Genomic DNA, 72,089 nt, shown 5'->3' on the forward strand with positions numbered 1-72,089 from the left:
CCAAGTCTGCCAAGGCCGAATCCCAGAAGACCCTCCAGGAGTTGGATGCGGTGAAAAAGATAGCGGCAGGTAAGGCATTCTTTATGCAAAGCAAACACATAAACGTGAGTTACTTGTTACTTACCCGAATCCGGAGCTCTCCAGGAGCATTCGCAGATCTTCCCCATAGCGTGTCCGATGCCGCTGCATTCTATCGAGCCGAGGAGGGCAGCTCGACAGAGAAGGTGTTCTGGTCTCAGTATGCTGAGGCCAGACACCCCGTGCCCCTGAGCGACCAGCTGAAGCAACTGGTCGAGCTCCACAAGGCGGCCGAACAGGCCATGAAGGGCCTCATAATTCGGCTGTGGCCTGGAGAGGCTCTGCCTGGGAGCTATTTTGGGCTGGTGCGGCGGCTGGTGGGGGCCTGTCCAAGGCTCGAAGTCATCAAGCGCTCCGTCTGCATTGAAGGTGCCCGTAGGGCCCTTGCCCGTGCTAAGGTGCACTGGGGCAAGCTGGATGCTGAGAAGCTTGTGAAGGACGGGCCACCGCCGGGGAAAGAGCATCGCAAGCCCGAGAATTATTATAAGGATGTTCTGAAGGGTGCCCGCCTTATGGCGGATGAATGTTCCAGGGATGTAATTTTTGAGTAAAACTCGCTCGTTTTGTCCTGTGCGCTGAAGACTTGTTCATATGTGCTAAGCAATGCTGTTGGAATTTCAAATATTACCTTCTGTGCGGCTGTTTATCAATTCTGAGAGATGGCTTGTCGTCGGCTTCTGCCCCCGTGCCGCTAGTGCTGGGGTCTTCGGGGATAAACCTGAGCGCTCTTTTTCCCATGTTTGGGTCCTTCGAGGGAGGCGCTCAGCACAACGAACAAGGCAATCAGACTATAATGCGTGAACACTCTCACTTAGCCATAGAATTCTATAATTTTAAATTTCGGTGAAGCCCCTGGTATTCGGAAGACCGAGTTCGGGGCGCTATCCACGCCTTGGCCGGACAGAGCTGACTCCTCGCTCTAAGCGGCATAAGTCTTTAGGGACTCGAAAAACCTCTCGAACAGCGACCAGCTCTCGCTTCATCATGACAGTCAGTTTTAGCTTTCTCTACTGAGGTGCTCGACGCAGCTCAACTGGGGCATAATCGCAGTAGTTCTCCTAGTGCTATGTAACACCCCGGATGTAACTTTCCCAATTTGTACTCCAACTCTTGCCGTTTCCGGCTTTAAGTTAATTCATTTTTTCGGGTTCGGGTTTTTTTGTCTCCGTGTGTTGTTATCGTTGTCATGCATCTCTTATCATGTCATCATGTGCATTGCATGTGCATACGTGTTCATCTCATGCATTCGAGCATTTTCCCCGTTGTCCGTTTTGCATTCTGGTGCTTCGTTCTCCTCCGGTGGGCACTTCTACCTTTCTTTCATGTGTGGGGATTAAACATTTCCGTATTGGACTGAGACTTGCCAAGCGGCCTTGGTTTACTACCGGTAGACCGCCCGTCAAGTTTCGTATCATTTGGACTTCGTTTGATACTCCAACGGTTAACCGAGGGACCGAAAAGGCCTCGTGTGTGTGGCAGCCCAACACACCTCCAATTTGGCCCAAAACCCACCTAAGCCTTCTCCATCCTCTAGATCGTTCGATCACGATCGCGTGGCCGAAGACCGCACCTCATTTGCACCCTCCTAGCTCCCTCTATGCCTATTTAAAGACACCCCCGAATTTCTCCTTCCCCTTCCTCCCGAAACCCTAGCTCCACTCGTCATCGCGCGCCGCCGGACAAAAATTGCCACCGACGGACACTGTCCGATCCGCCTAGCCACCGCCACGTGGCGCTCCGCCATTCGCCGCCGCCACCGCGCCCACTTGGTCGCCCCGCCGGCCCGCTGAGGCCCGCCGCGGGCCCTCCCGGGCTCAGCCGCCAGCGCCGCCCCGCGTCTTCTCTTCTCCGTCGCCGGTCCCTTGCACCGCCGCCGCCATCGCCGCGCCCCTCGCCGGCGTTGACGGCCGCCACCGCCGCCCGCTCCGGCCGCATCTCCGGCCGCCCCGCGCGCCCGGCGCCGCCGCCCTCCTCTCCCGCCTCTCCAGCAAGCCGCCGGCCTACCTCCCCGACGAACTCCGGCGGACCTCGGTTGGCGTGCACCCAGATCCAGATCCGGGTGAACAGCAAACCCTAGGTCACCTCCTCTTTTTCCTAAGTCTGCAGTCCAAGTGCCCATGTTCATAGCATCATATCTCCGCATCCGTAGCTCCGTTTTGGGCATATAGCATATCAAAATGTTCATCTCAGAGAGTACATCATTTCATTCCATTGCATCATTTTCATTTGAGTTCATCTTGTTGCCCGAAATGCTGTTAGAAGAGTGCTACTTGAGATATTTGTCAGATCTGCTGCTCCATTTAGCTTTGTCTTTTTTGCCATGATTAATGTGTGCAGATATGCCCATGAGCTCTACATATGTTTTGTTAAGGATTTTGTCATCTTTCCAGAGGTGCAACCCATGTATTTTTGTGATGTGTGTGGTGACTGGCACAAGCTTGCAAAGTGGTGCACTTGGTAATTCTGATTTCAGGGACTTAGCTTTTCCACTAAGTCCTTGAGCTGTTTATCTCATATGCCATATGTTCATGTTGTTTCCTAGTGATCCGTGCCTCTTTTGAGGAGGATCGGTAAGGATGTTTTGTTAATATTGTAGTGCTCTATCCATCCATGTCTTTGTTTGTAATTATGGAGCACCCTAGCTTGAGTCAATCGAGCTCTACTTTGGCTACTTTGTGAATCTAGGCAGATTGTCAACTTGTTTGCAATTTTGCCGATGATGTTGTAGTTGATCCGTGCATGCTATGCTATTGTTCTTGCCATGTCTAGCTTGAATTTTGTGTATTATTGATGGGTGTATGCTTAGCTTGTCATGACTTGCTCCGTAGTGAGTGCATCGAGCTCGAAAACATGCCTACTTGAGATATGTTTCAGCATGTGCCAGTTTTCACTAAGTCTGAAAACTGATTATGTTTTTGCCATGTTCACATGTTTGCAATTGTATTTTCTGATCCCTTTTGGCTCAAGGTCACTAAGGGACTTTTGTTAAGCACTTTGAGTAGCTCCATTCCATGCTTTACTTTGCCATGTTCAGGTCCTGTAGCATGTAGTTTTGTTGCTCCGAAGAGTGCTATCTGATCTGAAATTCCAGACAAGTGTTAATTTCACTAAGTCTGAAATCTGTTTGCCATATGCATTTTTGCCATGCTTGTTTGAACCTGTTAATGGATGAATTGGCCGTAGCTCAGTGCTAGACTTTTGTTAAGCATCTTGAATGCATCCCTGTCATGTATTTTTTTGTCATGTTTGAGTGCTGTAGCATGTTCATCTCATTGCATTTAGATGGCTACTTGCTGTAAATCGCAGACCGGTGTCATATTTGAATTGCTTGCCATTTCCAAACCGTAACTCCGATTCCGGTGTTCTTTATATCGTTTTCAAGCGATTTCATCTCACCTTACAGTGGCACACTTGGATTTCCATGTTGAGGCCAGGTCCTTGCATTTCCTGTCACATCTTGCATATGCATCCCGCATCGCATCCCGCATAGCATACCATCTTTGCATCATATTGTTTGAGCTTTGCGCGTGGTTGATTGTGTTCCGTTTGTTTGTTTGTCTTGTTTGGGTAGAGCCGGGAGACGAGTTCGCTAACGAGGAGCCCGTTGAGTTTGCTTTCGAGGATCCAGTCAACTCTGACAACTGTGCAGGCAAGATGATCGTACCCTCGAAATCACTACTATCTTTGCTATGCTAGATTGCTCGCTCTTTTGCTATGCCAATGCTACGATGCCTACCACTTGCTTTCAAGCCTCCCAAATTGCCATGTCAAAACCTCTAACCCACCATGTCCTAGCAAACCGTTGATTGGCTATGTTACCGCTTTGCTCCGCCCCTCTTATAGCGTTGCTAGTTGTAGGTGAAGATTGGAGGCCGTTCCTTGTTGGAACATTTATTTACTTGTCGGGATATCATTATATTGCCATGTTATCTTAATGCATCTATATACTTGGTAAAGGGTGGAAGGCCCGGCCTCTCACCTAGTGTTTTGTTCCACTCTTGCCGCGCTAGTTTCCGTCATATCGGTGTTATGTTCCCGGATTTTGCGTTCCTTACGCGGTTGGGTTATAATGGGAACCCCTTGATAGTTCGCCTTGGTTAAAGCTTTTCCAGCAATGCCCAACCTTGGTTTTACCATTTGCCACCTAGCCTCTTTTCCCTTGGGTTTCTGGAGCCCGAGGGTCATCTTATTTTAGCCCCCCCGGGCGAGTGCTCCTCTGAGTGTTGGTCCAACCGAGCGATGTACGGGGCTACTAGGGGCAACTCTGGGCTGGCCTACCCGACGTCTGGCTCATCTGAGTGTGCCCTGAGAACGAGATATGTGCAGCTCCTATGGGGATTTGTCGGCATATTCGGGCGGTGTTGCTGGTCTTGTTTTAACCTGTCGAAGTGTCTTGAAGAACCGAGGTACCGAGTCTGATCGGAACGTCTCGGGAGGAGGTCTATTCCTTCGTTGACCATGAGAGCTTGTCATGGGCTAAGTTGGGACTCCCCTGCAGGGATTTGAACTTTCGAAAGCCGTGCCCGCGGTTATGGGCAGATGGTAATTTGTTAATGTCCGGTTGTAGACAACTTGAACCTTAACTTAATTAAAATGAATGAACCTAGTGTGTTACCGTGATGGCCTCTGATCGGCGGAGTCCGGGAAGCGGACACGGTGTTGGAGTAATGCTTGCGCAGGTTGGTCTCTAGTTTCTCGCTCGCGCTTTGCCTCCTCTTCTCGCTCTCTTTTGCGAATAAGTTAGCCACCATATTTTGCTAGTCGCTTGCTGCAGCTCCACATATATTTGTACCTTGCCTTACCTATAAGCTTAAATAGTCTTGATCGCGAGGGTGCGAGATTGCTGAGTCCCTGTGGCTCACAAATTACTATTACACCAGATGCAGGGCCTGATGATTCCGCTCCAGGTGACGCGCTTGAGCTCAAGTGGGAGTTCGACCAGGACTCTCAACGATACTATGTTTCTTTTCCTGATGATCAGTAGTGGTGCCCAGTTGGGGGTGATCGGGACCGTGTCGCATGTTGGGTTATCTTTTATTTTGGCGTCGTAGTCGGGCCATGAGTGTTTGGATGATGTAATGTTATTTATGTACTTGATTGACGTGGCGAGTGTAAGCCAACTATGTTATCTCCCCCTTTTATTATCTATATTACATGGGATGTTGTGAAGATTGCCTAACTTGCGACATATGCCTTCAATGCGATTATGCCGCTAAGTCGTGCCTCGACACGTGGGAGATATAGTCGCATCGAGGGTGTTACATGCTACCTTAGCCGACATAGCGGAACGTAAGGCACCAAAACATAGGAGCCGGGCAAACCCAACTATTGACCCAAGACATGATTCGGAGCCTATGCATATAATGCTATAAGTTCGGGCTGCCGCACTTGTTAAAGTGTTCGGACTTCTCACACCATATTGAGGGGTACTAAAGCCCCTGGCGTATTTTGGCCGTACCAAAGTGTACGGGTGCAACATGTCGTTAAGGAACATATATTTTAAAAAAAAGAGTAATGCAAAAATAGACAAAAGCTATGCATTGTTTATTAAAAAGGGCTGCGATCAAAGAGAACGTTACAAATAATGCGATAAGCAAAAGGTTGGACTATTTAACATGTCTGTTCTAGGGGCAGGCTGCGGAATGGTATGTGAAATAGGTATATTGCTCGTGATAGAGACCACCTGGGCCTTACGTAATGCTGCATGGCTTGTCTGCTTCCCTGGTTCTTGCATCGTTTGTGCGGCAGTTGAACTGCCGAACAGGCCTTCCGAAGAATGGAGTCCTGAAAGTAAGAGAAAATTAAAAAATCAGCAGCCCTTGGTGCGGTTTAAGCCGTGTTTCGGGTGTGCCGTGATGGTGCCCCTCCCCCTATACCCATGATATTTCTAGAGCGTAGTTATGTACGCGAAGCACTGGTGTTGCATTTTTGCGAGGGCTGGGGTTGGGGCCGCATTGCTATGCCTGCTCGGAACGTGCCAGGCGGTCTTGTTGTAGGTTACTCTGGGCGTGCTTGACGGTGTCCGGACGTCTAATGGTCGGAGTGGAGAACTGCCTGGCGAGGCTGCTTTGTACTTCCGCTGCAAGGGCCGCCGTGTGCTCCTCCGTTCAGAGGGAGAGTTCGGTGTTTCGATTGACCGTAATTACTCCTCGAGGGCCTGGCATCTTGAGCTTAAGGTATGCGTAGTGCGGTACCTCATTGAACTTGGCGAATGCGGTTCGGCCGAGCAGTGCGTGGTAGCCACTGCGGAATGGGACTATGTCGAAGATTAACTCCTCGCTTCGGAAATTATCCGGAGGTCCGAAGACCACTTCAAGTGTGACTGAGCCTGTACAGTTGGCCTCTACACCTGGTATTACGCTTTTAAAGGTCGTTTTGGTGGGCTTAATCCTCGAGGGATCTAGGCCCATTTTCCGCACTGTATCCTGGTACGGCAGGTTCAGGCTGCTGCCACCGTCCATAAGGACTCTAGTGAGATGAAATCCTTCAATAATTGGGTCTAGAACCAATGCGGCGAATCCGCCATGACGGGTGCTAGTGGGATGGTCCCGTCGATCAAAGGTGATCGGGCAGGAGGACCATGGGTTGAACTTTGGGGCGACTGGCTCTACCGCGTATACGTCCCTTAACGCGCGCTTCCGCTCCCTCTTGGGGATGTGGGTTGCGTATATCATGTTCACCGTCCGCACTTGTGGGGGAAAACCCTTCTGTCCACTATTGTTCGGCGGCCGGGGCTCTTTGTCATCATTGCTATGCAGCCCCTTGTCGGTATTTTTGGCATTTAACTTGCCTGCCTGCTTGAACACCCAACAATCCCTGTTGGTGTGATTGGCCGGCTTTTCGGGGGTGCCATGTATCTGGCACAAGCGGTCGAGTATTCGGTCCAAACTGGACGGGCCCCTAGGATTTCTTTTGAATGGCTTTTTCCGCTGACCGGATTTATAGCCTCTGAATCCGGCATTAACTGTCGTATCCTCAGCATTGTCGCCGTTAATGCGGCGCTTCTGCTTATTGTGACGCGACCTGCCACTACTGTCCCTGGTATCCGAATTACCAGGGTTCTTGGTCATATTGTTGCTACGAGCAAGCCAGCTGTCTTCTCCCACGCAAAAGCGGGTCATGAGTGTCGTGACTGCTGCCATAGATTTCGGCTTTTCCTGTCCAAGGTGCCGGGCAAGCCACTCGTCACGGATATTGTGCTTGAAGGCTGCTAGGGCCTCTGCGTCCGGACAGTCGACTATTTGATTTTTCTTTGTTAGGAACCGTGTCCAGAATTGCCTGGCCGATTCCTCTGGTTGCTGAATTACGTGGCTTAGGTCATCGGCGTATGGTGGTCGCACATAAGTTCCCTGGAAATTGTCGAGGAATGTGGCTTCCAGGTCCTCCCAACAACTGATTGATCCTGCTGGCAAGCTGTTAAGCCAATGCCGAGCTGGTCCTTTAAGCTTGAGCGGGAGGTATTTGATGCCGTGGAGATCATCGCCGCGGGCCATGTGGATATGGAGGAGATAATCCTTGATCCATACCGCAGGATCTGTTGTGCCATCATATGATTCGATGTTTACGGGTTTGAAACCCTCGGGGATTTGATGATCCATTACTTCGTCTGTGAAGCATAGTGGGTGTGCGGCGCCTCTGTACTGGGCTATATCACGACGTAGCTCCAATGAGCTTTGTCTAGTGTGTTCGGCCCTACCGGATTTGTGCCTGGCGTGACGGTTATCGTCTCGAGTCGTGGGGCGCCCACGCGATCCGTAGATCAATGTTCTTTGCCTTGCCTTGTCCTCCAACATATCTCGCAGGTCTGGCATATTTTCCCGTGTCTTGGTATGGGGTGCGGCTTGAGTGGAGGGCCGAGAGGCCTCTCTGTCGTGGCCACGAGGTGGCCGGTCGGCCGTATCAAGTGCTGGTGATGTAGGTTTAAGTGCTTCCTCCTCCAATCGGGGTAGCAACCTGCGCTTTGGGTAGCTCTTGGAGGGGCGTTCGAGTTTATGCTCTTCGGCCGCAAGGACTTCAGTCCATCTGTCGATTAGCAAATCTTGATCAGCTCTAAGCTGTTGCTGTTTTTTCTTGAGGCTTCTTGCCGTGGCCATAAGCCTGCGTTGAAAACGCTCTTGCTCGACGGGATCCTCTGGCACGACGAATTCGTCGTCGTCGAGGCTTGCCTCATCTTCGGAGGGAGGCATATAATTATCGTCCTCGACCTCTCTGTCTGCCGCTCTCTCATGGGGGATGGCTTCTCCATCCTCCTATGATGAATCTTGCTGGAGGGGGTTTTCTTCGGCACACTCCGGAGTATTATTATCTCCCGTGCTAGAATCACCGTATTTGCTTTGGCGGGATTTTGAGCGGCGCCACTGACGCCGGCGCTTAGGCTGTTTCTTGGAGGGGTCATCCTCCGCTGTTCCATCGCCATCTCACTACTAGGAAAAGGGCTAGTAATGGCGCACCAGTTTTGCCCACTAATGGCGCACTGCTGGTGCGCCATTAGTATCACGCCACTAGTATTTCTTACTAATGGCGCACCACCGGTGCGCCATTAGTATAGAACACCATGTGCCATTAGTATTCCTCCCAGGGGGCCATATTTAACCATGTGCTTTGGCATACTAATGGCGCACTGTTGGGTGATGCGCCATTAGTGTGATTATAACAGTGCACCATTAGTGTCTTGTGTGGTGCGCCACTAGTATGAATATTAGGGATTTTTTTTTCATTTCTGATATTTTCACAGGTTAAAAAATATTAGAGATAACATACAACACAGATCTGCTTAGCTTACATACAGGGGGCCATATGTAACGATGTTACCTGCGTCCACCAGATCATATCCAACACACAAGTTTCATCATATATACATACATAGCCAACACATAGTTCCATCGTTACATATTACAAAAGTTTCACAATGTTCATTCAACACCGTTATCCATCAATTCACAAAAGTTTCACATTGATACAAAATAAAAACACAAATGGAAAAGAAGCACTCCATCCATGCAAGCTTCCGTGAATTAAATCAAATCTGCAAAATGATAAACAAGAAGTTAGAAGAAGAAGAAGACTAGAAGAAGAATAAGAAGAAGAATAAGAAGAATAAGAAGAAGACTATAAGCTTATTATGTAAACTTGATCATTTTGTGCTAACATAAGTAATTTTGGAGCTAACCTATAGGAAACTAAGCATATAAGCTCTAAGTTAGCATATTAGAGCCAACTTAAGTAAAATGAAGCTAACCTATGTCATTTTGGATAAGAAGAAGAATAAGAAGAAGACTATAAGCTTATTATGTAAACTTGATCATTTTGTGCTAACATAAGTAATTTTGGAGCTAACCTATAGGAAACTAAGCATATAAGCTCTAAGTTAGCATATTAGAGCCAACTTAGGTAAAATGAAGCTAACCTATGTCATTTGGGATAAGAAGAAGAATAAGAAGAAGACTATAAGCTTATTATGTAAACTTGATCATTTTGTGCTAACATAAGTAATTTTGGAGGTAACCTATAGGAAACTAAGCATATAAGCTCTAAGTTAGCATATTAGAGCCAACTTAGGTAAAATGAAGCTAACATATGTCATTTTGGATAAGAAGAAGAATAAGAAGAAGACTATAAGCTTATTATGTAAACTTGATCATTTTGTGCTAACATAAGTAATTTTGGAGCTAACCTATAGGAAACTAAGCATATTAGAGATAAATAGGTAACTAAGTATATATATATATATATATCATTTTGGAGATCTGACATACCTGACATATTTCAGTTCTCATTGTTCTTCTCCTTCTCCTTCCTCAGCCTGATACGCCAAGAGCGGCGAGGAGGTGGAGGAAGTGGAGGCAGCTGTGGGATGTAGTCTTCTACCACAATTGGCGTGGTCATGTCGCCAAGCTGTGGGATCGCCGGCGCCACCACCGTTGCGTGGTAATTGTCAGGCACCACTACCATCGCGAGCCCACCCTCAGCCACCACCATCTCTTGCCCATGGTCAGCCACCACCATCTCTTGCCCATGGTTAGCCACCACCATCTCTTGCCCATGGTCAGCCACCACCATCTCTTGCCCATGGTCAGCCACCACCATCTCTTGCACCTGGTCAGCCACCACCATCTCTTGCCCTTGGTCAGCCACCACCAGCGCTAGGTCATCCTCAGCCTGATGCCCATCGTCATCCTGCAGCTCCTCATCCCCATTCTGCTCCTCTTCTCCCCCACTCCAGTCCGGATCATCCTTCTTGTTGTCTTCGCTGCTGCTAGAATCGCTGCTGCTTTCGCTAAGGCCAGAATCGCTGTTGCTTTTGCTATAGCCATAATCGCTGCTGCTTTGGCTGTAGCCAGTGTCGCTGCTACTGCTCCCATTGCCTGTCCAAATGCAAATATGGAGGAATAAGAAGAGGCAGAACGCACTGGCATCTTCGTCTTCAGCGTAGCGCATGCGACACATAGTCTTGTTGAAAACCTTCACGATGAGCATTGTGGTGTCATCGTCGTACCTCAAGAGAAGAAAGTACCCGGTCTGCAGGTCGTAGGCACTGTAGAACTTCTCCCAGCCACGGCACAGGTACATGTGGCCCTCCTCGATCACCAACTCCACATCCCACAGCCTGCGAACCGCGCTGCCGGCCTGTCGGGGCTTCACATTATCTGGCGGATCTTCACCCAGCATCTTCATAAAAGCGTCAGGCAGCCTCTGCAATTTGGGAAAAGGAGTGATGTAGCAAACAACAGAGTTATCATAATGAGATGGGTGAAGGGGAGATCTCTCGTTTTATATACCTGCCTCGTGGCTGATACTGAAGAAGAAAGTATGATAGTGAAGAACTCGAAAGCATCCAACTCGTACTCCGGTGAGGCAGAGCGGCGGTGGCTGCTTCCCTCCGTCTCTAATAAGCAGCAAAAGAGACCAATTAGTACCCTTACAACATTATAGCAGCATAAATTTTGAGCAGAAGATAATCAACATTAGTCGCAAGTACCCCATATGTCCTATTTTTAGCAAAGTCATGCTAAAATTCATGGAAAATTTCAGCATGACCTTTGCTGAAAATAGGACATATGGAGTACCCGAATTTGCCGGAACGGAAGTTAATCGACATTCCGGCAAACTCAAGGGCCTCTCAGGGTACCTGCAATATCATTATCCCCGCATAATGAAGTCGCCAATGGGTCATTTCAGAAGATCACAAGTAGCATCATCACAAGTACAACATCATCTATAGCTTTATATTAACAAAGCATCAGCACATATACAAAAGACCACTTATGCCAACAGTATTGTTTATATCAGATTCGGAGTTAGAAACAGGAAAAACCGGTGCTTCAAAGCCTACTGGACACAATTTACATCTATCAGTACGGGATGTCCTGACTAATTTCAAGTGTTCACAGGTGAACTTGTACCATGGATGAGCCTAGTGCTTCATTAGTCAATTGAACAGAGATAACAGTGCATAACACCATACATAAAGTGATGAGCATACATACTACTGTCCAAGCAAATTAACTGAATAGTATTGTGTCAAGTTCAGTTTAAAAATTCAGTTACTACTTGAGTGATTTGACACCAAAAATTACTCCCAAAAATTACAATGACTGTATATATTCACTGTACAGGCTGGCAAGTTCTATTTCAGCTCAAGTTTCATTACAACACAAACACTGTAATTCATCTGCTCACAGAAAAATTAATAATCAAAATCAAATTAGAATAGGGGTCCCATGTTTAACCCCATGATACATGCTATCCTCGGATTATTCCTCTTCTGAACAAACCATCATGCATCATTTTCTAACCAAGGCATAGCTCAGGAAAACCACTTGCTTTGACCAGAACTAGCTGATTACCCCAAATCTCAAGGCAAAGCATTTCTCTTACATGACCATAGCAAGAATGACACACTACATATAATCTGGTGAGATAGCAGCAGCAATCTCAAAAAAAGCGGAGACATCATACATACCACCAGAGCATCGCCCACAGACATCCAGGTACATCACCCACTATTATTGCCTGTAAAAGGCCTAATATCCACTAGTATTGCCTATTGATCATATACTACCTACTCATATTTTATTCAGTCATTTTACCAGTTGTTTAACCACAGATTAGGGTCTGTCTAGGAGGTTAGTCAATGTAAAAATTGAAAAGCTAGCTAGCAGTACAGTAAGAAGAAGCAGCTCAGGCAGGTGCAGGGGCGCGCGCGGGACGGCAAGCAGGGACGGCACGGCTAGGTGCGTGTGCGGGTGTGCAAGGCAGCGAGCGGTCGCCGGAGGCAGCAGCGGAATGGGGAATGGTGGAGAGAGGGAGAAAGGAGGAAGGAGGAGAGGTACCTGGTCGTCGGAGGGGTCGGGGTCGGGGTCGGCGAAGGGGTCAGGGTCCGAGCTCGTCCGGGTCCTTGCTCGCCGCGGTCGAAGGAGAGCAGGGGCCTGTGGCGGAGGACGGCAGGGGAAGCGGGGTGGGTGCGTTGGTGCCGCGCTCGCCGGCTGCTGCAAGGGCCGGAGGAGGCCCTCGCTCGTCGGAGGGAGGAGGAGAGGAGAGGAGCGAGCGGCGCGCGCTCGGCCGGCCCCGTTCGGGAGGCGCGGGGGCGGCGGGGGTGGAGTCCAGCAGGGGTCGGGGCGGCGGCGTCGGGGCAGCACAAGACCACAGCGGCGGCGGCGGCACCGACGGCGTGCAGGCGCGGCGAACGGAGGGGGCAGAGCAAGGGGGCGGCGGCGTACGTTTGGGGTCGAGTGGGGGATCTGGCGAGGGAGGGAGGCCACACAGTGCGAGGGGAATAGGTGGAGTGGGGGAGGGTTAGCAATGGCGCACCTCCCCCTAGTGCGCCATAAGTACGACGATTCTAATGGCGCACCTCCCCCTGGTGCGCCATTAGAATTTTGTTTTAATTACTAGCCCGACTGGTCAGGTTATATTCCACCTAACCCTATCTCCATTAGAACAGGCCCACTAGCCCGACTGGTCAGCACGCAGCACACACACTAGGAGGTCCTGGGTTCGATTCCCAGGCTTCCCAATTTTTGTTTTTATGCATTTAAAATGTTGTTTGATATTTATTTGTGTTTAAATATGTTCAAACTTGTTTAAATCATAACAGTAATATTTTTATAAAAAAAGTAATAAATTTTTAAAAAATATCATCAAATTTGTTATTTGAAAATATTTATGAATATGAAAAAATATCATCAAATTTATTATCATCAAATTTGTTATTTGAAAATATAATCAAATTTGTTTTTTTGCAATTTTAGTTGCATTCATTTGTGACGGTGGAGCGGGCCAGGGAGGGTGCGGGGGAGAGGGTGCGGTGGGTCGTCGGCGACGGTGGAGTGGGGGAGGGTGCGGGCCGGGGGTCGGCGGCGGCGGCCGGTGGAGCGGGGGAGGGTGTGGTGGGTCGTCGGCGGCGGTGGAGTGGGGGAGGGTGCGGGGGGTCGGCGGCGGCGGCCGGTGGAGCGGGGGAGATGGTGCAGGGGGTGCTCGGCGGCGAGGGGGACCGGATCTGGCGAGGTGTGGGGGAGTGGGTGCGGTGGGTCGTCGGCGACGATGGAGTGGGGGAGGATGCGGGCCGGGGGTTGGCGGCGGCGGCCGGTGGAGCGGGGGAGGGTGCGGTGGGTCGTCGGCGGCGGTGGAGTGGGGGAGGGTGCGGGGGGTCGGCGGCGACGGCCGGTGGAGCGGGGGAGATGGTGCGGGGGGTGCTCGTCGGCGGCGGTGGAGCGGGGGCGGGTGCGGGGGGTGCTCGTCGGCGGCGGTGGAGTGGGGGCGGGTGCGGGGGCTGCTCCGTCGGCGGCGGTGGAGCGGGGGAGGGTGCACCACACATACATGCGCCATTAGTAGTTTTGCAAAAAAGTATTAAAAATAATTTTTATACTAATGGCGCACCGTGGCACAGTGCACCATTACTAGTTTGAACTAGTAATGGCGCACTATGCGACGGTGCGCCATTAGTAGTTTTGCAAAAAAGTAAACAAAATTACAGTAGTGGCGCACTCAACGGTTGGTGCGCCATTAGTAGTTCTAACTACTGATGGCGCACTTTGCCCGGATGCACCATTAGTATGTTTGAAAAAATGAAAAAAAAACATTTTGTTACTAGTGGCGCACCTTATGCCTGGTGCGCCATTAGTGTCTTACACACTAATGGTGTATCTTCACGTGGTGCGCCATTAGTAAATAGTAGTGGCACACCACTTCTCTGGTGCGCCATTAGTGTCAATTTCATCTTTGGCCCTTTTCCTAGTAGTGTCTCCTTCTTTTGGGGTGTCCACCATGTATATGTCATACGACGAGGTGGCTTTCCAGGGCCCAATAGGCGCTGGTTCTTCATCGTGTCCTGCATCGGTGTCCATACCGTCGATGTCTTCGGAGTCGAAGTCGAGCATGTCGGTTAAATCGTCGACAGTGGCTACAAAGTGGGTGGTGGGTGGGCTTTGAATTTCTTCATCGTCCGTATCCCAACCTTGCTGACCGTAGTCCGGCCAGGGCTCACCTGATAAAGAGAGAGACTGTAGTGTCTTCAAAATATTACCGAAAGGCGAGTGCTGAAAGATGTCCGCGGCAGTAAACTCCATGATCGGCACCCAATCGGATTCGATCGGCAGGGGCACGGAGGGTTCCTTGGAGTCACGAGTCTCGCGGAGTGCGGGGTTGGTGTTCGGCTCGATCGCCATTGGGATCGCAGCCCCCGAGGCGGCGGCCGACCACCCATCCTCGATCGGCGCAGTTGGCTCCGAACTAAGTGTCGAAGCCGATGCAGGTGCGGCCTCCAGGGCACTGTTCGGCGGCAGAGCTAGATCATGCTCGTCGTGACAGTGCGGCGCGCTCGGCAGTGGCTCGAATCCGTCGAAGATCAAGTCCCCGCGGGTGTCAGCCGTGTAGTTTAAACTTCCAAATCTGACCTGACGGCCAGGGGCATAGCTTTCGGTCTGCTCCAGATGGCCAAGTGAATTGGCCCACAGTGCGAAGCCGCCGAAGATGAAGATCTGTTCGGGGAGGAAGGTCTCACCCTGGACTGCATCGCTATTGATGATCGTAGGAGCCATCAAGCCTAACCGCGACGACACAGAGGAACTCTCAATGAATGCACCAATGTCGGTGTCAAAACCGGCGGATCTCAGGTAGGGGGTCCCGAACTGTGCGTCTAGGTCGGATGGTAACAGGAGGCAAGGGACACGAAGTTTTACCCAGGTTTGGGCCCTCTTGATGGAGGTAAAACCCTACGTCCTGCTTGATTAATATTGATGATATGGGTAGTACAAGAGTAGATCTACCACGAGATCGGAGAGGCTAAACCCTAGAAGCTAGCCTATGGTATGATTGTTGTTCTGTATGTTGTCCTACGGACTAAAACCCTCCAGTTTATATAGACACCGGAAAGGGTTAGGGTTACACAAAGTCGGTTACAATGGTAGGAGATCCACATATCCGTATCGCCAAGCTTGCCTTCCACGCCAAGGAAAGTCCCTCCCGGACACGGGACGAAGTCTTCAATCTTGTATCTTCATAGTCCAGGAGTCCGGCTGAAGGTATAGTCCGGCCATCCGGACACCCCCTAATCCAGGGCTCCCTCAGCTGGTATGTGTCTCGTAAGTCAAGCGGCGTGCCGTAGTCATCATCACCTGTCCACTTCCTGCAGCACATATTCGCTTCTCCATCTTTGTCCGCTCTTCCATCCCAGCTAAGGCGCCTCCCCCCTCGTCCAATCTTCCATCCCCGCTAAAGCGCCTCCCCCCCTCGTCCAAAACCCAAGCACTAACAATGGCAGAACCAAGTAGTGTCCGCCGAAAGAGTGGCTGGAATTCGATCCCCACAGAGGTAATCAAGCTCATTGTTTCACGTGTGGAAAATCTCAGTACCATGCCGCTCGCCGCGTGCTCGTCGGGGCTGTACCGTTTACTCAAAGCCCTCAGGCCGGAGCTTTTTAAGCTAGCTCCTTGCTTGTTGATGCTGCCTGATCTTCAGAAACGGCATGTCACACAGCATAACGATCGTAGGGTGGCGAGCATCAACCCCCTTGACTGTGATCTGATCCCCGTCACCCTCAACTACATTAACGGTATGTATTAGGTCGGCATGAACACGTCTTGGATGGTGCTCGTCGACGGTCGCGGCAGCTGGATGCTCGTGGAGGTCTACACCCGGCGATTGATCCCCCTTCCTTCGATTAACACTACACTGCTTAGGCACCGCGGCCCAGAATACTCGGAATCTCATAGTAGCCAACATGATACCAAGTTTTATTTGCTCAAGGTTGTAATCTGCCAAGTGCCCACAAGATCTGTGAATTATAAAGACTTCAGGCTAATTGCGTTCTTCAAACGCGGTCTCACCTATCTGACAGGTCACTGCGGTAAGTGGGTAAATCTGCAGTCCATCGCAGGATCATACATCCTCCATGGTTCTTCAATGCCATTGAACACAAGGGCTTCATTTACGCTGTTGACACCTTCTATGGCTGGACGTATTGCTGGCCTACTCCAGTCATCGCTACAAACGGCTGATACAGCAGTATGTTACTTTCCTATGATATCATGATGGCTTTCTTATATTAGTGTCAACATTTACTGAAAAATATTCATGCTCATAACATGTCATTCTTAACATTGACTACATCAAGAGCCCTTTTTTATTTGACTCCAACTTTTTTGAGGGTTATTTGACTCCAACTTGATACGATGTTGTAGGCCGCCTGGTGTCCCAACCCTTCCTAGTCCCAGAACATTTCAAATTAAAGCGGCATGGCAGTTGCAGGTGGTTCCTGGCACGATCAGACGACGGTGAATGATTGATGATCGTTTGCACGTACCGGACGTGTTGTTTCACGGAATACAATCATAGTCACTGCAGGGTCTTTGAGCAGGATCCTAGCTTCTCTGGGCCTTCAGGAACTTTTGACTGGAGGTTGGTAAGTAGCCTTGGTACACGCTCTCTGTTTTTCGGACTGAATTATCTGATTAATCAGGATATAACCGATGACAAGGATCATGATGGTAGTGCGGTTTTGTTCATCATGGAAAACTGTGTGCACACAGCGTACCATGCGTCTCTGCATGCAACATACCCTGATATGTGCCGCCAAACTCTGCAGCCCAAAGTAGGAGAGAGGGTCGCAAGTATCAGACTTTGACCTGCTGGCTGGAGTTTCTGTCACACCCTAGTTAGTTCAAGCATTAGAGTGTGCATCATGTTTAAATTCCTTTTAAATTTGAAATGGGGATGACAGAACCCCCAGCACCCCCTGGAACAACTAGGGTTTACTAAAAACTTTACCAATGAACCTGAAATGCCCTTCTAAAAAGACCACCCTTTTTGTTTTGGGTTAAAGCCTTTGACAAAAATGGTGCACATTTTTCTAGGACATCAAAGGTCATTGGATTAATCCTTATGGTATTTACATTTGGGCATTTAAATGCTATAAAATATTTTAAATGCTCAAATAATCAGAAACTAAAATGTTTGTTGTTGGATATATTCTAAGCAGTGGCCATGATTAATTTTATGATTTATGGTAATGCCCTGGTATTTTTAATAAAGCCCTGAAGTTACAGAAATAATAAATAAATAAGAAAAACAGAAAAAAGGAGAGAGAGAGAGAGAAACTTACCAGGCGCAGCCCACCAGCCCACCTGGCTCGGCCCAGTCGACTGGCTCTTGCCAGTCGTCCTCCTCCTCTCGCCAGGAGGACGAGGAGCGCGTGGCCGGCGCCCGCGGCCACACGCCGGCCACCTCCTGCTTCCGCCGACGCCCTGGAGGCGCCTACGAGTGCCACGCCGACCCCCACGTCTCCCTCTCTTCCTTCCCACTCTCCCCGTGGCCTCTCCCCCTCTCTGGCTCTCTCCCCATCTTCCTGCCGAGCGCAGCCGTCGTCGCTGACAAGCTTCACCGCAGCCACCGCCATCCATTTGTTGCCCCGTCATGCCAGGAAGCTCCGCCATCGTCGACTACATCAAGTAGGCCGAGCCCCGAGCGCTCGCTCGCCCCGGAGACGCTGCACCGAGCTCGTCCTCAACTCCGGCCACCGGAGATCCCCTTCACTGCCCCGCTCGCTCCAGCCCTTCCCCGAGCTCGCCGTTCGCTCCCCTGCAACCGCTGTGAGCTCCGCCACCGTTTCCCCCTCTCCCCGCGCTCGTCCACGTCCTCTAACCACCTCTGCCATCGAAGCCGAAGCTCGTCGCCGCCACCGCACGTTGCTGTCGTGGCCACAGCCACATTGGGACGCCACCGAGCACGCCTTCGTCTTCCACCCACCCGCAGCAGCCCGTAGCACCCTCGCACGCCCCTCGCCGTGCCCCCTTGCGACTAGCTCATCCTCGCCCGAACTCCGGCGACCACCAAGGTCATCGCCGACGTTGTTCCCGACCTCCCCGAGCTCCACTTTCTCCACCAAACGATGCGGCTCGCTCCCCGCGTCACGTAGCTGCTCTCCGCCGTCGATTTGGTCGCCGGAGACGCAAACCCGAGCCCCTCCGCCGCGTCTGTCGTCGCCGGCGTCAAGCCGCCAGCGAGTTGACCCTGTTCGACCCCCGTGTGGGCCCAGGTAGACCCCCCTGAGTCTATGGCAGGTAGGGCCGGTCTGCTAATCAGTTTAAGATTAGTTTTAACTAATTTTAATTAGTTTAGTCACTGACATGTGGGCCCAGGCCCCACTGACAGTCAATTAGCACTACCATAATTCTGTTAGTTAGTTGTGACACTGACAGACAGGGCCCACCAGTCAGGTTTGACCTGGCCGACCCAGTTGACCCGCTGACGTCACACCTATGTCATGCTGACGCATTAATTCAATTACTGGATTTATTCTTTAATAGGAAATTGCAGAAAATAGCCAAAACTTCTAAAAGTCATAGAAAATCAACCATAGCTCCAAATGCAAAGATTTATATATAAAAAATAATCAGAAAAATTCAATCTATCCATCTGTAATGGTTTCATGCATGACAAAACAAGTTAACCTTGCTGTTTAAGCAGAATAAGGTAATGCACTAATAAGGCCATGTTTAATGAGCTAACATTTGAATCTTTGATTCAAATGAGTTCATCCCCTTCTGTTTTAGCTTGCATTAGGCCAAGACACTTTCATCTTGCCATGTCATAGCATGCATCATATTGTTGCATATTGCCATGTGTTGATTATGTTCGGTGTGTCTTTCGTGGTAGGTTCTGCCTCCGAGGATAACCCCGAGTATCCGTCTGAAGGGAAGTACCCTACTACCTCTACAACAGGCAAGCAAACCATTGATCATTCCGATACAAACCCATGTTCTCGCTTCTGCTCTTGTTTACTACATTAAGACAACGCAATTAAAACTGCTGTGTACTACGGTAGTTGAACCCTTATCCTCTGCATGACCTGTCATTGCCACAGTAACTAGATCAAACCCACTAGCATGTGTAGGAGTTGATTGAGCCATGTATGTGATTCCTACCTTGCTATGCCTGCTATGCTTAGAGTTGTGTCAGGTCTGGTTCATCTGGGTGATGGGCTAGAGTGATATGATTATGTCGGTAATGAGAAGGATGTGTTAAACATGTTTTGGTAAAGGTATCGATGAGAGGCCATGTAGGAGAGGGTTGTTTCATTGAGGCCATCCATAAGAACTGAGATCTGTATGCGTGATTTATGATTCAGTTACTACCACACATTGGGCCCTGAAATATGACCCCTCTCGACTTACTGACCCATCTCGTCCTCTGTCCAGGAGTTGCAACTAGTTTCTAGTGTTTGTAGGTTATGTGTTGGCGGCCGTGCGTAGCGCTGACCCTAGGGGTGGGCTATGATGCGGTAGATACACCGTGGCACGGTGTACCGAGTCGCCCGTTTGGTGTCTCGGGAACCCTGCACACATCGTTTGGGGCCGTTGAGGACTCCCCAGATGGATTTCCTTGCGGATGGAACCTGAATAGGCGATAAACCTGAACTAGAGACTTGTGAGGCTAGTCAGGTCGTGGTCTACACCCACGTCGGTTTTCGCTTGAAGTCTGCCGAGCACATGTCGTGTGCAGACGCTAAGTGGTGGAAACATGTGTGACGAAGTACACCCCTGCAGGGTATAAAACTATTCGAATAGCCGCGTCCGCGGTAAAGGACTACTTGGTTGCCTATACAGTTCATAGACAAGTTAATGCTTACTACTAAAAGACTCAAGACAAGTGTGAGTAACGAGGATGGCCCTCTCGTAGGATGACGAGGGAGAATCCCCGGTGGAGTATTGTGTTGGTGAGTAGTGGACTCGTGTGCGAAAACTATTTTACTAGTGGAGTTTCATAGGATAGCTTAGCCAAGAGTCAAAGCTGGCTTGCTGCAATAACCCCACCACCTTCTTGAGAATGAGCATGTATAGTAGGTTCTGTTGTAAGACTTGCTGAGTACCTTTGTACTCATGTTTGCTTAATTACTGTTTTCAGACGATAACACCGCCCCCTCCGATGGGTTCTACGTAGACCTTGACGTCGACGAGTGACTAGCCACCCAGGTGGTGATCCTGGCCATGGAGGGCCCTATGTAGATAGACAGGCTTCGAGAAGCCTTCTTTCTTTCTAGCGTCTGTACTCAGACTAGTTGCTTCCGCTTGTGCTGGCATGATTGTATGACTTGAGTGTCGGGTCATGTGACCCCTATCTGTATGAACATGTTATGTATGGCTCTCTAGAGCCTTTAAATAAAGTACTTGAGTTGTAGAGTTTTGTTGTGATGCCATGTTGTATGTACTCATATCGGGCATATTGTGTGTATGATTGAAATGCTTGGTATGAGTGGGATCCGACAATCTAGTTGTTTATCCTTGGCAGCCTTTCTTATGGGGAAATGTAGTCTAGTGTTCCTCGAGCCATAGTAGTCCGCTACAACCCGGTTCACCGGAGTCCTGCTAGCCCAGCACTACTGCTCAGGACACTTGACTGGCCGGCATGTGTTTCACGTCGTTCCTGTGTCTGTCCCTTCGGGGAAATGTCACGCGGTGACATCCGGAGTCCTGCCTAGCCTGCTACAGCCCGGGTTCCCCGGAGTCCTGCTAGCCCAGTGCTACAACCCGGAATCACTTGCTGATGACCGACATGCTCGATGTGATTCATGTATGCCTGTCTCCATAGGACTGTGCCGCTTTGGGTTCACGACTAGCCATGTCGGCCCGGGTTCTCTGTCGTATGGATGCTAGCGACACTATCATATACGTGAGCCAAAAGGCGCAAACGGTCCCGGGCCATGGTAAGGAGACATCGTGGGATACCGTGCGTGAGGCCGCAAAGTGATATGAGGTGTTACCGGCTAGATCGATGTGGCTTGGAATCGGGGTCCTGACAGCGTTGGCATCAGAGCCAGACTGCCTGTAGGTTCGTTGAGCCAAACTGGTCGATGTCGAGTCTAGAAATGCTTTAGTTATATGTAGGGGAATTGATTGTGGAAGGGAACATAAGGCTCTTTTACTCCTTTACCTTATGTCCTCTGATCTGAGTCATTCTCTTCTCATTCAACGTGGGTTAAGGACTAGGCTCTCTTCTTCTATCAGGTTCACGTGTTACTAATCCATAGTATCTTATAGGATTGTTGTTATAAGCCCAGACTAGTTTCTACTATTTTAGTATGTCGCTAATTGAATCAGAACCTTGATATGATGTTGTTGAGTGGTATTGCAAACTATTGTGGATGTCTCAAATCTTTTTCTGAGCATTTACAACTGTTATGCTGTCCAATTTTCCCTAGAAATTCTAATGTCTTTGCATTATGGTTGTGCTTTCAGATGGCCAACCGTTTTCAAAACCAAGTGGTTCGCCTGACCCGGTGCCTCGACGTGCCCGGTCATACTGCTATGTTAGTCCAGTTAATGATCAAGACGGGTTACCGTTGGTATCCCGAATACACCGTTGAAGAGCAATTCTGAGACTTTAATCAAAGCCAATATTTCTGCACCGTTAGGATATTTCCTTCTTATCCTGGATCTACCAAGCCCCTTCACTGTTCCTATGGACTCGGGGTTACTGTTGAGATGGCTGTGCAGGATGCTGCCTATTCCATGATGACCATCATGCGAGTCCGGACTGGCCTTCTTCGGAACACCGACTTCCATTACATGCCAGCTTCACTTCTGGGAGCGCAAGGGTATCTTCAGGCTATCTATGCTGACTCCACTCAGGAGGACTCATTAACTTGTACCACTGCCGAGATTCTCGAAGATAAGGACCGAGAGAATCGGGCCTTGAGGCTGGAGCTTTTCAATACCCGTGCTGATCATTGGGCCACATTGACTCGGTTTGCACCTGCGGTGCAAGCTGGATGTATGGATACAAGGGATCTATATCCTGTGAGATCTGCTCTGCCAGACATGGTGGATTGGCGTGATGTGGGAGGCATCACCCCACCCCGTGGTCCCCGCAGGCCACCGTTTGTTGGTCCAAGACCTCATCCTAGCCCCTATGGTCCACAAGCTCCTCAGGACCGTCTGTTCCCGGATGATCACGTTGAACTCCCAGGCTATGGAGGTGACCTCTATGAGGACTACTACGGAGCTGTCTGAGTTAGTAGTAGTATCACTAGTATTATAATAGTTGTATCTCCACTGTCCTGCGTGACTTGTGGAATATGACTTTGTGTGTAATCAATTCCGGAGGTGTAGACAAATAATGTATAGGAGCTTGGAATGCCTACGATGAGATGCAACGTCTTTCATCATAGTTGTACTGTAGCCTGGGCTTGTACTAAACTATGTATGATGTGTATGACCATTGGTATATATATGGCAGTTTTATATTACCATGACATACGGATGAACATCTCTGCATTTCGTGTTATCCATTACATTCTGCACTTCCTTGCTAAGTTTGAGCCATCCTTATCTAAACCATTGTCTTTTTTTCTCCTAGGATGGTCAACACCCGCAGCAACCCTGCTGCCCCGGAGCTGGGGAAGCCAGTGCAGCTAGGGGTGAAAATCTGCCTCACCTGCCCTCTCTGGCCGAAGTGATGCTGGAGGCGGAAAGAAACAAGCGTGAGACTAACCGCCTGCTAGAGCGGATTGAGCAGACCACTGCACGGCATCAGCGAAATGACTTTATCAAGCTGTACCCACCAAAGTTTAACCGTTCCGTCGAGCCCCTCAACGCGGATGACTGGCTTCGCAGCATCACCCACAAGCTACGTTCTGCGAACGTAGCCGAAGCCAACAAGGTTACTTATGCTGCCTATCACCTCGGAGTCCCTGCTAGCCTCTGGTGGGAAAACTTTTAAGCTATGTGCCCGGTCGGCCAAATCACTACTTGGGCTGAATTCAGTGAAGCCTTCCGTGAGCATCACATTCCAGAAGGTCTCATGGATCGCAAGAGGGAGGAGTCCTGCAATTTCACCCAAGGAAGACTGACTGTGGATGCATATAGTCGTGAATTTGGGAATCTGGCACGTTATGCTCCCGAAGAAGTATCTACCGACGCTAAGAAGCAGGCAAGGTTCCGCAAGGGGCTCAGCCCTGAGCTTCGCCGCGATCTTCGTCTGCACGACTGCACCTCCTTTCAGAAGTTGGTCAATAAATCCATCAGTGCTGAGACAGACCGGACTGATTATGACGCTTCAAGCAAGCACTCACGTGATTTTGGCTCTTCATCCGCCTCTGGAGCTCAGAAGCGCCGGGTGTGGATCCCAAGCACGGCACTGCCACCCAGGTTCATCCCGAGGCCATCCTTTGAGGTGCCTCGTCCCAACCAGCAGTTTGCACCGCCCAAGCCCTATGGTGGCCCCGCTGCTAATGCTGCTCCACGCCCCAATGTGGTGACATGCTTCAAGTGTGGAGAGCTGGGTCACTATAGCCGAGAGTGTCCCCAGAACAACAACCCCAATCAAACTGGAAAGTCCGTTGGCCGTGGTAAGCCCGCGGGAAAGACATTCTACGCCAAGCCGGTCACCACTGCCCATGGCCATGTCAACTAAGTTTCCGCCGAGGAGGCTCATGAGGATCCTAACGTCGTCCTTGGTACGCTCCTTGTTAACTGCCATCCGGCATCTGTTCTTTTCGATACTGGAGCATCTCATTCATTCATATCCGAGAACTATGCTCGATTGCATAACACGACATTCTATCACATGCCCACTTCCATGGTAATTCAAACTCCAGGTTCCAAATGGAAAACTTCTAGAGTAAGCCATGGGAAGTCGATAGACTTGTCTTCCTTGCATCCTTAATAGCTCTCAAGTCCATAAGCATCATTTTGGGTATGGACTGGATGTCAGCTCATTGTGCTAAGATTGATTATGCCACTAGAACCGTTCAACTTACTCACCCATCGGGCAAGACAGTCAATGTCTTAAATCGAGTGGCCAAGCGCCAGCTTTACTCCCTAAATGCCAACCCCCTTCCAGACCTTGAGGATGTTCCGGTAGTCCGAGAATTTCCGGATGTCTTTCCAGAAGAACTCCCAGGTGTTCCACCTGACAGGGATGTCGAGTTTGTGATAGACCTTGTTCCAGGAACCGTTCCAATTTCTAGAAGACCCTACAAGATGGCACCCTTAGAACTAGCCGAGCTTAAGAACCAACTCGATGAGTCCTTGAAAAAGGGTTTCATCCGTCCTAGTTCCTCTCCTTGGGCTTGCCCCATCCTCTTCGTCAAGAAGAAGGATGGAAGGGATCGAATGGTTGTAGATTACCGACCTGTCAACTTGGTCACCATCAAGAACAAGTATCCGCTTTCCAGGATCAACGATCTGTATGATTAGCTCGTTGGGTCCTCAGTCTTTTCTAAGATGGATTTGAGGTTGGGCTACCACCAAATCAAAATCAGAAACGGGGACATTCCCAAAATGGCCTTTGTTACTCGTTATGGCCAATACGAGTACACCGTTATGTCCTTCGGTTTAACCAATGCCCCAGCCACCTTCTCCCGGTTAATGAACTCGGTCTTCATGGAGTACTTGGATAAATTCGTCGTAGTATACCTCGATGACATACTCATCTACTCCAAGAATGAAGAGGAACATGCCGAACATCTAAGGCTGATATTGATGAAACTTCGAGAGCATCGCCTTTAGGCCAAATTCTCCAAGTGTGAATTTTGGTTGCTAGAAGTGACCTATCTAGGCCATGTAATCTCTGGTAAGGGTATTGCTGTCAATCCCGAGCGAGTTCAAGCTATCCTTGATTGGACTCCACCTGAGACGGTCAAGCAAGTTCGGAACTTCCTTGGCTTAGCGAGCTATTGCCGCCGCTTTGTCGAGAATTTCTCCAAGGTTGCTAAACCTCTAACTGAACTCCTCAAGAAAGATAAAAAGTTCGAGTGGACTCCACAGTGCGAGTTCAACTTTCAGGAACTGAAAAGACGCCTGACTTCTGCTCCTGTACTGGTACCACCAGATTTCTCCAAGGACTTTATTATCTATTGCGACACCTCGCAACAAGGACTAGGTTGCATACTCATGCAAGATCGTCAGGTTATTGCCTATGCTTCACGGCAATTACACCCACATGAGGAAAACTATCCCACACATGATCTAGAGCTTGCAGCTGTAGTCCATGCACTTAAAACTTGGTGACATTACCTCCTCGGTAATCGCTGCGAGATCTTCACCGATCACCAAAGTTTGAAATATATCTTCACCCAACCAGATTTGAATCTCAGGCAAAGACGTTGGGTCGAGTTGATCTCGGATTACGACTTAGGAATAACTTACACCCCGGGCAAAGCCAATGTCATGGCTGATGCACTAAGTCGTAAGTCCTATTGTAACAACCTGATGTTACAACAAAGTCAACCACTTCTCCATGAGGAATTTCGTAAGCTTAATCTTCACATTGTTCCTCGAGGTTTTCTATCCACCCTGGTGGCGAAACCTACCCTTATGGATCAAATCATAGCTGCCCAGAAGCGTGATAAGGGCATATCCCGGATTAAGGAAAACATTGCTAGCGGAGTTGCTAAATGTTTTTCCATGGATAAGCGGGGTGCTGTCTTCTTCGAGAACCGTTTGGTGGTTCCCAAGAAACAACATCTACGCAAGTTGATCCTTAAGGAAGCTCATGAATCCCCTCTCACCATTCATCCCGGTAGTACTAAAATGTATCAAGACCTACGCCAGAAGTTTTGGTGGACTAGGATGGAAAGAGAAATCGCTCAATACATTGCTAATTGCGACGTTTGTCGTCGTGTTAAAGCAGAGCATCAACGGCCTGCTGGCACCCTTCAACCTTTGGCCATTCCTGAGTGGAAATGGGATAAAATAACTATGGATTTCATCACTGGGTTTCCCAGGACCAAGAGGGGGAATAATGCCATCTTCGTCGTGATCGACCATCTTTCCAAAGTAGCCCATTTCCTACCTGTTCGTGAGAGTATCACTGCTAGCCAGCTAGCTGAGTTATACATCTCCCGAATAGTGTCACTTCATGGTGTCCCATTGGAAATTAACTCAGACCGTGGGAGTCTCTTCACCTCTCGATTTTTGGAAAGTTTCCAAAATGCTATGGGAACTCGTCTCTCTTTTAGCACCGCCTTCCACCCTCAATCAAGTGGTCAAGTAGAACGAGTCAATCAAATTCTGGAAGATGCTCCAAGCCTCTGTCATCTCGTTCAGAATGGGTTGGGAGAAATGCCTTCCATTCGCGGAGTTTGCTTGGTCAAGGCTCCTTTCAAAGTTCTATATGGACGAAAATGTCGAACTCCTCTTAACTGGTCAGAAACCGGGGAAAGACAACTCTTTGGCCCGGATATGATTCAGGAAGCACAAGAACAGGTTCGCGTTATTCGTGAGAAATTGAAAACAGCCCAATCTCGTCAAAAGAGTCAATATGATCATAAACATAAGCCTATGACTTATGAAGTCGGCGAGAAGGCCTACCTTCGGGTTACCCCGTTAAAGGGAACCCATCGTTTCGGTATCAAAGGCAAATTGGCTCCTCGTTACATCGGACCCTTTCGCATTCTTGCCAAACGAGGAGAAGTTGCCTACCAATTGGAACTACCTTCGCATCTTTCCAGAGTTCATGATGTCTTCCACGTTTCTCAACTCAGGCGTTGCTTCGCGGATCCTATCCGTGGAGTGGACCACGAAACGCTTGATCTACAAGATAACCTCTCATATCGGGAATATCCCGTTCGTATCCTTGATCAAGCTGAGCGTACCACTCGACGTCATAATATCAAGTTTCTCAAGGTTCAATGGTCACACCATTCCGAGAAAGAAGCCACTTGGGAAAGGGAGGATCATCTTCGACTCGAGTACCCCACCTTCTTTCCGGAGGATCCTAAATCTCGGGACGAGATTCTTTTGAGTGGGGGTGAGTTGTCACACCCTAGTTAGTTCAAGCATTAGAGTGTGCATCATGTTTAAATTCCTTTTAAGTTTGAAATGGGGATGACCGAACCCCCAGCACCCCCCCTAGAACAACTAGGGTTTACTAAAAACTTTACCAATGAACCTGAAATGCCCTTCTAAAAAGACCACCCTTTTTGTTTTGGGTTAAACCCTTTGACAAAAATGGTGCACATTTTTCTAGGACATCAAAGGTCATTGGATTAATCCTTATGGTATTTGCATTTGGGCATTTAAATGCTATAAAATATTTTAAATGCTCAAATAATCATAAACTAAAATGTTTGTTGTTGGATATATTCTAAGCAGTGGCCATGATTAATTTTATGATCTATGGTAAGGCCCTGGTATTTTTAATAAAGCCCTGAAGTTACAGAAATAATAAATAAATAACAAAAATAGAAAAAAAGGAGAGAGAGAGAGAGAAACTTACCAGGCGCAGCCCACCAGCCCACCTGGCTCGGCCCAGTCGACTGGCTCTTGCCAGTCGTCCTCCTCCTCTCGCCAGGAGGACGAGGAGCGCGTGGCTGGCGCCCGCGGCCACACGCCGGCCACTTCCTCCGACGCCCTGGAGGCGCCTATGAGTGCCACGCTGACCCCCACGTCTCCCTCTCTTCCTTCTCACTCTCCCCGTGGCCTCTCCCCCTCTCTGGCTCTCTCCCCATCTTCCTGCCGAGCGCAGCCGTCGCCGCCGACAAGCTTCACCGCAGCCACCGCCGTCCATTCGTTGCCCCGTCGTGCCAGGAAGCTCTGTCATCGTTGACTACATCAAGTAGGCCGAGCCCCGAGCGCTCGCTCGCCCCGGAGATGCTGCACCGAGCTCGTCCTCAACTCCGGCCACCGAAGATCACCTTCGCCGCCCCGCTCACTCCAGCCCTTCCCCGAGCTCGTCGTTCGCTCCCATGCAACCGCTGTGAGCTCCGCCATCGATTCCCCCTCTCCCCGCGCTTGTCCGCGTCCTCTAACCACCTCTGCCATCGAAGCCGAAGCTCGCCGCCGCCACCGCACATCGCCGTCGTGGCCACAGCCACGTTGGGACGCCACCAAGCATGCCTTCGTCTTCCACGCACCCGCAGGAGCCCGTAGCACCCTCGCACGCTCCTCGCCGTGCCCCCTAGCGACTATCTTGTCCTCGCCCAAACTCCGGCGACCGCCAAGGTCGTCGCCGGCGTCGTTCCCGGCCTCCCCGAGCTCCACTTTCTCCAACAAATGACGCGGCTCGCTCCCCGCGTCACGTAGCTGCTCTCCGCCGTCGATTTGGTTGCCGGAGACGCAAACCCGAGCCCCTCCGCCGCGTCTGTCGTCGCCGGCGTCAAGCCGCCGGTGAGTTGACCCTGTTCGACCCCCGTGTGGGCCCAGGTAGACCCCCCTGAGTCTATGACAGGTGGGGCCGGTCTGCTAATCAGTTTAAGATTAGTTTTAACTAATTTTAATTAGTTTAGTCACTGACATGTGGGCCCAGGCCCCACTGACAGTCAATTAGCACTACCATAATTCTGTTAATTAGTTGTGACACTGACAGACAGGGCCCACCAGTCAGGTTTGACCTGGCCGACCCAGTTGACCCGCTGACGTCACACCTATGTCATGCTGACACATTAATTCAATTACTGGATTTATTCTTTAATAAGAAATTACAGAAAATAGCAAAACTTCTAAAAATCATAGAAAATCAACCATAGCTCCAAATGCAAAGATTTATATATGAAAAATAATCAGAAAAATTCAATCTATCCATCTGTAATGGTTTCATGCATGACAAAACAAGTTAACCTTGCTGTTTAAGTAGAATAAGGTAATGCACTAATAAGGCCATGTTTAATGAGCTAACATTTGAATCTTTGATTCAAATGAGTTCATCCCCTTCTGTTTTAGCTTGCATTAGGCCAAGACACTTTCATCTTGCCATGACATAGCATGCATCATATTGTTGCATATTGCCATGTGTTGATTATGTTCGGTGTGTCTTTCGTGGTAGGTTCTGCCTCCGAGGATAACCCCGAGTATCCGTCTGAAGGGCAGTACCCTACTACCTCTACAACAGGCAAGCAACCCATTGATCATTCCGATACAAACCCATGTTCTCGCTTCTGCTCTTGTTTACTACATTAAGACAACGCGATTCAAACTGCTGTGTGCTACGGTAGTTGAACCCTTATCCTCTGCATGACCTGTCATTGCCACAGTAACTAGATCAAACCCACTAGCATGTGTAGGAGTTGATTGAGCCATGTATGTGATTCCTACCTTGCTATGCCTACTATGCTTAGAGTTGTGTCAGGTCTGGTTCATCTGGGTGATGGGCTAGAGTGATATGATTATGTCGGTAATGAGAAGGATGTGTTAAACATGTTTTGGTAAAGGTATCGATGAGAGGCCATGTAGGAGTACATGGTGGGTTGTTTCATTGAGGCCGTCCATAAGAACTGAGATCTGTATGCGTGATTTATGATTCAGTTACTACCACACATTGGGCCCTGAAATATGACCCCTCTCGACTTACTGACCCATCTCATCCTCTGTCCAGCAGTTGCAACTAGTTTCTGGTGTTTATAGGTTATGTGTTGGCGGCCGTGCGTAGCGCTGACCCTAGGGGTGGGCTATGATGCGGTAGATACACCGTGGCACGGTGTACCGAGTCACCCGTTTGGTGTCTCGGGAACCCTGCACACATCGTTTGGGGCCGTTGAGGACTCCCCAGACGGATTTCCTTGCGGATGGAACCTGAATAGGCGATAAACCTGGACTAGAGACTTGTGAGGCTAGTCAGGTCGTGGTCTACACCCACGTCGGTTTTCGCTTGAAGTCTGCCGAGCACATGTCGTGTGCAGATGCTAAGTGGTGGAAACATGTGTGACGAAGTACACCCCTGCAGGGTATAAAACTATTCGAATAGCCGCGTCCGTGGTAAAGGACTACTTGGTTGCCTATACAGTTCATAGACAAGTTAATGCTTACTACTAAAAGACTCAAGACAAGTGTGAGTACCGAGGATGGCCCTCTCGTAGGATGACGAGGGAGAATCCCCGGTGGAGTATTGTGTTGGTGAGTAGTGTACTCGTGTGCGAAAACTATTTTACTAGTGGAGTTTCATAGGATAGCTTAGCCAAGAGTCAAAGCTGGCTTGCTGCAATAACCCCACCACCTTCTTGAGAATGAGCATGTACAGTAGTTTCTGTTGTAAGACTTGCCGAGTACCTTTGTACTCATGTTTGCTTAATTACTGTTTTCAGACGACAACACCGCCCCCTCCGATGGGTTCTACGTAGACCTTGACGTCGACGAGTGACTAGCCACCCAGGTGGTGATCCTGGCCATGGAGGGCCCTATGTAGATAGACAGGCTTCGAGAAGCCTTCTTTCTTTCTAGCGTCTGTACTCAGACTAGTTGCTTCCGCTTATGCTGGCATGATTGTATGACTTGAGTGTCGGGTCATGTGACCCCTATCTGTATGAACATGTTATGTATGGCTCTCTAGAGCCTTTAAATAAAGTACTTGAGTTGTAGAGTTTTGTTGTGATGCCATGTTGTATGTACTCATATCAGGCATATTGTGTGTATGATTGAAATGCTTGGTATGAGTGGGATTCGACAATCTAGTTGTTTATCCTTGGCAGCCTTTCTTATGGGGAAATGTAGTCTAGTGTTCCTCGAGCCATAGTAGTCCGCTACAGCCCGGTTCACCGGAGTCCTGCTAGCCCAGCACTACTGCTCAGGACACTTGACTGGCCGGCATGTGTTTCACGTCGTTCCTGTGTCTGTCCCTTCGGGGAAATGTCACGCGGTGACATCCGGACTCCTGCCTAGCCTGCTATAGCCCGGGTTCCCCGGAGTCCTGCTAGCCCAGTGCTACAGCCCGGAATCACTCGCTGATGACCGACATGCTCGATGTGATTCATGTATGCCTGTCTCCATAGGACTGTGCCGCTTTGTGTTCACGACTAGCCATGTCGGCCCGGGTTCTCTGTCATATGGATGCTAGCGACACTATCATATACGTGAGCCAAAAGGCGCAAACGGTCCCAGGCCATGGTAAGGCGACACCATGGGATACCGTGCGTGAGGCCGTAAAGTGATATGAGGTGTTACCGGCTAGATCGATGTGGCTTGGAATCGGGGTCCTGACAGCGTTGGCATCAGAGCCGGACTGCCTGTAGGTTCGTTGAGCCAAACTGGTCGATGTCGAGTCTAGAAATGCTTTAGTTATATGTAGGGGAATTGATTGTGGAAGGGAACATAAGGCTCTTTTACTCCTTTACCTTATGTCCTCTTATCTGAGTCATTCTCTTCTCATTCAACGTGGGTTAAGGACTAGGCTCTCTTCTTCTATCAGGTTCACGTGTTACTAATCCGTAGTAGCTTATAGGATTGTTGTTACAAGCCCCAGATTAGTTTCTACTATTTTAGTATGTTGCTAATTGAATCAGAACCTTGATATGATGTTGTTGAGTGGTATTGCAAACTATTGTGGATGTCTCAAATCTTTTTCTGAGCATTTACAGCTGTTATGCTGTCCAATTTTCCCTATAAATTCTAATGTCTTTGCATTATGGTTGTGCTTTCAGATGGCCAAGTGGTTCGCCTGACCCGGTGCCTCGACGTGCCCGGTCATACTGCTATGTTAGTCCGGGTAATGATCGAGACGGGTTACCGTTGGTATCCCGAATACACCGTCGAAGAGCAATTCTGAGACTTTAATCAAAGTCAATATTTCTGCACCGTCAGGATATTTCCTTCTTATCCTGGATCTACCAAGCCCCTTCACTATTCCTATGGACTCGGGGTTACTGTTGAGATGGCTGTGCAGGATGCTGCCTATTCCATGATGACCATCATGCGAGTCCGGACTGGCCTGCTTCGGAACACCGACTTCTGTTACATGCCAGCTTCACTTCCGGGAGCGCAAGGGTATCTTTAGGCTATCTATGCTGACTCCACTCAGGAGGACTCATTAACTTGTACCACTGCCGAGATTCTCGAAGATAAGGACCGAGAGAATCGGGCCTTGAGGCTGGAGCTTTTCAATACCCGTGCTGATCATTGGGCCACATTGACTCGGTTTGCACCTGCGGTGCAAGCTGGATGTATAGATACAAGGGATCTGTATCTGTGAGATCTGCTCTGCCAGACATGGTGGATTGGCGTGATGTGGGAGGCATCACCCCACCCCGTGGTCCCCGCAGGCCACCGTTTGTTGGTCCAAGACCTCATCCTAGCCCCTATGGTCCACAAGCTCCTCAGGACCGTCTGTTCCTGGATGATCATGTTGAACTCCCAGGCTATGGAGGTGACCTCTATGAGGACTACTACGGAGCTGTCTGAGTTAGTAGTAGTATCACTAGTATTGTAATAGTTGTATCTCCACTGTCCTGCGTGACTTGTGGAATATGACTTTGTGTGTAATCAATTCCGGAGGTGTAGACAAATAATGTATAGGAGCTTGGAATGCCTCCGATGAGATGCAACGTCTTTCATCATAGTTGTACTGTAGCCTGGGCTTGTACTAAACTATGTATGATGTGTATGACCGTTGGTATATATATGGCAGTTTTATATTACCATGACATACGGATGAACATCTCTGCATTCCGTGTTAGCCATTACATTGTGCACTTCCTTGCTAAGTTTGAGCCATCCTTATCTAAACCGTTGTCTTGTTTTCTCCTAGGATGGTCAACACCCACAGCAACCCTGCTGCCCCGGAGCAGGGGGAAGCCAATGCAGCTAGGGGTGAAAATCTGCCTCACCCGCCCTCTCTCGCCGAAGTGATGCTGGAGGCGGAAAGAAACAAGTGTGAGACTAACCGCCTGCTAGAGCGGATTGAGCAGAACACTGCACGCCATCAGCGAAATGACTTGGTGTCAATCAATGACTTTATCAAGCTGTACCCACCAAAGTTTAACCGTTCCATTGAGCCCCTCGACGCGGATGACTGGCTTCGCAGCATCACCCACAAGCTACGTTCTGCCAACGTAGCCGAAGCCAACAAGGTTACTTATGCTGCCTATCACCTCGGAGGCCTTGCTAGCCTCTGGTGGGAAAACTTTTAAGCTATGCGCCCGATTGGCCAAATCACTACTTGGGCTGAATTCAGTGAAGCCTTCCGTGAGCATCACATTCCAGAAGGTCTCATGGATCGCAAGAGGGAGGAATTCTGCAATTTCACCCAAGGAAGACTGACTGTGGATGCATATAGTCGTGAATCTGGGAATCTGGCACGTTATGCTCCCGAAGAAGTATCTACCGACGCTAAGAAGCAGGCAAGGTTCCGCAAGGGGCTCAGCCCCCTGAGCTTCGCCGCGATCTTCATCTGCACGACTGCACCTCCTTTCAGAAGTTGGTCAATAAATCCATCAGTGCTGAGACAGACCAGACTGATTATGACGCTTCACGCAAGCACTCACGTGATTTTGGCTCTTCATCCGGCTCTGGAGCTCAGAAGCGCCGGGTGTGGATCCCAGGCACGGCACTGCCACCCAGGTTCATCCCGAGGCCATCCTTTGAGGCGCCTCATCCCAACCAGCAGTTTGCACCGCCCAAGCCCTATGGTGGCCCCTCTGCTAATGCTGCTCCACGCCCCAATGTGGTGACATGCTTCAAGTGTGGAGAGCTGGGTCACTATAGCCGAGAGTGTCCCCAGAACAACAACCCCAATCAAACTGGAAAGTCCGTTGGCCGTGGTAAGCCCGCGGGAAAGACATTCTACGCCAAGCCGGTCACCACTGCCCATGGCCATGTCAACTATGTTTCCGCCGAGGAGGCTCATGAGGATCCTAACGTCGTCCTTGGTACACTCCTTGTTAACTGCCATCCGGCATCTGTTCTTTTCGATACTGGAGCATCTCATTCATTCATATCCGAGAACTATGCTCGATTGCATAACACGACATTCAATGACATGCCCACTTCCATGGTAATTCAAACTCCGGGTTCCAAATGGAAAACTTCTAGAGTAAGCCATGGGAACGAAATTCTTGTCGATAGACTTGTCTTCCTTGCATCCTTAATAGCTCTCAAGTCCATAAACATCATTTTGGGTATGGACTGGATGTCAGCTCATTATGCTAAGATTGATTATGCCACTAGAACCGTTCAACTTACTCACCCATCGGGCAAGACAGTCAATGTCTTAAATCGAGTGGCCAAGCGCCAGCTTTACTCCCTAAATGCCAACCCCCTTCCAGACCTTGAGGATGTTCCGGTAGTCCGAGAATTTCCGGATGTCTTTCCAGAAGAACTGCCAGGTGTTCCACCTGACAGGGATGTCGAGTTTGTGATAGACCTTGTTCCAGGAACCGTTCCAATTTCTAGAAGACCCTACAAGATGGCACCCTTAGAACTAGCCGAGCTTAAGAACCAACTCGATGAGTCCTTGAAAAAGGGTTTCATCCGTCCTAGTTCCTCTCCTTGGGCTTGCCCCATCCTCTTCGTCAAGAAGAAGGATGGAAGGGATCGAATGGTTGTAGATTACCGACCTGTCAACTTGGTCACCATCAAGAACAAGTATCCGCTTTCCAGGATCAACGATCTGTATGATCAGCTCGTTGGGTCCTCAGTCTTTTCCAAGTTGGATTTGAGGTTGGGCTACCACCAAATCAAAATCAGAAACGGGGACATTCCCAAAATGGCCTTTGTTACTCGTTATGGCCAATACGAGTACACCGTTATGTCCTTCGGTTTAACCAATGCCCCAGCCACCTTCTCCCGGTTAATGAACTCGGTCTTCATGGAGTACTTGGATAAATTCGTCGTAGTATACCTCGATGACATACTCATCTACTCCAAGAATGAAGAGGAACATGCCGAACATCTAAGGCTGATATTGATGAAACTTCGACAGCATCGCCTTTATGCCAAATTCTCCAAGTGTGAATTTTGGTTGCTAGAAGTGACCTATCTAGGCCATGTAATCTCTGGTAAGGGTATTGCTGTCAATCCCGAGCGAGTTCAAGCTGTCCTTGATTGGACTCCACCTGAGACGGTCAAGCAAGTTCGGAGCTTCCTTGGCTTAGCGAGCTATTGCCGCCGCTTTGTCGAGAATTTCTCCAAGGTTGCTAAACCTCTAACTGAACTCCTCAAGAAAGATAAAAAGTTTGAGTGGACTCCACAGTGCAAGTTCAACTTTCAGGAACTGAAAAGACGCCTGACATCTGCTCTCGTACTGGTACCACCAGATTTCTCCAAGGACTTTATTATCTATTGCGACGCCTCGCGACAAGGACTAGGTTGCATACTCATGCAAGATTGTCAGGTAATTGCCTATGCTTCACGGCAATTACACCCACATGAGGAAAACTATCCCACACATGATCTAGAGCTTGCAGCTGTAGTCCATGCACTTAAAACTTGGCGACATTACCTCCTCGGTAATTGCTGCGAGATCTTCACCAATTACCAAAGTTTGAAATATATCTTCACCCAACCAGATTTGAATCTCAGGCAAAGATGTTGGGTCGAGTTGATCTTGGATTACGACTTAGGAATAACTTACACCCCGGGCAAAGCCAATGTCATGGCTGATGCACTAAGTCGTAAGTCCTATTGTAACAACCTGATGTTACAACAAAGTCAACCACTTCTCGATGAGGAATTTCGTAAGATTAATCTTCACATTGTTCCTTGAGGTTTTCTATCCACCCTGGTGGCGAAACCTACCCTTATGGATCAAATCATAGCTGCCCAGAAGCGTGATAAGGGCATATCCCAGATTAAGGAAAACATTGCTAGCGGTGTTGCTAAATGTTTTTCCATGGATAAGCGGGGTGATGTCTTCTTCGAGAACCGTTTGGTGGTTCCCAAGAAACAACATCTACGCCAGTTGATCCTTAAGGAAGCTCATGAATCCCCTCTCACCATTCATCCCGGTAGTACTAAAATGTGTCAAGACCTACGCTAGAGGTTTTGGTGGACTAGGATGGAAAGAGAAATCGCTCAATACATTGCTAATTGCGACGTTTGTTGTCGTGTTAAAGCAGAGCATCAACGGCCTGCTGGCACCCTTCAACCTTTGGCCATTCCTGAGTGGAAATGGGATAAAATCACTATGGATTTCATCACTGGGTTTCCCAGGACCAAGAGGGGGAATAATGCCATCTTCGTCGTGATCGACCATCTTTCCAAAGTAGCCCATTTCCTACCTGTTCGTGAGAGTATCACCGCTAGCCAGCTAGCTGAGTTATACATCTCCCGAATAGTGTCACTTCATGGTGTCCCATTGGAAATTAACTCAGACCGTGGGAGTCTCTTCACCCCTCAATTTTTGGAAAGTTTCCAAAATGCTATGGGAACTCGTCTCTCTTTTAGCACCGCCTTCCACCCTCAATCAAGTGGTCAAGTAGAACGAGTCAATCAAATTCTGGAAGATATGCTCCGAGCCTCTGTCATCTCGTTTGGAATGGGTTGGGAGAAATGCCTTCCATTCGCGGAGTTTGCTTACAACAATAATTATCAATCTAGCTTGGGCAAGGCTCCTTTCAAAGTTCTATATGGACGAAAATGTCGAACGCCTCTTAACTGGTCAGAAACCGGGGAAAGACAACTCTTTGGCCCAGATATGATTCAGGAAGCAGAAGAACAGGTTCGCGTTATTCGTGAGAAATTGAAAACAGCCCAATCTCGTCAAAAGAGTCAATATGATCGTAAACATAAGCCTATGACTTATGAAGTCGGCGAGAAGGCCTACCTTCGGGTTACCCCGTTAAAGGGAACCCATCATTTCGGTATCAAAGGCAAATTGGCTCCTCGTTACATCGGACCCTTTCGCGTTCTTGCCAAACGAGGAGAAGTTGCCTACCAATTGGAACTACCTTCGCATCTTTCCAGAGTTCACGATGTATTCCACGTTTCTCAACTCAGGCGTTGCTTCGTGGATCCTATCCGTGGAGTGGACCACGAAACGCTTGATCTACAAGATAACCTCTCATATCGGGAATATCCCGTTCGTATCCTTGATCAAGCCGAGCGTACCACTCGACGTCATAATATCAAGTTTCTCAAGGTTCAATGGTCACACCATTCCGAGAAAGAAGCCACTTGGGAAAGGGAGGATCGTCTTCGACTCGAGTACCCCACCTTCTTTCCGGAGGATCCTAAATCTCGGGACGAGATTCTTTTGAGTGGGGGTGAGTTGTCACACCCTAGTTAGTTCAAGCATTAGAGTGTGCATCATGTTTAAATTCCTTTTAAATTTGAAATGGGGATGACAGAACCCCCAGCACCCCCCCTGGAACAACTAGGGTTTACTAAAAACTTTACCAATGAACCTGAAATGCCCTTCTAAAAATCCCACCCTTTTTGTTTTGGGTTAAAACCTTTCACAAAAATGGTGCACATTTTTCTAGGACATCAAAGGTCATTGGATTAATCCTTATGGTATTTGCATTTGGGCATTTAAATGCTATAAAATATTTTAAATGCTCAAATAATCATAAACTAAAATGTTTGCTGTTGGATATATTCTAAGCAGTGGCCATGATTAATTTTATGATTTATGGTAATGCCCTGGTATTTTTAATAAAGCCCTGAAGTTACAGAAATAATAAATAAATAAGAAAAATAGAAAAAAGGAAAGAGAGAGAAACTTACTAGGCGCAGCCCACCAGCCCACCTGGCTCGGCCCAGTCGACTGGCTCTTGCCAGTTGTCCTCCTCCTCTCGCCAGGAGGATGAGGAGCGCGTGGCCGGCGCCCATGGCCACACGCCGGCCACTTCCTGCTTCCGCCGACGCCCTGGAGGCGCCTACGAGTGCCATATCGACCCCCACGTCTCCCTCTCTTCCTTCTCACTCTCCCCGTGTCCTCTCCCCCTCTCTGGCTCTCTCCCCATCTTCCCGCCGAGCGCAGCCGTCGCCACCGACAAGCTTCACCGCAGCCACCGCCATCCATTCGTTGCCCCGTCATGCCAGGAAGCTCTGCCGTCGTCGACTACATCAAGTAGGCCGAGCCCCGAGCGCTCGCTCGCCCCGGAGACGCTGCACCGAGCTCGTCCTCAACTCCGGCCACCGAAGATCCCCTTCGCCTCCCCGCTCGCTCCAGCCCTTCCCCGAGCTCGCCGTTCGCTCCCATGCAACTGCGGTGAGCTCCGCCATTGTTTCCCCCTCTCCCCGCGCTTGTCCGCGTCCTCTAACCACCTCTGCCATCAAAGCCGAAGCTCGCCGCCGCCACCGCAGATCGCCGTCGTGGCCACAACCACGTTGGGACGCCACAAAGCATGCCTTCGTCTTCCACGCACCCGCAGGAGCCCGTAGCACCCTCGCACGCCCCTCGCCGTGCCCCCTAGTGACTATCTCGTCCTCGCCCAAACTCCGGCGACCGCCAAGGTCGTCGCCGGTGTCGTTCCTGGCCTCCCCGAGCTCCACTTTCTCCAACAAACGACACGGCTCGCTCCCTGCATCACGTAGCTGCTCTCCGCCGTCGATTTGGTCGCCGGAGACGCAAACCTGAGCCCCTCCGCCGCGTCTGTCATCGCCGGCGTCAAGCCGCCGGCGAGTTGACCCTGTTCGACCCCCGTGTGGGCCCAGGTAGACCCCCCTGAGTCTATGACAGGTGGGGCCGGTCTGCTAATCAGTTTAAGATTAGTTTTAACTAATTTTAATTAGTTTAGTCACTGACATGTGGGCCCAGGCCCCACTGACAGTCAATTAGCACTACCATAATTCTGTTAATTAGTTGTGACACTGACCAGGGCCCACCAGTCAGGTTTGACCTGGCTGACCCAGTTGACCCGCTGACGTCACACCTATGTCATGCTGACGCATTAATTCAATTACTGGATTTATTCTTTAATAAGAAATTACAGAAAATAGCCAAAACTTCTAAAAATCATAGAAAATCAACCATAGCTCCAAATGCAAAGATTTATATATGAAAAATAATCAGAAAAATTCAATCTATCCATCTGTAATGGTTTCATGCATGACAAAACAAGTTAACCTTGCTGTTTGAGCAGAATAAGGTAATGCACTAATAAGGCCATGTTTAATGAGCTAACATTTGAATCTTTGATTCAAATGAGTTCATCCCCTTCTGTTTTAGCTTGCATTATGCCAAGACACTTTCATCTTGCCATGACATAGCATGCATCATATTGTTGCATATTGCCATGTGTTGATTATGTTCGGTGTGTCTTTCGTGGTAGGTTCTGCCTCCGAGGATAACCCCGAGTATCCGTCTGAAGGGCAGTACCCTACTACCTCTACAACAGGCAAGCAACCCATTGATCATTCCGATACAAACCCATGTTCTCGCTTCTGCTCTTGTTTACTACATTAAGACAACGCGATTCAAACTGCTGTGTGCTACGGTAGTTGAACCCTTATCCTCTGCATGACCTGTCATTGCCACAGTAACTAGATCAAACCCACTAGCATGTGTAGGAGTTGATTGAGCCATGTATGTGATTCCTACCTTGCTATGCCTGCTATGCTTAGAGTTGTGTCAGGTCTGGTTCATCTGGGTGATGGGCTAGAGTGATATGATTATGTCGGTAATGAGAAGGATGTGTTAAACATGTTTTGGTAAAGGTATCGATGAGAGGCCATGTAGGAGTACATGGTGGGTTGTTTCATTGAGGCCGTCCATAAGAACTGAGATCTGTATGCGTGATTTATGATTCAGTTACTACCACACATTGGGCCCTGAAATATGACCCCTCTCGACTTACTGACCCATCTCATCCTCTGTCCAGGAGTTGCAACTAGTTTCTGGTGTTTATAGGTTATGTGTTGGCGGCCGTGCGTAGCGCTGACCCTAGGGGTGGGCTATGATGTGGTAGATACACCGTGGCACGGTGTACCGAGTCACCCGTTTGGTGTCTCGGGAACCCTGCGAACATCGTTTGGGGCCGTTGAGGACTCCCCAGACGGATTTCCTTGCGGATGGAACCTGAATAGGCGATAAACCTGGACTAGAGACTTGTGAGGCTAGTCAGGTCGTGGTCTACACCCACGTCGGTTTTCGCTTGAAGTCTGCCGAGCACATGTCGTGTGCAGACGCTAAGTGGTGGAAACATGTGTGACGAAGTACACCCCTGCAGGGTATAAAACTATTCGAATAGCCGCGTCCGCGGTAAAGGACTACTTGGTTGCCTATACAGTTCATAGACAAGTTAATTCTTACTACTAAAAGACTCAAGACAAGTGTGAGTACCGAGGATGGCCCTCTCGTAGGATGACGAGGGAGAATCCTCGGTAGAGTATTGTGTTGGTGAGTAGTGGACTCGTGTGCGAAAACTATTTTACTAGTGGAGTTCCGTAGGATAGCTTAGCCAAGAGTCAAAGCTGGCTTGCTGCAATAACCCCACCACCTTCTTGAGAATGAGCATGTATAGTAGGTTCTGTTGTAAGACTTGCTGAGTACCTTTGTACTCATGTTTGCTTAATTACTGTTTTCAGAGAACAACACCGCCCCCTCCGATGGGTTCTATGTAGGCCTTGACGTCGACGAGTGACTAGCCACCCAGGTGGTGATCCTGGCCATGGAGGGCCCTATGTAGATAGACAGGCTTCGAGAAGCCTTCTTTCTTTCTAGCCTCTATACTCAGACTAGTTGTTCCTATGTCTGTCCCTTCGGGGAAATGTCACGTGGTGACATCCGGAGTCCTGCCTAGCCTGCTATAGCCCGGGTTCCCCGGAGTCCTGCTAGCCCAGTGCTACAGCCCGGAATCACTCGCTGATGACCGACATGCTTGATGTGATTCATGTATGCCTGTCTCCATAGGTCTGTGCTGCTTTGGGTTCACGACTAGCCATGTAGGCCCGGGTTCTTTGTCATATGGATGCTAGCGACACTATCATATACGTGAGCCAAAATGCGCAAACGGTCCCGGGCCATGGTAAGGCGACACCGTGGGATACCGTGCGTGAGGCCAAAAAGTGATATGAGGTGTTACCGGCTAGATAGATGTGGCTTGGAATCGGGGTCCTAACAGTTTCCCCTGTCATTCACCCATCTGGTTCAAGCCGTCAGCCAATCTCCACAGCTTAATAAATAGTAACATCTAACTGAGCCAGTTAGTTAGATGCGTACACTTGGTGTAGTAGGATCTTTATTTAGTTTGATGCATACACGTGTTCTTTTTTGGTAGCCCTTTTGTAATGATGGGTGATGCTTGGTTTGGAAGGGAGAGTTGTGTCTTCTCTCTTCTGGCATGCTTACAGCTTCTGTTGCACCCCCAGCCTTGGTTGCTGCTACTGCTGTTTTCAATGTACAATCAGTAGTATATTACGTCTGTTGGTTGAATAAATTGTTGTTAGAACGACAAACACAATGTTTTGGAAGTCGTTGCATGGTTCGATCCTTTAGTGATCCTTTAGTGGACCCACATCATTTTCAACATATAGTCAATTAATGACAAAATTTCACAACTTATTTTTGAGTAGTAATTCGGAGGAGCAGGCTATAAACTGGGTTGTGCGGTCTCTGTGGCCTTTCTAACAACATGACCGGCCCAACAGTTTTTTCTTTGGGAAAATAGGTAGCCCAGTATTTCTTTTTGAAGAATACCCCAGCTAGGTCTATTTGTTTTCTCCCACTTACTAGGCTGCAAGATGCATTCCGGCCTAGCCAAAGAGTACGCTCAGTGTCTGTTAAAAGCAATATGAAAAGGGGTTGAAAATTCCAAAAAAAATTATAGCAAATGGGATATTAGTTTCTTTTTTGTGTTGTTCTTCACTGATATCTTATACTCCCTCCGTCCCAAAATTCTTGTCTTAGATTAGTCTAGATATGGATCAAAAGGTGCGGCCCGCACAGGGCCCAAAATTCTGAGGAGCCCCGTATTTTTTACATATGCCTAGTCTTATGAACTACTGGGCTGGGCGCTGGAGTGCGCTCTGCCGCTCTGGGCTGGAGTCTAAGAGAAGCGATGAGCGGAGCGACATCGTTTTTCTCCCAAAGAAAAAAAAAACAAGCGACAGCTACCAGCGCTCCGCTGAAACGGGATCGGCTCGGCCTGATCTGATCTCCTCGACTCCAGCGCTGAAACGACGGCATCGACGAGCGCTGAAACCGCGATAGCGACCATCGCTGAAACGGGAACTTCTTCTGATCTCCTCGGCTGCTCGTACTCAATCAAGCCCGTAATCAATGTCTCGATCGCTACAGCCTAAAGGGATCGGGAATTCAAAATCGTGAAAAGTGAAAACTGTAATCATGAGGAGACGGCCGTGGGCTCATGGCTACAGGTGATTATAGATAGCTTAGCGAGACCTTTTTGATTAACTTCGATTCCTAATTCTAATTCGTCATTTTGTAATTAAGTATTGGCAGGGACCATTACTTGTTAGAGATTCGTTCTTACTTCTTACATCCTCGGCTAAAGATCAGAGAACCCAAAATTAGGTGAGTTAGACATTATATTATATACATTACAAATTTTTTCTATGAGATATATACTGTAATTGTTATTTTTTTATGAGATAGGGCCCTATTTTTTTTAGTTTTGCACAGGGCCCCGGATTTTGCCGGCCCGGCCCTGATACGGATGTATCTAATACCAAAACGTGACTTGATACATCCGCATTTAGACAAGTCTAAGACAAGAATTTTGGGACGGAGGGAGTATTTCATTGGATTTAACATGACATAGTACAAATTTATTTTTAAATTTGTTTTAGTATGGCTACTAATTTTTTGATTAAGAATATTTTGTTCCCTAGCAAAAAATTGCGAATTTTCAAAATCTCCCACATATTTAGTTAATTTTTTTAACCCTGGTACTGACCAGAAAATGGGCAGCAATTCTAAAAATGGAAAACGGGCTGCAATAAATTCCATATGAATTAGAAAATGAGTAAAAATTATAAAAATAATAGCAAATGGGATGTACACGCCATAGATTTTGAGGCTGACTTGTTTACGCAAGGCTTTGTTAGTCAACACACGATTCTAGCAGCAGTGACTGTTGGATGTCCATCCAACAGCCGACGTGCTTCTTCAATCTCTGATCTTCCTGCTCCAGCCACCTAAACTAGCGTCAGCGGGACTGCCTGCTCCCTCCTCTTGTGGCCCGCTGTGATGCCGCGCAGGCTTCCCCGGCCCACCCTACTCCCTCCGCTGGCCTAGCCGCATGCAATCAACTGCCTCCTTATTACGTGAAAAAAATGATTCCTCCCACTGACATCTGGGGCGCACCGGTTGGGAGGCTAGCCTGTGGGCCTACTAAGTTGATGCGTACGCAGGGCTTGTCAACTTAGTCAACAACCGATTATAGCAACAGTAACCGTTGGATTTGAATCGAACGGTCCTACCGCTTCTTCAATCGCTGCTCTTCTTGCACCAGCCACCGAAACCAGCGCCGGCGAGACCACCTGCTCCTGCCTCCAGTGGCCGGCTGTGCTGCCGTTGAGGCCTCACCGCCCGCTACTACTCCCACCGCTAGCCAGGCCCTGCGGCGACGGTAGCCTCACACCGCAATAGAACCAGTGAACCCTCGTACTCCTCTCCACGTGGGCATCCACTTCCGCGTCTTCCCCGGCTCCGCGTCCTCCCCTTGCTAGGCCTCGCCGTCGTCCACCACCTTGGATGCGCTCGGCGTGGAGTGGTCAACACGGAAGTAGAATGTGCGTGGAGAGGCTGACAGCTGGGTCCATGGTCGCATGCAAGGAAATGCCTCCTTATTACGCGCAAAATAATGATTCCTCCACCTGACAGCTGGGACCCACTAGAAGGGCCTCTGTATTTCGTGAAAAAATGTTCCCACCGCTGACAAGTCAGACCCACCAGCTATATCTTCGCACGCAAGGAAGTGCCTCCTTATTACGCAAAAAATGAATACCCCCTGCTAGCTGGGACCCACAATAATGGGAGGCTGACTTTTGGGCCAACTAAGTTGACGGGGATGGAGGGCTTTGTCAACTTAGTCAATATGAACGATTCTAGATCAAGTGACCATACGATGTCCATCCAACGACCGTAGTGCTTCTTCAACCTCTGTTCTTCTAGCTCCAGCCGCCCAAACCAGCGTCGGTCGTGCCTCGTGCTCCTGCCTCCAGTGGCCGGCTGCGATGCCGCGGAGGCCTCACCGCCCCCTACTACTCCCACCACTGGCCAGGCCATCCCTCTACTCACCCTCACCCCCTGTTATTTTGCGGCAACGGCAGCCTCACACCGCAGCCGAACGAGTGAACCCTCGTACTCCTCTCTACGTGGGCATCCACTATCGCGTCTTCGCCGGCTCCGCGTCGTCCCCTTCCTAGGCCTCGCCATTGTCCACCGCCTTGGTGCTCTCGGCGCGGCGTGGTCAATGTGGCCAACGACCGACTTCCATTGGAAGAGTACTATACGTGGAGAGGCTGACAGCTGGGTCCATGGCCGCAGCTGGGTCGACGGCCATAGCCTAGTTTTTTTTATGTGATTTTCCAAGTAAGTCGCTTTGTAAGGCCTGTTGGGCTGCAAATCTTTCAAGACGAGGAGAGTTACATTTGGCTGGCCAAGAAAATGGCCTATCAGTAATGAGAAATGGGCTGTACTTTTTTAAAACACATCAAACCGGAAATTAGTTTCAAATTTCTTTTTTTCATTTCGAGATTTTAAATTGCATTGATTTTTATGCATGGACAATTTGTTGGATTTTATATTGATATACATTTATTATTAAAATCAGTTTGAATGTGACTCAAAATTTTGGGATAAAAACAGTTTGGACCGCACCGAAATACGCAAAATTTCGTATAATTTTTTAACCCTGGCCACAATATGGGCTGTAATGCTAACGAAAAGAATATGGGCTCCAAAAAACCTTAAGAATTAGCAAATGAGCTGTAAATTATTAGAAATAATGGCAGATGGGCTCTATGCTGTTTTCCACACATTTGAGGCTTTCCTAAAAAAGGTTGACGCACAAGCAATGACTGTTGGATGTCCATCCAACGGCCGTCGTGCTTCTTCAATCTCTACTCTTCCTGCTCCAGCCGCTCAAACAAGCACCAGCGGGACTGCATGCTCCCTCCTCCCCGCGGCTGGCTGTGCTGCCACGCAAGCCTCACCACCCCACCATACTCCCATCGCTGGCCTAGCCATCCCTCTACTCACCCACACCTGCTGTTATTCTCTGGCGACGGCAGACGAACCAGTAAACCCTCCGCGTGGGAAACAACTGCCAAGTCTTCCCTGGCTCCGTGTAGTTCCCTTCCTAGGCCTCGCCGTCTTCCACTGCCCTGGTGCTCTCGGTGTGGCCTGGCAACATGGTCAATGATCGACATGCATCTGAAGTGGACTGTACATGGAGAAGCTGACAGCTGGGTCCACGGCTGCACGCAAGGAAATGCCTCCTTGTTATGCGCAAAATAATGATTCCTCCACCTAAGATCTTGGTCCCACTGAAAGGGCCTCTGTATTTCGCGAAAAATATGTTACCGCCACTAACAACTCGGACCCACCAGCTATATCTTTACACGCAAGGAAGTGCCTCCTTATTACGCACAAAAAATGAATACCCCCCCTACTAGCTGGGACCCAGTATAGTGGGAGGCTGACTTGTGGGCCTACTAAGTTGACGGGGATGGAGGGCTTTGTCAACTTAGTCAATATGCACGATTCTAGCTCAAGTGACCATACGATGTCCATCCAACAGCCGTAGTGCTTCTTCAACCTCTGGTCTTCTTGCTCCAGCCGCCCAAACTAGCACCGGTCGTGCCTCGTGCTCCTGCCTCCCGTGGTCGGCTGGGATGCCGCGGAGGCCTCACCGCCCCCTACTACTCCCACCGCTGGCCAGGCCATCCCTCTACTCACCCACACCCCCTGTTATTTTGCAGCGATGGTAGCCTCACACCGCAGCCGAACCAGTGAACCCTCATACTCCTCTCCGCGTGGGCATCCACTACCGCGTCTTCCTTGGCTCCGCGTCGTCCTCTTCCTCGGCCTCGCTGTCGTCCACCACCTTGGTTCTCTCGGTGCGGCGTGGTCAATGTGGTCAACGACCGACTTTCATCGAAAGAGTACTGTACGTCGAGAGGCTGACAGCTGGGTCCACGACAGCCGCAAGGAAGTGCCTCCTTATTACGCGCAAAATAATTATTCCTGCACCTGACAGCGGGGAGCCACCGGACGGGCCACCGTATTTTGTGAAAAAACATTTCCCCCTGACTGCTGGGACCCACCAGCTACATCTTCGCACACAAGGAAGTGCGTCTGGGAAAAAAATACTATTCGCCCCCTGACTGCTGGGACCCACCAACTGTATCTTCGCACGCAAGGAAGTGCCTGACAGTCAGAACCCACCTGGTCGAAGTGTACATAGCGTTGTCATTCTGGTCGCGAACGTGTACGTACATACTGTTTGATGTAGAGCGCGCACGTGTCGTAGTAGAGGCGCGCATGTAGCATGTTCACATACGTACAACGGCTAGTGTGTAAGAAAGAAAATACGGCCATGTACGTACATACTGGTGGAGTCTCGAATGCCTACTCGCGCATACGTACGACCAGGGCTCGTGTATGTGGGTTGGTCGGAACGGAGAAACTGCGTCGTCGTCGTGTTCATGGGGAGGCAACGGAATGTGTCGTGTTCATCAGGAGGCAACGAAATGCGTGGGAGCCAACCGGCTTGGACGGAATAGCCAATGGAAACGAGGCCTGGCGTACCGCAGAACGGAGGAAACGTCCTTGTGTTCGACCAGCCACAGTCGAAACATGATTCTGTTCATTGGGAGGGGTCTGGGGTACCGCAAATCGGAGGAAACGGACTTGTGTTGGACCTCCTACTGTCGGAACGGGGTCCTGTTAATCGGGAGGGGTGTGGCGTACCGCAAAACAGAGGAAACGGACTTGTGTTGGAGCGCTACGGTCGAGACGGGGGTCCTGTTCATCGGGAGATGTGTGGCGTACCGCAAAATGGGACTCCACGGGATATTGTTCATCTCCACCGTCGACCCCCTCCAGCCTCCACGGGCTACTATTCATCCACCGTCGACCTCCTCCAGCCTCCACCCGCGACTGTTCATCCACAAGCTCCTGGTCATCCAGCCTCCACCGCGCGCTACTCCACCGGCTACTATTCAACCAGCCCTCTCCACGGGCTCCTGTTCAACCACCCCTCCACTTGCTACTTGTAACATCCCAAAATTCTAAATTTTGGAATGTTATAATAAATAGATAGAATTGATTGATTGTTTGATTGATTGCGTGAAATTGAGTGAAATTCGAATCCTTTTTGAAAGTTAAATGAGAGGGAATAAAAGGACTTTCCCAAACTTTCATTTTTGCATTTTGCTCTCCGTGAATTCAAATACTTTTTTCATCACGAAACCCTGGAGAGAAGATGACATGACTTCTTCCATTTATTTAAATGACAAGGGTTGTTGAAAATATTTGAATTTCATTTGAAAATATTTTCAATTCTGAAACTTTAGGCAACTCAATGATTTTCACGAGAGAAGATAAAATGACTTCTTCAAATTATATGAAATATGAGTTGGGAGTTCAAAGATTTAAATTCAAAGTTCTTTTGAATTTATTTTCAATTTGGATTTATTTGAGTTTTATTCAAATTATTTTTCTCCAAAATCAAAATACATGGAAAATAGGGTAACATGATTCCCTACATTAGAAAATTGGAGAAAAATTTATTTGAAATCATTTTGGTATTTTTAAAATGTTTTTTGTTGGATTCTATTAGACTAGTAGCAGTCTTTGAATTATCTAATTTTGTGTGTATTTTATTTAATGCTAGAAAAATGTCCATGTTGTTGGAAATCTTTTTCTGAAAATTTTGATATATTATATGGATATATAATATTTTCTTTTAGTTCGCTTTTATTTTATTTATCTTTTGCATGTGTTAACAAAAACAAATCCTCCTCCGCCGCCGAACTGGACCGGCCCAGCCCAGTCCAGCACCAGCCCAGCTCAGCAGCGGCCTCCACGCGCCTGAACCTTCTTCGCCTCGCCCGCCCGCTCTCTCCTCCGCGCGCATGCTGCCATGCCCAGCCACCGACAGGTGGGACCCACCTGTCGGGTTCGTCACCGACCTCCCGCCGGAGTCCAGCACACGCACGATTCGCCGGCCGACGCCGTGCTCAACCCGGGCGCCTCCCCCGTCTTCTCCCCTCGCCCAAGGCAACCCCCTTTATAAGCCGAGGCCCTGGCCTCGTTTTGCCTCAAACCGCAGCTCTCCACGCCCCGCGCGAACTCACCGGAGTTCGCGAGATCCGCCGCCAAGCCCGCGCCGTTCCGACTCCAAGGCCGAGCGCCCACACGCCACCGCCTTCCCCTCCTCGAGCCGCGCCTCTCCATCTTCTCCACCGGCGCCGCCGAGCCCCGGAGCCGCCGTCCCGTTCGAGCCGCCGCCGCCGCCGCTTTCTTCTCTGACGCCGATGACGTGACCGCTGCGGTAAAGCCCCCTGTCACCTCAACCGTCCGATCTTAGAGCTACGGTTAGGATTAGATATGTCTGTTTTTTTTTGAACCGGTATGCGCTAAATAGCGAACATCTGCTGTTTTAGCCTCGAAGCGAACATATTTCGGCCAGTAGATTTCTGACACGTATCCAGGGACCTAGTTGCAATTTCTTTCTCTGCAGTTTAGTCCCTGATTTTCAAAACACCACATCTTTTTACCCGTTTATCCAAATCCAACGAAACAAATGCCCACGTCTTCGTTACGATCTCCTCTATCCAGTAATCCAACCCAAACATGTTTTTGAAAAGTTTAAAATTTGAATTAGATCAGATTTGAATTTAAACTTCGTTTGATCATAACTTGAGTTTCGTAGCTCCGTTTGAGTTGATTCTTTTTGCAAATCGAAGCTCTTGACCTAAACATTCTAATAAGGCCAAATTCACATAATTTTGGTACTGTTAGAAATTGTTTTATGTTGCAAGAGTTATTTTCTTGGTTTTGATGTTTCCGAATCGTCTTCTTCGTTCTTTCTGATCTTTTGAGTGATTGCTTATGTGTGGTTACTATTGCTTGCTTATGATAGATTGACCGGAGTGTGACGACTAGATCTATCAAGAGTTTTGAGTGCAAATCATCTTCATCAACATTGCAGGCAAGTTCACACTTTGATCATACCTTTTCTACAACCCAGTTTTATTGCATTACATCAATCCTCACACATTGCATGACTAGGATCTAATTAAATTGTGGGATGGGAAGTAGTTGAGGTAGTACCTATTACCTGTTTAATAATCAAACCTTTGGGAGTTACTTCTATGTTTGCCATTATGCCATGCTATGCTAGTAGACGTGGATTGGGTGAGTGATATCCATGACAGATGTGAGATTGTTAATTAATGGTTTACTTAAGGTGGCAACTTAAACACACATCTGGGTGGATTGAGGCACCTAGTTATTCTAGGATTTCCTGTCTAGGCACCTGGGTAATCCAGGACTTGCCTGTTTTCTTTTGGACTGCCACCCAGGCTCAAAGGGATCATGAGATTTTTCAAACTAGAAACTTCCGTGTGCAGCCACAAGCCATTATGGGCTCTGGCATAGTTGATTAAGTCGTGCGAACTCTTACAGGGTAGAGTAGCAGATGTAGGGGAAAGTAGGTGTACTGGTCTATCCATCGTAAGGTGCTAGCGCTTCTGAAAGACTGTGTCTCGGTCATCGGTTTCTCAAACACCATGTAGTGCGAGAAATCCAACGGAGGCGATCGAGTCTTGTGGGGAAAAGTGCGCAAACCTCTGCAGAGTGTAACAAACTAATCATGATTAGCCGTGTCCCCGGTTATGGACATCTTGAGTATCTACTTCTTGGATTATCCTGTGATCTCATCACGTTACTTTAAATGAATATTGTTGGGTTTAATGATGTTACTTAATTGGGATTGAGAATGCTGTCAACCATTCTCAATGTTCAACTACCACCATGATAGTTAAATAAAATTTATTCCTTTGCAGTAGGGAAAAATTGGCTTTTCGCAAAAACTAGACCATAGAGCTTTTCCACCAGCCAAATATGCATGTAGTGATAGTCTTTATTCATCATTCTCTATGGTGTGAATTTGCTAGTACATTCAATGTACTGACCCTCTGTGGCTGCAACGTCTCATGTTGCAGGATTATCTTACGATGAGTAAGTGATACGTTAGGGTTACGATTTCTACACTCAACTTTGCCGTTGGTGTTGATGGGAATCCACAACCTTGTTACTTCCGCTATTTTGGATTTGAGGTAATAGTATTTACGTTACTTTTACATGTGATTTACCTCTGTTATAAATCCTCGAGTACTGTGTGTGTCAGCATACCGATCCAGGGATGACACATAAGCACAGAGACTTGACCCATTCGGGTCGGGTCACTACAAGATGGTATCAGAGCACATGTTGACTGTAGGACGTGACCCTAGAAACTGGCAAGCCCATAGCAAAGACTTTTCTCTACAACTTTCCCTTTCAAAAACATCTTTTACCTCTCTTCTCTTCTGAGTTTATTCAAATTTCCCTTTAGTGAAACCATACCCCTTTCCCTTTGACCGCTCGAAGATTCGACTGATGAGACCACTCCAAGAAGTACAGGATATCTGTCACACCCTAGCTAGTCCATGCATTAGAGTGTGCATCATGTTTAAATTCTTCTTAAATTTGAATTGGGGAAGACAGAACCCCCAACACCCCCCTGGAAACAACTAGGATTTACTAAAAATATTTTCAATGAACCTGAAATGCCCTTCTAAAAAGTTTACCCTCTTTGTCTTAGGTTAGAACCTCTGACAAAATTGGTGCACATTTTTCTAGGTCAACAGAAGGTCATTGAATTAAATCATAAGTATTTGAATTTGGGCATTTAAATGTTATAAAATAATTTAAATGCTCAAATAATTCTGGGAATAAATGTTTCCTGTTGGAAATAATCTAAACAGAGGCCACATTTATTTCCAGGATTTTTGGAAATGTTTTAGTATTTTATTTAAAGCTAAACAGTTGCAATTAAATAGAAAATAGAAACAAAAATCAAAAAGAGAGAGAAGAAAGCCCACCTGGGCCTTACCTGTGCTGGCCCAGCCACCTGGCTCGGCCCAGCCTGCTGGCGCTGCCAGTCGTCGTCCTCCTCGTGCCAGAAGGACACGGAGCGCGTGGCCGGCGCCCGCGGCCACACGCCGGCCACCTCCTGCTTCCGTCGACGCCCGGGAGACGCCCTGAAGTGCCACGCGACCCCCACGTCTCCCTCTCGCACTCGCTCACTCTCCCCCTCGTCTCCCTCTCTCTCTCTCTCCCGCGACGGCCGAGCGCGTACCTCGCCGCCGTTCGCCGTAGTTGCCACCACAGACACCCCCTTGCCCCTCCGACGAGCCCATTAGCTCCGCCTCGACTCCCTCGTCCTCCCCACCGAGCCACGCATCACCGGAGGCCCTGCATCGCCGCCTTCGCCCTCGTCTTCAACCTCGGGCACCTGAGCCATCTCCGGTCGAATTCGCCGCCGCCAGGACCTCCCCGAGCCCACTGACCCCCTCTCCGACTCCGCTGTGAGCTCCTATTCCTTTCCCCCTAGTCCCCGTGCTCGATTACGCCTCGTAGCCACCGCTCCCTCCGAGCCCGAGCGCTCCTCGCCGCCGGCCATGACGCCGTCGTGGCTACGGCCGTGTAAGCACGCGTCCGAGCGCCTCACCGTGCTCAGTGCAGCACCAGGAACCCGTAGCCACCCCCAGTTCTCCCTCCCGTGCACCGTAGCGTCGATTCCGACCTCGCCCGAACTCCGGCTGCCGCCACGAGCTCGATCCCGGCGAGCTCGCTCCACCCCAGCTCCTCCCACTTGCCCCACTAGATGCGCACGAGCCCCAGCTACGCATAGCACGTCTCCACCGTCGATTTGGTCACCGGAGGACCAAATCCGAAGCCCTCCGCCGTCTCGGGCCTCGCCGGCGTCGAGCCGCCGGCGAGTTGACCCAGTTTGACCCCTGGGTGGGCCCAGGAAGACCCCCCTGAGTCTATGACAGGTGGGGCCAGTCGGCTAACTAAATTAGGATTAGTCTTAGTTAATTTTAATTAAATCAGTCACTGACATGTGGGCCCAGGCCCCACTGACAGCTAATTAGTGTTAATCTAATTTTGCTAATTAGCTGAGAGGCTGACAGAAGGGGCCCACCAGTCAGGTTTGACCTGGGCTGGCGCCTTTGACCTGCTGACATCACCCTGACGCAATGCTGACACAGTAATGCATTTTGTGGATTTATTATTATACAGGAAATTCCAGAAAATAGTTCAAACTTCAAAAATTCATGGAAATTCAAGCATAGCTCCAAATGAGATAAATTATATATGAAAAATTATCAGAAAAATTCAATCTATCCATCTGTAATGGTTTCATGCATGACAAAACAAGTTTACCTTGCTGTTTAAGCAGAATAAGGAAATGCACTATTAAGGCCATGTTTAATGAGCTAATATTTGAATCTTTGATTCAAATGAGTTCATCCCTTTCTAATATAACTTGCATTAGGCCAAGACACAATCATATTGCCATGTCATAGCATGCATCATATTGTTGCATATCGTCATGTGTTGATTGTGTTCCGATGTGTTCTCCGTGGTAGGTTCTGCCTCCGAGGATATTCACGAGTATCCAACTGAAGGGCAGTATCCCGCTACCACTCCATCAGGAAAGCAACCATTGATCATTCTGATACAAACCCATGTTCTCGCTTCTGCCCTTGTTTACTGCATTAAGACAACGCGATTCAAACTGCTGTGTGCTACGGTAGTTGAACCCTTATCCTCTGCATGACCTGTCATTGCCACAGTAACTAGATGAAACCCACTAGCATGTGTAGGAGTTGATTGAGCCATGTATGTGATTCCTACCTTGCTATGCCTGCTATGCTTAGAGTTGTGTCAGGTCTGGTTCATCTGGGTGATGGGCTAGAGTGAAATGTTTATGTCGGTAATGTGAGGGATGTGTTGAACATGTTTTGGTAAAGGTATCTATGAGAGGCCATGTAGGAGTACATGGTGGGTTGTTTCATTGAGGCTGTCCCTAAGAACTGAGATCTGTATGTGTGATTTAAGATTCAGTTACTACCATGCATTGGGATCCTTAATTGACCCTCTCGGCTTCTTAACTACCCTAGTACTCTGTCCAGGAGTTGCAAATAGTTTCTGGTGTTTGTAGGTTATGTGTTGGCGGCCGTGCGTAGCGCTGACCCTAGGGGTGGGCTATGTTGCGGTAGATACACCGTGGCACGGTGTACCGAGTCACCCGTTTGGTGTCCCGGGAACCCTGTTCACATCGTTCGGGGCCGTATGTGGAAACCTCGGCCGGACCCCTTGCAGATGGAACCTGGATAGGCGATAAACCTGGACTAGAGACTAAAGTGTTTAGGTAGGCCATGGCCAACACCCTCGCCGGGCTTCCACTTGAAGGTTGCCGAGTACATGTCGTGTAAGCGGCGGTAAGTGGTGAAAGCGTGTATGAAGAAGTACACCCCTGCAGGGTACAAAACTATTCGAATAGCCGCGTCCGCGGTAAAGGACTACTTGGTTGCCTATACAGTTCATAGACAAGTTAATGGATACTACTAAAAGACTCAAGATAAGTGTGAGTACCGAGGATGGCCCTCTCGTAGGATGACGAGGGAGGATCCCCGATGGAGTATTGTGTTGGTGAGTAGTGGACTCGTGTGCGAAAAACTATTTTACTGGTGGAGTTCCGTAGGATAGCTTAGCCAAGAGTCAAAGCTGGCTTGCTGCATTAACCCCACCGCCTTCTTGAGAATAAGCATGTATAGTAGGATCTGATGTAAGACTTGCTGAGTACCTTTGTACTCATGTTTGCTTATTTATTGTTTTCAGACGACAACACTGCCCCCTCCGATGGGTTTTATGTAGACCTTGACGTCGACGAGTGACTAGCCACCCAGGTGGTGATCCTAGCCATGGAGGGCCTATGTAGTTAGACAGGCTTCGAGAAGCCTTCTTTCTTTCTAGAGTCTGTACTCAGACTAGTTGCTTCCGTATGTGCTTGTATGTTTGTATGACTTGAGTGTCGGGTCATGTGACCCCTATCTGTATGAACATGTTATGTATGGCTCGCTGGAGCCTTTAAATAAAGTACTTGAGTTGTAGAGTTTTGTTGTGATGCCATGTTGTATGTACTCATATCGGGCATATTGTGTGTATGATTGAAATGCTTGGTATGAGTGGGATCCGACACTCTAGTTGTTTATCCTTGGCAGCCTTTCTTATGGGGAAATGTATTCTAGTGGTCCTCGAGCCATAGTAGTCCGCTACAGCCCGGTTCACCGGAGTCCTGCTAGCCCAGCACTACTGTTCAGGACACTTGACTGGCCGGCATGTGTTTCATTTCGTCCCTATGTCTGTCCCTTCGGGGAAATGTTACACGGTGACTTCCGGAGTCCTGCCTAGCCTGCTACAGCCCGGGGTTCCCCGGAGTCCTGTTAGCCCAGTGGTACAGCCCGGAATCACTCGTTGATGACCGACATGTTCGATGTGATTCATGTATGCGTGTCTCCATAGGTTTGTGCCGCTTTGGGTTCACGACTAGCCATGTCGGCCCGGGTTCTCTGTCATATGGATGCTAGCGACACTATCATATACGTGAGCCAAAAGGCGCAAATGGTCCCGGTCCATGGTAGGGCGACACCCGTGGGATACCGTGCGTGAGGCCGCAAAGTGATATGAGGTGTTACCGGCTGGATCGATGTGACTTGGAATCGGGGTCCTGACAATATCAGACAAGTAAGACCATTCGGAATGAAGAGGATTTTACCATACATTATGATAATGGAAACTACAGCTGTTGAAGACTCTGAAGACTAGGAGAATTGGAGGCTCTGAAGAATCCCCAGATTTGTATGACCTAGGAATGCTACCCTTATGGAACTTGGCAGATTATGGAAGTTGTCAATACCCGGGATCAAGGTGTACCGGAGAAAGACTAAAACAAGGAGTATGAGAACTCGAAGTTTTGTCAAAGAAACCCTAAGGCAGGAGATATCAACTATGGAGAGATAGCTCATGGAAATGACAAGAGCAGAAACACGGTTATCCGTGATGTCATCACCCGCTAATGCTATTGTCACCGTGCTGAGTTAAGGATGCATGTCTTCAGAATGGATTTGATGGAAGAAGGCTGATGGAGCACCTATCATAAGATGAAGTTTTATCCCTAGCCGGTGTATCACCAGGATCTGGAGTAGTACATCAAGAAGTTTAAAATGGAGCTCCAGGAAGTCGTATTAGACAAGGAAGTATTTCATGAGGAACTCAGGATCCTGAAGATGAGAGTAGCCAAGCTGGAGGAGCTACAACCTCGAGATACCGGAGAATTGTCAGGAACTGAAGGACAGTATGACCATGGTTCATGTGAAGGATGTTGAAACCAGAAGTTTGAAATGCAACTCCGGAATATTAAAGGATGTCATGAGAGATTTCACGTCAACAGAGATTGATCTGGCAAAAGAACTTGAGAAAGACAAGCATGATCGGAACAAGCCATTGGAGGCATGAACAAGGCTTGAAGAATTTGGAGACGTTGAAGATTTATTGACCTTTAGAAGACCAAACCCCTGTTATATACCTACGTTAGATGCGATGTTTGTGAGCTATCATTTGTTTGATGTTTTTCCGACAGCCACAGATAAAATCTGTCTTTTCAAAACCATTGGTTGTATTGTGTGTATCCCTCTCTATCCCTCTTATCTCACCCCAAAACCCTTGGACCCAATAGAGGATGAATGGAGATGAGCTTGTATTTTCTGGACCGATGAGTCAATTGGAGACGGACCGATGGATTCAGAACATGGAAGATCGCATGGAGAATAACCCTATAGTTGGAAATGATATGACCCAGCATGCTCTTCAGTGCTTTGAAGGAGGTGCTGCTACTTGGTGGAGAATGTACCAAACCATGAATGGATGGCAAGGAGTAACCACTTGGAGAGAATTAAAGTTGACTTTGCCAAAGTCTCGGCTTGTGTCCCAGAAGTTGAAGCCTTATGGAAAGGATATGAGGAAACCTTGTGCATGCAAGATTTGTGGAGAAATATGACACACCCATAAAGAACACAAGGATGACTGCCCTAATTGTGAAGGAAGTCACCCAGTTGAAGAATTCACAACTAGGAAGATTACTTATTTCTTGTGTGATGGGATTTCTCGCTATCCTACTCAGTGTCACATTTACCCCATGGTACGAAGGACCGTACAACAGAATAAAGAAGTAAAGAAAGGAGCCCTTATGGAAATTTTAGAAGAACCGTGATGAAGGAAGAAATGGAGGACACGCCTAAGGAAGACCCGAGTAAACCCTTCACTAAGTCTTGCTATTCATGTGGAGAAGAAGGACACATCTCCCAGAATTGTATGAATGGGGATCTAGTAGAATTCCCGACAAAGGAAGTAGAGTATGACCCACAGGAAATAGAAGTCATGATTGGCATGGAAAGGTCCAGGAAGAGAAGCAGATTGGATTCCAGGAAGGACCTGAGTCATATCACCTGTTACAGGTGCAAGGAGTCAGGGCACTACCTCAACAATTGCCCAAAAAGGAAACCTCGATACTTGTCAGAAGTAATATGTTTTAGTTGTAATGGAGCAGGGCACTTTGCCAGAGAATGCCCTAAGGAGAAGGAAGCTTGTGCTAGATAGTTGAGTTTGCAACAAAAGAAATGGAGTAGTAGAAGTGAGAACATTTTTCTTTTATATTGAGGTGTTGAGTTGAGACAAGTAATGGAAAAGCGAGAGATGGTAATCACTTGAGAATCAATAAAGTTAGCATCATTGGTAAAGATTTGGGTTTTATGAGTTGTTACTCTAAGAAGAAGAATTTTGGCCATTCTGAGGATATGAGAAATATGGTCTATGGAAGATTTGTGCATTTTAAGGGTGGTAGTACCCTGTAAGAACTGTTGACCCCTGGAAAAGATAAGGATACTCCACTGAGTGGATTTTGGACAAAATGAATACGAGTTTTGTCTCGATATGTGTGATACCTCAAAAGTATGTAGGATGAAGTTGGAGACGTCAGTTGTTTGGACCCAATGTGATCAAGGAGTCAGAAGAGAGTGTTAAGTTGATTCGAGATAGATTGAAAGTAGCTCAGTCCAGGTAGAAGAGTTATGCAGACTTAAAAATGCAAGGAGGTAGTCTATGAAATTGGAGATAGAGCATGTCTTCGTGTGACCCCTCTGCGAGGAGTTAAACGATTTGGAGTTAAGGGACAGTTAGCCCCGAGATTTGTAGGACCATACCGAGTTTTGGAGCGTATGAGAGAAGTGGCCTACAAGTTTGAGTTACCCGAATGACTGTTAGGAGTTCAAGATGTGTTTCACATTTCCCAGTTGAAGAAGTGCCATGCAGAGATGGCCAATATTCCCCTGTAAGGACGCTTGACCGCGGAAAGGATAATGATGTTCCACGAAGTGGAATATGGACTTCATAAGTATAAGTTTTTATCTCGGTATGAGGGATATCCCACGAGGATGAAGAGATAAATTACTATTGGTTATAAAGGAGGTATGATGTCAGAAATATGGATCAATGAAAACTCCATGATGAGTCTGAGTAATCATGTCCTAGTTTGGTGCCAATAGAAGGAAGAAGACAATACAATTGGATGGATTCTAAGTATGCTAGGAAGCTGGAAGTTGGATGTTGGAATAACGATAAGTTGCCCGATGATAAGTTCAAGGACTACAAGTGATGAGATGGGCCATAACCCACAGGCCCCAGGACCTGCCAAGAAGCAAGCACATTCTTGCTGATGGAAGAACCCTGGAAGAGGATATACCTTTGTCGACAGATGATTTTATAGGAGTTTACACAAAACCTGAGAGTTGTGAAGGAACGATAGATGGTTGTTTGGCTTGCAGAATCTATGGATTTATCCGAACTTGGTTCGTCGACAAGAGAAATTCTGCAATGCTTGTGAGGTTGGCCGAGTGTTAGAATGCGAGATTTGCTAAACCGTATACAAGGTAATGATTTGGGTGCGGGATGGATTGATCACCATACCGACTTACTCTTATTGTTCGCCTTGCTATATGGGATGGTAAATCTGAGTGACTTACCTATAGTGGAGAGACGATGATCAAAACCTTGTTTAAGCCTTAGAATGGTATAGGTATTTTTCCCTTGTACAAGGCAGCTTTGCCAACCGTAGGTTATACGGTGAGGATCACCCAGACCCATTTCCTGCAGGAGAAACCACAATTGTTGACCACCATGAGATATCGATAGTTGTTTAGTTTTGGCGCCAGACCCGTCTGCTAAGAAGACCCAGTCTCGGAATAACCTTACCTAGATGAAAGACACAAGAATTGAGGAAAAGGTTATGCCACTATCGGAAGAGCTCAGAGAAGGAATTTTCTCGAGGATCTGAGAAGACTGACACTGTCAAGAATAAGGATGGAGTATATGAGTTTTGATGGAACAGTAACCATGCTTCTAAGGGTGGTAGCACCCCAGACCCCTATGATGATTGATGGATTTTGAGAAGACCCCAAACCCTAACCTATTTCTTTCTAGCCTCTCCGAATCTCGAGGACGAGATTCATTTTAAGGGTGGTAGGTTTGTAACATCCCAAAATTCTAAATTTTGGAATGTTATAATAAATAGATAGAATTGATTGATTGTTTGATTGATTGCGTGAAATTGAGTGAAATTCGAATCCTTTTTGAAAGTTAAATGAGAGGGAATAAAAGGACTTTCCCAAACTTTCATTTTTGTATTTTGCTCTCCGTGAATTCAAATACTTTTTTCATCACGAAACCCTGGAGAGAAGATGACATGACTTCTTCCATTTATTTAAATGACAAGGGTTGTTGAAAATATTTGAATTTCATTTGAAAATATTTTCAATTCTGAAACTTTATGGAACTCAATGATTTTCACGAGAGAATATAAAATGACTTCTTCAAATTATATGAAATATGAGTTGGGAGTTCAAAGATTTAAATTCAAAGTTCTTTTGAATTTATTTTCAATTTGGATTTATTTGAGTTTTATTCAAATTATTTTTCTCGAAAATCAAAATACATGGAAAATAGGGTAACATGATTCCCTACATTAGAAAATTGGAGAAAAATTTATTTGAAATCATTTTGGTATTTTTAAAATGTTTTTTGTTGGATTCTATTAGACCAGTAGCACTCTTTGAATTATCTGATTTTGTGTGTATTTTATTTAATGCTAGAAAAATGTCCATGTTGTTGGAAATCTTTTTCTGAAAATTTTGATATATTATATGGCTATATAATATTTTCCTTTAGTTCACTTTTATTTTATTTATCTTTTGCCTGTGTTAAAAAAAACAAATCCTCCTCCGCCGCCGAACTGGACCGGCCCAGCCCAGTCCAGCGCCAGCCCAGCTCAGCAGCGGCCTCCGTGCGCCCGAACCGCCTTCGCCTCTCCCGCCCGCTCTCTCCTCCGCGCGCATGCTGCCACACCCAGCCACCGACAGGTGGGACCCACCTGTCGGGTTCGTCACCGACCTCCCGCCGGAGTCCAGCACGCGCACGATTCGCCGGCCGACGCCGTGCTCAACCCGGGCGCCTCCCCCGTCTTCTCCCCTCGCCCAAGGCAACCCCCTTTATAAGCCGAGGCCCTGGCCTCGTTTTGCCTCAAACCGCAGCTCTCCACGCCCCGCGCGAACTCGGAGAAGTTCGCGAGATCCGCCGCCAAGCCCGCGCCGTTCCGACTCCGAGGCCGAGTGCCCACACGCCACCGCCTTCCCCTCGTCGAGCCGCGCCTCTCCATCTTCTCCACCGGTGCCGCCGAGCCCCGGAGCCGCCGTCCCGTTCGAGCCGCCGCCGCCGCCGCTTTCTTCTCTGACGCCGATGACGTGACCGCCGCGGTAAAGCCCCCTGTCACCTCAACCGTCCGATCTTAGAGCTATGGTTAGGATTAGATATGTCTGTTTTTTTGAACCGGTATGCGCTAAATAGCGAACATCCGCCGTTTTAGCCTCGCAGCGAACAGATTTGGGCCAGTAGATTTCTGACACGTATCCAGGAACCTAGTTGCAATTTCTTTCTCTGCAGTTTAGTCCCTGATTTTCAAAACACCACATCTTTTTACCCATTTATCCAAATCCAACGAAACAAATGCCCACGTCTTCGTTACGATCTCCTCTATCCAGTAATCCAACCCAAACATGTTTTTGAAAAGTTTAAAATTTGAATTAGATCAGATTTGAATTCAAACTTTGTTTGATCATAACTTGAGTTTCGTAGCTCCGTTTGAGTTGATTCTTTTTGCAAATTGAAGCTCTTGAAACATTCTAATAAGGCCAAATTCACATAATTTTGGTACTGTTAGAAATTGTTTTATGTTGCAAGAGTTATTTGCTTGGTTTTGATGTTTCCGAATCATCTTCTTCGTTCTTTCTGATCTTTTGAGTGATTGCTTATGTGTGGTTACTATTGCTTGCTTACGATAGATTGACCGGAGTGTGACGAGTAGATCTATCAAGAGTTTTGAGTGCAAATCATCTTCATCAACATTGCAGGCAAGTTCACACTTTGATCATACCTTTTCTACAACCTAGTTTTATTGCATTACATCAATCCTCAAACATTGCATGACTAGGATCTAATTAAATTATGGGATGGGAAGTAGTTGAGGTAGTACCTATTACCTGTTTAATAATCAAACCTTTGGGAGTTACTTCTACGTTTGCCATTATGCCATGCTATGCTAGTAGACGTGGATTGGGTGAGTGATATCCATGACAGATGTGAGATTGTTAATTAATGGTTTACTTAAGGTGGCAACTTAAACACACATCTGGGTGGATTGAGGCACCTGGTTATTCTAGGATTGCCTTAGGCACCTGGGTAATCCAGGACTTGCCTGTTTTCTTTTGGACCGCCACCCAGGCTCAAAGGGATCATGAGATTTTTCAAACTAGAAACTTCCGTGTGCAGCCACAAGCCATTATGGGCTCTGGCATAGTTGATTAAGTCGTGCGAACTCTTACAGGGTAGACTAGCAGATGTAGGGGAAAGTAGGTGTACCGGTCTATCCATCGTAAGGTGCTAGCGCTTCTGAAAGACTGTGTCTTGGTCATCCATTTCTCAAACACCATGTAGTGCGAGAAATCCAACGGAGGCGATCGAGTCTTGTGGGGAAAAGTGTGCAAACCTCTGCAGAGTGTAACAAACTAATCATGATTAGCCGTGTCCCCGGTTATGGACATCTTGAGTATCTAGTTCTTGGATTATCCTGTGATCTCATCACGTTACTTTAAATGAATATTGTTGAGTTTAATGATGTTACTTAATTGGGATTGAGAATGCTGTCAACCATTCTCAATGTTCAACAACCACCATGATAGTTAAATAAAATTTATTCCTTTGCAGTAGGGAAAAATTGGCTTTTCGCAAAAACTAAACCATAGAGCTTTTCCACCAGCCAAATATGCATGTAGTGATAGTCTTTATTCATCATTCTCTATGGTGTGAATTTGCCAGTACATTCAATGTACTAACCCTCTGTGGCTGCAATGTCTCATGTTGCAGGATTATCTTACGACGAGTAAGTGATACGTTAGGGTTACGATTTCTACACTCAACTTTGCCGTTGGTGTTGATGGGAATCCACAACCTTGTTACTTCCGCTATTTTGGATTTGAGGTAATAGTATTTACGTTACTTTTACATGTGATTTACCTCTGTTATAAATCCTCGAGTACTGTGTGTGTCAGCATACCGATCCAGGGATGACACATAAGCACAGAGACTTGACCCATTCGGGTCGGGTCGCTACACTACTGTTCATCCAGCCCTCCACCGTCTACTGTTCATCTAGCCCTCCACGGGGTGGTCCTGTTCATCCAGCCCTCCACGGGGTCCTGTTCATCCAACCCCAACTGTCTCGATCGATCGGGGTCCTATTCATCCAGAGGCAACACCACAGGGTCCTGTTCATCCACCCCCACCGGGAACTGTTCATCCAAACCCCCCAGCAACACTTACTATTCATTCAAAGGCATCATCAATCGGCTTCAGTTAGCAGCAGTAGAGAATGAATCACTCGGGTTCAGTAACATAGCTAGTGCAATCGCTCGGGTTCAGTTAGATCCCAACGCCTCGCTCGGGTTCAGTTAGAGCCCAACGCCTCGCACACACGTGCGTACGTGTACGAGAGAAACACGCATCGCTTGGCCCCCGACCACCCACCGTAACCAGGAACTCCCCGAAATTTTCCTCGCCCTCGCTTCTACCATGGTTTTTTCCGTCATGGACGACCCAAATAATGTCATGCAGCTGCGTCTCCGGCCCGCACAGGACGAAAAGCCCATTTTTTGTCATGATTTTTTGTCATAGAAGTAGGAGCCCACCACATCTATGATGATATCGGGTTTTGTCACAATTATCATCATAGAAGTGTCATAAGTATGACAGAAAAAAAATTCATTCGGCCCAAAATGTCATGGATGTGTCTTTTTTTGTAGGGCTAAAGAAAGACAAAGTAGCTTTGAACGAGAAGATTGAAGGCATTTCTCGTAAGAGAAATGACCTGGAGGCCTATCTGGGAGCCCTCGCCAAGAAGTTATTCCTTATGCTTGAAGGTATTTTTCCTTGTCCGACTATTTTGCCATTTGTCAAGTCACCATAAATCGGTCGACTCATTAGGTCTTTGTGGTTGCAGAATTCTGCCAAAACTTTGAGGAAGAAACTGGGCGAATCGAGACGAGCTTGGACCCCATTAATTCCCCTGTCAATGATGAAGCTTCTATGAACATGCTCCGACTGGAATCTCGCCTTGTCGGTGTCACAGACTACCTCGCCTGCCTGAAACTTGCGGTGTCGCGAATCGACTTGGCGCTCTGGCCGCAAGAGACACTCCAAAACCACCTCGAGTCTTTGATGACTCGACTTAATGAGATCCCTGGTCGAGTGCACGAATGGAAGAAGTCATATGCTCGATGCGGTGCTGACGTAGCTATGTCACTAGTTCGAGTCCATTGCAAGGAGGCCAAGGAGGAAAAGCTAGTAGCGATCAAGGTTGACAACACGAGGAGACACGACTTCTAGTCTTTCATGGAGACCTTTATTGTTGCCGCCACTCGAATGGCAGATGGAATCGACCTGGATGAGTTCGTCAAGCCTGCCAGTCCTCCTCCTGTGGAGTTAATTTGCCTCGGTATGCCGAGTGGTTGTGTAACTGTTAAACTCTTTCGGGCCTGATGCCCGAGTACTTTAAACTGTGGTCTGGAACCTCGTAGGTTTTATCTGAACTTGGTTGTTTTTGAATCTCTTGGCTCTGAGTGGAATTCGATTCTTCAGTCTGAATTCCTACGGACTTTGTGGTGCAGCTCGGTCGAATGGGTCACAGACAAGGGCATTCGGTGTCGTCCATGACCTGCTCCTCGTCGTCTTTGCAGGTAAGGATAGAGCAGACATTGTATTTGTGCCACAGCTCCAAGGATAAAGTCGTGCTCGAACTGCACCATGTCGTCCTTGCCGATAAGGATGGAGCGGACATTGTATTGTGTCGCAGCTCCAAGGATAAGGTCGTGGTCGACCTATACCTCGTCGTCCTTGTGGATAAGGATGGAGCGGGCATTGTATTTCTGTTGCAGCTCCGAGGATAATGTCGTGGTCGACCTGAACCTCATCGTCCTTGCGGATAAGGATGGCGCGGACGTTGTATTTGTGTCGCAGCTCCGAGGATAAGGTCTTGGTTGAACTGCACCTCATCATCCTTGCGGATAAGGATAGAGCGTGTGGAGCAAACCTCACACTGCACCTCATCTCAACAGTCTGACTGTTCAAGTATTAAAATGGCAGAGTGGTGATGATGAAAGGTACTTCTTATTAAATCTCGACAGTCTGACTGTTCTTGTTACATCTCAACATCTCAACAGTCTGACTATGAAGAAATTTGGTGATGATGAAAGGGCCCTCCCAAGTGGGAGCTAGCTTGTGCGGTCGTTGCTGATCCACACGGAGAACCAGGTCCCCTTCCTGAAATGCTCGACCCCTGACGTTTCTGGCATGGAACCGACGAAGGTCTTGTTGATAGATGGTCGACCTAATCAGGGCCATCTCTCTTTCCTCTTACGGAAGGTCAACAACATCTTGTCGGGCTTATTCTGCTTCTGCCTCTGAGAAAAGCTCTACTTGTGGGGCGTTGTGGAGCAAATCAGTTGGCAGTACAACTTCAGCTCCATATACCATGAAGAAGGGAGCCCGACTAGTAGACCGATTTGGTGTTGTTCTTAGACCCCATAGTACTGACGGTAACTCATCTACCCAGGCGCCAGCTAGATGCTAGAGGTCTCGCATTAATCTGGGCTTCAACCTTTGGAGGATCAAACCATTTGCTCTCTCCGCCTGTCCATTCGACTGTGGCTGAGCGACTAAAGCATAGTCGACCCGAGTGCCTTGGGAAGCACAGAATGCTCTGCACTCATCTGAATCATAGTTTGAACCATTGTATGTGATGATGTTGTGTGGGACTCCAAATCTGCATGTTAACCTCCTGCTGATGGCAGTGCCCGAATCGAGGTTCTTGATGGGCTTGGCTTCAATCCATTTAGTGAACTTGTCGACTGCAACATGCAGGTGAGTGAAACCACTTCTGCCAGTACTCAAGGGTCCAACCATATCCAACCCCAAACGGAAAATGGCCAGATGAGTGGAATGGTCTTCAAGGCTGAAGCAGGCTTGTGAGACACGTTGGATTAGAACTGGCAACCCTCACACTTGTCGACTATTTCCTTTACCATTTCATTCGCATGCGGCCAGTAAAAACCTACTCGGTAGGCTTTGGCCACAATTGTCCATGAGGACGCATGGTGACCACAGGCCCCCGAGTGGATATCGTTGAGAATCATTCGACCTTCTTCTAGGTTAATGCATCACTGGGCAACTCCGGTCAGACTTTCCCTGTACAGCCGACCATCTATCACAGTGAAGGCTTTAGACCGACGGACAATCTACCGTGCTTCATCTTCATCTTCTAGAAGTTCTTTCCTGAGAATATATGCGACATAGGGAACTGTCCAGTCAGGAATGACGACCAAAACCTCCTTGACTAAGTCGACCACGGCTGGGACTTCAACTTCAGTCAGATCAATAGAACTCTTAGGCTGTGGGGGTTCTTCTATGAAGGGATCCTCTAGAACTGATGTTGTGTGAAGATGCTCCAAAAACACATTCCTGGGAATGGGCTCTCGCTTGGAACCTATCTTTGGCAGGTCATCTGCTGCATGGTTCTTCAGTCGGGGTATGTGGTGGAGCTCTAGTCCTTCAAACTTCTTTTCTAGCTTTCTTTCTACATTGCAATAACCAGTCATAGCTGGACTTCTGACATCCCACTCTTTCATCACTTGATTGACCACCAAATCTGAGTGACCGTAGACCATTAGGCGACGGATGCCAAGTGAAATGGCCATTCGCAACCCATATAGAAGTGCTTCATATTCAGCTTCATTGTTGGAGGAATCAAAGTGAATCTGAATGACATAACTGAGTTTGTCGCCCCGCGGAGATACCAGAACTACTCCAGCACCAAAACCATTCAGCATCTTGGATCCATAAAAAACAAAGTCTAATGTTCCGACTGAACTTGAGTCGGTTGCTGCTGTTCAATCCACTCGACTAGGAAATCTGCTATTTCTTGGGACTTGATTGATTTCTTTGCCTCAAACTTGATATCCAACAGAAGGAGTTCAATCGCCCACTTTGCCACTCGACCAGTTGCATCTCAGTTGTTCAGAATTTCTGACAATGGAGCATCGCTGACGACTGTGATGGAGTGATCTGAGAAATAATGTGCCACCTTCTTCGAAGTCAAGTCAATTCCATAGACAAGCTTCTGATAATGCGGATATCTCTGCTTGGACGGAGTTAAGACTTCAGAAATATAATACACTGGGCGCTGAACCTTATAGGCTTTACGTTCTTCTTCCCGCTCGACCGTGAGTACTGTACACCCTGATTTTCATACCACAACACTTAAGATATTAAATCATGATAAAGTGTGGTTTGACAAAAACTTTTGCATTATTTGGCTTTTTATTTGGAGTTGGTTTTCTCTCCGTGATTTTCAAGTGCTCTTTAAAAGTCAACACAACTCCACCTTCTATACTTCATCTCCTTGCCCCAAATTTCTGCCCAATGATCATGCCATGTGTATAGAACAATATAGTATTTTCTTACAAAAATAATTTGGCCAAATAGTATTTTCAAAAATTAGTTTTCCAAAAACCTCTGAATTAAGGTTTGCACTACAAGTACTTGATTTGGGGTATGAAAAATATTTCAAATAGTATATTTGAAACCTATTATATATAGGACTACCATAAACCACAAAAATATAATTTTAAAGGTAATTTTCCTATTTTATTTAAAGGCTTTTTCTTAAGGCCACAAATGATCTTTAATCGGTTAAAATTATTTTAAATCTTAAAAAATATTTGAGAAAAATCAGGGAAACTCAGTGGACATATATTTTCCATATATAAGAGTTTCAACACATGGTCGGGTTCAAAATATTGGACAAAACACTCCAAAACCATTTCTGCCCATTTCAAGGATTTGAAATATTTCTACAGGAAATATTTTCATAAAAAACCAAGGAAAATCCAACAAGTCACAAATGCATATTGTGATCATCTTGCAAAGCATCATCTCAATTAGGGTCATTTTGGTTCGCCAAAATGCCCCAAAACCCTCTCTAACAGAATCAAATTTGAACAACTTTGTACTACCAACTTTCTCTCCTTGACCCCAACTTTTGTGAGCATGTTCACATGACCAAATGAGGCCACTACACCAAGTGGTGCATCAAGGGGAAGTGATTTTTCAACTAGATCTACACAAGTTCATCTCTGCTAATTTCTAGGGTTTACAAAAGTTGCATTGGCAACTTTTCCCAAATGAGCTCAAAATAGGTGGAAGACCCTAATTATATGTTCCATTTCACCCTATGGAATCTCATACCAAATGGAATTCATTTACCAGCCCAAACCAACAACAAACACCTTCTGCCACTTTACCAAAACAACTACTTTGACCTCTTCCACTCTTCTCCATGGCCTCAACTTTTTACCACAGCTACTCCTGACCCTCTTCTACCTCGAGTAACTTTCCCCCGTCCATTTATCAATAATTAAGGGGTGAAAGACCCTAATTTACCTCCCTGGATAGCAAGTTTTCTCTCTCCCTCAACCTCCCTCCTCACTCAAGTGGCTCCCCAGGGCATCCAAGGCCATAGCCCACTTCTTTACTCCCCCTAGAGCTACCAGACACCTTTGGCCGCGCCCACACTGCTTAGAAAATAGCATGCCGATCCATTTGGGCACTCTGGAGCGCGCTACAGTGCGTCCAGGCACTGTAGCCGCCCCCTGCTAAGCACCTCCGGCCACCTAGGGCCTCCCCCGCACGCCCGACGATGCGCCTTAGCATCCGAGGCACGGCAGCTGGTTGGCCCCCTCCTTCCTCTCTCTCTCCTGCCCCTGCTCGCACGTGCACCGGCCGCCCGAGAGCTCTAGTGAGCGGCCTCACACGTGCGGCGCCTCTACCCTCCCCCTTCTCTCTCTCTCTTCACTCCCCTCGCCCTAGACCAACCCGACGAGCACCCCCGACACCTCGATGCGAGCCCCCATGTCCCGTAGGGATGGCAACGACCTTGCAGGCGCACTGGTACATGGTGGACCGTCGTGCTCCTATATAAACCCTCCCCGAACCCTCCTCTCCTCACCACTCACCCCCTGCACCCCCAGTTCATCTCCAGGAGCGCTCGGGCTCGAGATCGAGCTCGAGCTCTGTCACCTTGGGTCGCCGTCGATCTCGCGGTACAGACCTCCTCCGCCCTTGTTCTTTCCCAATCTGGAGCCGCCTCACCTCGCTGACCCCTTTCCCTCTCCTTTCCACGTTGTTTTCAGCCGAAGACGGCCGGTGCGACCACCTCCCAACGCGTCGCCGGCGAAACAGACAGCTCCGGCGACGTCGACCACCTCCACCCGAACGACGACTCGATGCTGACTCCAGCCGTGCCAACAGCTCACCCCATCGTTCCCGGAAACATCATTGGTGAGCTCGTCGGCCCTCTATCACGGGGTTAGGGATGACTGGCCGGCCCCGCCTATCAGCCTCTCCTCTCCATCGCCCCTCCCTTGCTCGTTGACGCCTGGGCCCCGCCCGTCAGGTTTAATCCTAGCGCACGCGCGTGCACCAGTGCGTTGGGCCGCCTCTCTGGCTGGGCCTGCTGCGCTGCAGCTGTTCTGGCCCAGCAAGCACAGTGCCCCTTCTCCATTTGCTTTTCTGTCAAACTTGTAAAAATTCCACAGGATTAAATATTAATCCAAAATCAATAATTCCAGTTCCTCAAATCTTGTAAAAATCCCACCTAATTAATGGTATAACTTTCATTCATGTCCAACCAACTTTTATGTATTGTTTATATTCAAATTCAAATTTGAATATAGTTAAACCCCTCTGAAAATCCATTTCATCTATTCTGCTACTCCAAGTCCAAAACTAGGAATTTTCCCCTTCTTAGTTTTCACCCTAGTATTTAACAAAAATGAGTTCACATTTTTCTGAGCACTTTGGTTTTTTTGATTTATTATTGCCTTATTTTTCTCATTATTATTTTGTGACGATTGATTGCGTTGCTGACGGAGGAGTTGGAACAGAAGACTTTGAAGACCCAGAAGACTTTGCTGAGCCAGGCAAGCAGCCCTTTGACCATGTCTATGAAACCCCTTTTTACGCATGTCATATAGCACTTCATTATTGTTGCATCAGAATCATCATGAGATGGTAGCCACTTTGGTGGGTTGCCTTCATTTCCTCCTTGTTGATAATTGCATTGTGCATGCCCCTACCCTTCTATGAGGGTTATGCGAGTGGGTGTAGTTAGGATGCTAAGAAGCTGCTACACAAATGGGATGGTTATATGCATGGTGAAGGATACCAAGTTGTTTTCAAAGGTTTTTCAAAAAAACATCGGGTGCCACTTATGATCGAGGGAGATAATGAGTTGGGTAACCACTTGATGATGAAGTGGTGTACCGAGGCAAGTGTGTGTGTTATTTTCGAAAATGGATTAGATTTAAGATTTGTCGACTGTCCCAACCTTACATGCGCAACCACTCTACCCTTATATGGGAAAGGGCATTATTGATTATCTAGGTCGATAATAGCTTGGAGCCCGCATTACTAGTGAAGGGAGAGTCATTGTTGTGCTCTCTCAGGACAGGGTCGTGCCAGGTAGGGCGGCCATGAATGTTTTTACAAGGCACCGGACACACCGTTGGTACCCCGTGCTTGTGGTATGTGATGAATATGGGAGCGAGGCTCCACAATTTTAAGATGTGAAATGTTGGGCACGGGGGTTACTACCAATCGAGTGGACTCTATGTTAGTGTCGACTAGGGAAAGATAGTGATCGGGTGCTTACCCCGGGTACTTGAGGTACCGCCGGTCGTGGATGACACAGAAGTTCCCCGGATCTTGTGGGTAAAGTGTGCAACCTCTGCGGAGTGTAAAACTATTAAAATAGCCATGTCCATGGTCAAGGACAGTTGGGTGATACGTCTCCGTCGTATCTATAATTTTTGATTGTTCCATGCCAATATTATTCAACTTTCATATACTTTTTGGCAACTTTTTATATTATTTTTGGGACTAACATATTGATCCAGTGCCCAGTGCCAGTTCCTGTCTATTGCATGTTTTTGGTTTCGCAGAATATCCATATCAATCAGAGTCCAAACGGGATAAAAACGGATGGACCTTATTTTTGGAAAATATGGAAAATTCGGAAGGAAAATCAACGCGAACCAGTGCCCGAGGTGGTCACGAGGCAGGGGGCGCCCCCCTAGGGCGTGCCCCCTACCCTCGTGAGCCCACCGTAAGGCGGTTGATGCTCTTCTTTTGCCGCAAGAAAGCTAATATTCAGAAAAAAAATCATGGCGAAGGTTTTAGTCCAATCGGAGTTACGGATCTCCATATATATACGAAACGGTGAAACAGAGCCAGAATAGAATGCAGAAACAGAGAGAGATAGAGAGACAGATCCAATCTCGGAGGGGCTCTCGCCCCTCCCATTCCATGGAGGCCGTGGACCAGAGGGGAAACCCTTCTCCCATCCAGGGAGGAGGTCAAGGAAGAAGAAGGTGGAGGGGGCTCTCTCCCCCTCGCTTCCGGTGGCACCGGGGGCCATCATCATCACCGCGATCTACACCAACACCTCCGCCATCTTCACCAACATCTCCATCACCTCCCCCCCTCTATCTACAGTGGTCCACTCTCCCGCAAGCCGCTGTACCCTCTACTTGAACATGGTGCTTTATGCTTCATATTATTATCCAATGATGTGTTGCCATCCTATGATGTCTGAGTAGATTTTCGTTGTCCTATCGGTGGTTGATGAATTACTATGATTGATTTAATTTGCTTGTGGTTATGTTGCTGTCCTTTGGTGCCCATCATATGATTGCGCGCGTGGATCACACCCTAGGGTTAGTTTGTATGTTGATAGGACTATGTATTGGAGGGCAAGAGTGACAGAAGCTTCAACCTAGCATAGAAATTGATGCATACGGGATTGAAGGGGGACCAATATATCTTAATGCTAGCAGTGGCCTCTCCCACATAATATTTGCTATCGGTCTAGTAAAGTAGTCAATTGCTTAGGGAAAATTTCGCAACTCCTACCACCACTTTTCCACACTCTCTATATTTACTTTATTGTTTCTTAATCTAAACAACCCCTACTTTTTACTTACTTGCTCTTTATTATCTTGCAAACCTATCGAACAACACCTACAAAGTACTTCTAGTTTCTTACTTGTTCTAGGTAAAGCGAACGTCAAGCGTGCGTAGAGTTGTACCGGTGGTCAATAGAACTTGAGGGAATATTTGTTCTACCTTTAGCTCCTCGTTGGGTTCGACACTCTTACTTATCGAAAACTGATCCCCTATACTTGTGGGTTATCAAGACCATTTTCTGGCGCCGTTGCCGAGGAGCAATAGCGTAGGGTGAATATTCTCGTGTGTGCTTGTTTTCTTTATCACTAAGTAATTTTTATTTGATGTTCTTAGTTGTTCTTTATCTTTAGTTATGGATATGGAACACGAAATACCAAAAAAATTAGGTGTACTTTCTGCTCATGGAGATGGGGAACCTCCTAAAACCCTCGATGCTGGTTATGTGAAAAATATTATATACTACTTTAATAATACTGAGGAAACCCCATTCAATTATGTAATGGGAGTAACGTTGGATCAACGTGAATACTTTAGGGATTATCGCTTGACACAAAAAGGGAAACTATTATGGGATCAAATTTATATATTGAAGTGGTATGCTAGACAACTATGCTCGGAATATGATTGTACTTGTTGCTCTAGGATGAGTTCTCCGCACCTCCCCTTTTCATGCAAATTTAATGATAATGAAACCATGGCTTCTTATGCTAGAGGTATATATGATTACTATGATGTGGAACAAATAGAAGAATTTGTTGCTTTTATGGGTGCTTATGAAATTGAATCTATGTTTAAAAAGTTTGATGATATTGATGATGCTCGTTATAGATCTGAAAATTTAGCTATCCTCAAATATTGCTATGAGAATTATGAATACAATTATGAAATTAATGCACTTATTAAGAAAGTCTCCGCTGTCCAAGAAGAGACTAATATTTTGCAGGAATCTATGGAAGAAGAAGTTGATGACACTGTGAGCTCATTGGATGAAAAAGATGAGGAGAGTGAAGAACAAAAGGAGGAAGAGCGGATTGATCACCCGTGCCCACCTTCTAATGAGAGTAACTCTTCAACTCATACAGTGTTTAATTCCCCTTCGT

Source organism: Triticum urartu, chromosome 7A (assembly GCF_056163025.1).
Source record: "Triticum urartu cultivar PI428250 chromosome 7A, HENAU_Tu73, whole genome shotgun sequence".
Lineage (NCBI taxonomy): Eukaryota > Viridiplantae > Streptophyta > Magnoliopsida > Poales > Poaceae > Triticum > Triticum urartu.